The following is a 72089-nucleotide window of genomic DNA, read 5'->3' on the forward strand; positions in this document are numbered from 1 at the left end:
ACTAATCAAAGCTGTGCTGTGGCAAACAGCACAGCCACAGTAAGCCCAATCAAAGCCGTGTAGCTGGCTCTCTTCCATAAGGCTACGGAACGCTGATGACAACTCTTACCCTAGCATCTGCCATCGCATCCATCACAAGTTGACTTCCTTCACACTCACTCTCGACATCTCTCTCTCTCTTATAGACACCTGAGCACAGACTCCACTATGAGCTCTCACTCAACAGTATGAACGTCATGTTACTAGGAGTTGACAGGAATAGTTACATTTTCTGGTTACGGCACCAAACAAGTCTGGCAAAGAAGATCATTAAGCAAAATTATAGTTACGTGTTACGTCTTCATGCAAAATGTTCTATAATTATCATTTTCATGGAAGGTCCTTGATTTGTGGGGAGATTGTCTCCCTCTTACAGATTACAGAGGATAAAGGGACCAAAGAGAGAAAATGCTTTAGACACTGTCACTGATATCATATCCTCTTAATTAGCTGTTGTTGAAGAAATAGACTATAATTGTCTGCATGGCAGCAAATAAAAACGTCTGGTGTAAAACAAGCACAGAAACACAACGCGAGAGTGACCTCTAGTATTGTCCTTTAAAGCCTTTGCTCTCTTTGGTGCTTTTGTGAGGGGAAATCAGTGAGAGCAGTGGGAGTGTGATGATGAGAGCTGAGGAGGTTAGAAAGGCCTACGTCTAAGCGGTGGACACAGAGATTCCCGCTGCCCGCTCTCCTCCTCTTCTCTTTTCCGTCTCTACGTCGCCTCTCTCCTCCTCTAATCCCCGGCCGCTGAAGACCTCCAGACGCCCTCCTCTCATAATGACACGGCTATCAAACCCAATTGCTGTGGCTCAGACCCAAGGCAGTGCATTAAACCCCTTAGTGTCTGATTGCTTCTCCAGAGTCAAGTGGTTGTGTCCTCCCTGTCATTCCCCTGACCACCGTCACCGCCATCGCTGTCCCGGCTGCTTGGAGCTTCTGAGAAGAGAGCCCTCACACAGGTCTGATTAACCCACTCACCCCATTCACACTGACCTCATACATGCAATGAGGCAAGGGCCTTCACAGAAAGATGCAGGAGGGCTGTTTCCATGACAGGCTGCCAAGATTGTTTAGTTTTTGTTTTTTTTTTTAAAGCAAAATGAATTAAAGATGAGACTTTTTGTGATCTTCAACAATGTCAGAATGACCTGCAGGATGAAAAAACTCCCTCCTTATTGATTTTGTATAAACTCTCCAATGACGTTTTTAATGAACCATTTTGATGGTTGCTCTAATTAGGTTTTCCAGATTTCATTGTGAATTTCAAGAGACTACATACTAATATGATTACTGCCAATAATAAATTATCAAACTATTATGTTTGACCACTGAAAAAACATGAAATTACATAACTTAAAACAACAAACAACTTGTTATTATGCTCTACAATTAGCATATGTATAAGGTAGAAACAATAGAAATAATGATATGAGTATTAAAATAAATAGAAAAATATACTGTATTTTAAAACGATATGTTTTTAATGTTACGCATAATTGATTGCTCAGTGTTCGACCTACGCTGGCTGTCACCAAACATTGCTGTAGGGATGTTCCTACAGTGCAAATTGCAAAGTACCGTCCATGTTGCCTGCACACCCATGGTTGCACTGAAGGGAAAAATAATGGGAATGAAAGAGCAAATATCTGTAAGTATTTGTTTGTCACTGTGTGTGTGTGTGTTCCCATATGGATGTGTGTACATGTGCATGAGCAGTGTATGTGTGCGTGTCCCTGTGCCGGTGTGCAAGATGGAGTGCAGTGTCGGAGTTTGGGCAGAAGGTGAATAACTACAGTGCTTACAGTGTAATCATGGTTCCTGTCAGCCCTGCTGCAGGAGAGGAGGGGGTGCCCAGCAGACTGAGCTCCTTGGTGATGAAGTACAGGCACGAGGAGCGCTCTACACCTGGATATTTATTAACACAGGCCTGACAGTAATGAGGCCTGAACAGGTGGGCTGGGACACACATATCAGAGTGAGGAGCATCCGCCAGGAGGCAGTGGGGGAGATGGTGAAGACAAGTGGGAGAAGTTCACCCTGCAGGAACGCAGCTCTACAGAGAGCTCAGGCTGCACACCCACTCGTACCTACATACACATCTAACTAGAAACAACAACAAAAAACACCAACTAAATGTTTATTTCTCCTATGCTGCTCATTAAATGTATATGTCTCAGTTGGATTTAATAAATCACCCAAACATTAATTCAATGGACTGGCCATTACATAGAGATGTATTAAGTGGCTTTTTTGTGGCACTTTGTTTTGTTACCAAACATGCAAATAATTTCAAAACAACCTTGCGAATGAAATATGTGAACAGTAAGAAGTATAATTTGCTAGCAAACAGCTCCTGTTATGAAACAGTTTCTGAATATCTGGAGCAGTTTTAGCCTTTACTTTGAAGGAAAACAACACTGTTCCATTTTTTTATTTGGAAGAAACAGCGTAACTCCCTGTAAAATGCAACCTAGGGTCTTTTTGTCAATGTACTTAAGTCTAACATTTGTTTAAAAGCATAATTAGGACGGATGCGCCACTTTTAAGATTTACCATATTCTCGTTTTCGGGAGAGCTGGGGGCACTACTATGACAGCATCAAAATAACTATTTTTAAAACAAAAAGAAGGCTCGACACAACATGAAACTTTGCTTGAAGTATCACAAGGTGCTCTGCACATGAACTCAAGCATTGAGAACTTTGTTTGTGTACATAGAGTTTACTAAAAGAAAGGTTTTAACAACTCACTGTGTTGGTTTTTCTGGTCGTCGTCCATCTAGCAAGTCAAAAATAGTTGAGGGATGAGAGTAAAGATGGAAAGCTCCTAAAGCTTAGTTCCATATTAATTCATGGATAATTTGTTAGTGAAAAACAACATTGACCTTGTAGTAAAAAGGAGTCTCATATAAAAATGACATTTCGTCCTATGGAGTCCGTTCATTCCCTTCCGGAGATTGACTCTTTTTGACTGGCAAATATGGCTGTGAGCGGAAACAACAGCTAAAATGAGTCGTTCTTTTTAGTAAACTCTGCGTACACAAACAATTTGATCAATTCCCCTAGCTCTCTCATTCAAAAGGCCATTTGACCAAAAAACGATACGGTAAACATTAAAAGTGCCGCTTCCGTCCTAATTATGCTTTAAAAAAAAGTTTGACTCGGGTACATTCACAAAAAGACCCAAGGCTGCATTTTGGCAACAGTTACGCTTTAAGGACATACTATCACTTTGTAAGTCAGGTGAACACACGGTTAACATAGTAGCAGACAAAGCGATGGAGAAACATTCAAATCAGTGTAAGCACTGAATTCTCCCTGAAGTACACTAATCCAGAATTACATCAAGACAAAGCTACAGATGTGTCTGTCAGTCCATGCAGTGTGGACTCCGGGAAAAACAGCAAAGCTGCTTAAAATGGGAAGACTGGACAAATCACCAATAGCGGACATTTTCCAGACCTCATTAGGTTTAACTCATGGTGAGGTTAAGGGTAAGGCAGTAGGGTGAGCAGCATACAGGCTGGGGAAGTAGTGATTACAACTGGGTGATCTGGTTGTTTGTGTCTGCATTTGACTTGTGCTGCCTTTCTGTACTCCCAGTGTCTTATTAAGACTCTGAGTGAAGCTAATCAGTGCTGTCATCTGACGCTGAACAGATGCACCGAACAAAGGAGAGGAGGAGACCATTGCAGGCCCAAGGTGCATCTGCGGGGGAGGAGAGAGAGCTGTGCTGCCAGAGCTGATGCTAGCTGATGGCACTCCCTGTCAAGTACCCCTCTCAGAGACTAATGGGTGGAGAAAAGGTAGAGGGTGACTACGTCCAACATTTCATGTCAAATCCACCTTAATAATTCGTCATTGCCAGCTGTGACTGACACAAACTATAGGTGAGATGGCTTCTCGTGCTCACCCAAAATGGCACATTGGGAAATTCACTTAACTAACGTAGAGCCCGGATCCTGGACTGGTGTGTGAATATAGAGGGAAACTTGTGCTTTACAGAGGGGACATGATTTTGAAAATGATTAGGGTAAAAGGGATGGATGAAGGTGCCACGTGAACACTCCCCATATTCTCCGTTGGTATGTCTTTCTTTCACTATCAATTCTATCTCTTTCTTCCTTTCTTTCTGCTCTGGTGTCTCTCTCTCCAACAGTCTCACTCTTTGTGCAAACCATGCACAGAGAATTAGGAACTCAACCAGGACTGCAGACAGACTTTAAAACCGGAGCGGTGACTATTTGATCATCTCGCCAGCCTTACTGCTGATTCTGCTGGGAGCTTGCACTCATTTCCTATGCAGACACTCCTAACAGATGACCTTGGCCTTATCAGGACACTTCTAGATCTAGACATAATATTACCATTAAATATATAGTTGTTGGAAAGAGACAAATATCATTGTTCATCTGTCATTGTGTTCAAATTTAGCCTCCATAAACCCTGGTATCAGTAATGAGACTGCCATCTAAACAGCTACAATAATAGTTTTAGATAAATCTAATTTCAAAATGTGTGATACAGTAGCTTTTGGTTAATCTACAAAGATGTGTATCTACCACGATGGACTATACAGTAAGCTTGTTCTGGAAGTGCATATTCTGAAAGAAAGTCCACTACAAGTGTAATTGGAAAGGCATGCACTTTACATGGATTAAATGAACACTACACATGTCCTGCTTTACACATCAGTAAGGGCTTTCTCTTGTGCAACCGGTTCCATTTTTAGCCATCTAGTCAAACCAGTCACATAAGCATACAATAGGGCTTTATTAGCCTTTCACCCACACAGCTGTTCAAGGAAGACAGATCTCCAATCTGGAGAGAACAAGCAGTTCCCTTTAAAGATCCTGTGTCTTGGGCTAATCTGGTAAACTCCCATAAATGCTCCTCAGCACCCCACAAGTAAGGAATTAGCCTCCCGAAACAGTGCAGAAAGGCCTTAAGCCTGTGATATACCTCTGAGATTAATTAGCTTCCAACTTTAGATATTATTATAGAATCTTAGGTTGCCACAGAAATTACCATGTCTTCAACTCCATTAGACAGTTTTGTGCCGCGGTCCAGGCAGAGAGACGAGGCGCCTAGCAAGGCTCTGTCTTCCATAATGCATGTTGGCCTCATCTGTACTCTGACAGCACTTAAGAATCCTACAGCCATTGACAAAAATCTCATCTATTTTTCAGTTTTGACTCTCAGTGTATGATGGAAGATCTTGTGCCATAGAATGTGTGTGTGTGTGTGTGTGTGTGTGTGTGGTGTGTGTGTGTGGTAGGTGTCTGCAAGTGTACACAAGTGTTTGTACTGCAGCAATTAGAAATAGGTTGTTGGACAACAGTCCTGGGTTTACTCACAAATTATCTCAACTCACTGTAAGCTGCTCCATGTGTGAGTCACAGTTTTAATGAGTTCTTTTCATGCAGTCCTTCGCAGCCTCGCTCGCCGGCGCTGCAGATTCACTATTTTGCTCCAACAAATCTGTATATATGTGGGATAAAGCCTCCAATTCAAGGAAGAGGAGGGGTACATATGAGAAAGGAACTACACCTTTAAGAGGAAGAAAACAGACAATCTCGAGCCAGTAAGAAATTTGTATCAAATTGTTTTGTGGAAATGACCTGGAGTGGGCAGCTCAGACCTCCATCTCGGCCCGTGTCAGAAAGCTTAGATTCTGAGTCTCTCAATCATCCCCTGTGCTCTCTCTGAAATGAATTTTATTTGATGTGGTTTAAAAATATATTATAAAAGCCACAACAGCACTATATCACCATCCAGACAACATGCAGGATATACTGTATTGAATGAATGTGAACTAAATGATCAACTCATTCTGAAAGCAGTTGTGCCAGTAAGCACTTTGTCAACATGTTTTGTTGTTGCATCACATAAAAGCTGGATGTTAGATTTGAATTTGTTGCATGCCAACTTCTATTAAACATTGTTTGACAGCAATGCTCAGCATGATAAATTTCACTCTTACAAAGAGGCGGGGCTAGATAATCCATTAATGTAGCATTAGACCAAACTTTTAAGCTCCCTCAGACAGGCCATCACCAGTATTTGGCAACATCTGAGGTGGGCGGCTTCTTATTGCACATTAAGTGCTTTTAGACACAAGAGCAGAGCATGTGGTGAGTGATGCATTAGGAGACAGGCTGTCGAAGATATGTGCTCTCTCATGGATACCACTTGTATTGATTTCTATAGCCTTTTAATTTAAGGCACCTTCACTTAAGGCTGAGACAAATGTGAGAAAAGGCTGGCTGCATATTCAGCTGTTAATGCTACAATCATGTTCAATTAAAAATGCATGAGGCCACAGATTTAAAGATAGGTCCTTTGAATCGGCTTGTGTTTGCTCGTCATTAAATAATTAGGATTGGTATAAAAAAACTAAAACGCAGCACAGTGTTAAAATGCTTCTAATGGACAGCAAGCACCTTAAATTAAACAGAAAACACGAATGAGACAGAGTGGGGACAATAAATCCCTCAAAGGCTTCAACTGACAGAGCAAGTTAATGCAGCTCATTGCTGAGCGTATGACCTTGCTAACAGCCTTGAAAAGCACAGGTGACCACTCTGCTGCTTAATAACTTTTCCCTGGCTGCATGTGCTAAGTGAAAATGCAGTTTTCAGCCATGGAAATGTTAGGCTGCAGGTTGACAGCATGCAGGGAGAAAAGAGGGAGGAGTGCGAGTCAACTGTCTATTTAGCAGGCCGAGGGCACGCAATGTCAAGCTCATTAACCTCAGCAAGAGAAATGTTACAATTATACAGAAGATATGCACGCCACTGGGTCACATCCTGAAGTGCTGCTTCTTGTAAAACCTGAACTCTTACCATCTGACACAGCAGCATCGGCATTTCATATTTTAAAAGGCCTTTTTTCTGGTGGTGGGATGGTTTTGGTGAGCAGAACGGGTGATTGTGTATGATACTGTAAGTAGATTTAAATATTCAAAGGCAGGGGTGGCTCAGACAGGAGTGATATGACGGAGTATACATCATTATGCTGCTACCAGGGCCTCTCAGCATATCTTAATTTATAATGCTTCTCATACAGTTGTCTACAATCCTGACCCGTTCAAATAAAGCCTTTCTCCCAGACAGGCACAATCAGAGTGATGAGTAAACACATACACTATGTCTATCTTGCCTATTAATCTGGGCACCCAGCTGTGATGAGGGCTTTGCTGCCCTATCTTCCACAGTCCACACACTAGCCCGTTGGTATTGCTGCTCATGTTTGGATTTCATCGACAGCTTGGGATCGTTTCACAGCAACACAGATGAGAACACACTGGTGAATGGATTGTGGTTCTTTATGTGAATATTTTATTACTGCACTTTGGCTTTAGGCTTTTGCTTCTGTTAGATCTGGAATGTGAGCAACTGAACTTTTAGTTCAACAAACTATTTTATTCCATGCATGGTGATGGGGAGATGAGCTATGATGCATAGAGGCAGCTTAACTCTATGTTACTGGTGACACAGAGCCGCTCCAATTGAAACAGGATAAATCACAAAACCGTGTCCGTTAAAATTCCTAGTCGAACTGGAATTTAAACTAATTTTTGCTGAGGAGTCAGTATACGTATTCTTGGTGTTTGTAGTCATTTTGTAAAAATTGTCATTACAAAAAAGAAAAAATGTGATTTGATTGATATGAAGTAGATTGTTGGTTCTTATTGACGCAATATCTGTTCTTGGGGCACTTAAACCGTTTGAATGATATTACAAACTATTTTAATTTTAGCATACTTTTACTTTAATTCCCACACATGCTGTTAACCAGCTTCTCAGCCAACATTGGTGGCGGTTGCTTAATTGGTCATTTGCAGGTATGCATTCAGGTACTTCATGGACCATTATTCCAATGTACTGTAATTTCATCCCTTCAGCCAGGCCAAACCTTTTCAGAGGGGGTCACTTAACAATGGCCAAAATGTAGCCTTGGTATCCATAGAACCATGCTCAGGAAAAGCCTTTAATGTGCATCTTTGCAAAACCAACTTCAAAATCTGATGTGAAAGATTTATGTATTCAATAGTATAGATATGGTGGTATGTTATGGATATTCCAGTGTTTAGTAGTGTGAACCTTAGGTCTACATGCTTAAGAATTCATGCTTCCAATATAATCTGACTCGGATTATTAAGAGATCAAGTATAAAAAACAGAGCCTGTGAACAGACATAAGGTCTGTAACTCCTCAGGTGAATGTTCCATTACATTTCATCTGCGGTGGTATTAAGGTGTGGGGCAACACTGGCCATGCGAGTGGGTGGCTGGTTGAAGCATGCAATTCATTGTCAAATACTTTTTTACCAGTTTAGGATGAAAAATGTCTGATGTGTGGAAAATAAGAGGAAATAAACCTACTTACTGGCATTTACAACGTGACGTCACTAGCATATTTAAAACACACAATATTAAATGCTACAGAGTCTTACAAATGGCATTTCTCTTTCAATCGTGACCACTCTGTTATATTGAAATCCATCATGTCCTTTGAGATGGCTCAATTCATAGAAAACACAGGTGTATAAATATAATATAACAGAAATCCTATTACTCTTTTGAATCTGAGTATGAAATTCATAAACTGCGAATGAGGACGTCCCTGGAACGTGTGACTCTCCTATTAATGAAGGCCTCTGATTAGCATTTGTTAAAACTCAGTGAAGTTCTTACATGCTAAAGGTCAGACGGCTGTTCTGACATGGGGAGATGAAAACGTCCTACTTTTGGGGGGAATGTCATGATTTGAATTAAGATTGTCAGATTGGCTGTAAGCTCCTATCACAGTACAAGCGTCTTGTATGACCTTTTCAAGGAATTGTCATTTTCCGCCCCTGTGATGCCACCATGGCTCAGCGGGGGAGAGACCCCTCTTCTCTCACCATGTAATTTGTCCTGGGTGTTGCCATTCACACTGTACTACTCCCAGCCACTCGCCCTAATGCCTATGTATCTACAGACCAGCAGTCTGCGACTACAGAATAACGAGAATGTAGCCGCTCAGGTTCTACTTAATGCTCTGTGTACAGCAGGTAAGGCCTCTGCTGTGTGCTGCTGTTGGTCTGGGCATCACACACTCACAGCGCTGGAGCAATCACTGATCTAAAGCAAATATGATCGCAGTTAACGATATTAACTATACTCGCTACAACAACCCCACTCATGAGCGATCAAGCGCTGGAGCCAGCTGTTGAAAGTTGTTGTGTACTTTCCAGCAAACTATTTTTTACTCACAATGAGTTTATAACAGGCAACATAACATCAAACAAGTGGTAGTAAGTAATGTGCTTAGCACCTTTCATTAAATGTAAACTTAAAGTGCTGTACATTAAAATAAAAAATATAAGACTAAACAGGAGAAGAGAGGATAAGCATAACTCTTAAGGCTCGATTATACTCCAGCACAGACGCATACATGGACAGCTGAAGCCCCCGCAGGCCAACACATTCCTCCATCTCGTAAAATACGGCGCTTGGTCAGGTTTCTTTGTTGTTGTTATTGATGATAGGTCTGTTTATCCGCTTGGAGGACGCGTTGCACATATGTGCCGTAGATCACTAAGCTACCACTTGTTGGAGTGTGAATTGTTGAAAAAAATTGGCGGTGCGTGTACTTTCACACAAAACCTACCCTCTGATGTTCTGATGATCTGAACATTTACGTCACACGGAGCCTTGAGCACTTGCGTACACACTTCATTTGGGCTTTACTAAAAATTGTATAAAGGAATTATTTTTAACATGTTGCCTCAATATTATATTATAATACTATATTATAAAATACCTATGAACACAGTACCATTATGATAAAAAAAGAAGTGTTGGGGACTATTGGCTAAACTTTATTATCTGACTCAAAAATAATCGCTGATTTAACAGCATTACATTGACAATATTTTCATGCTAAAAAGGTCCTAACTACACAAAGTCATAGAAATTGTGTTGGAATAGCAGTATCTTTAACTCAGACATCTACAAACATTCACTTTTTAAACTAGGTCAGTTTTAACCTAGATACCTGGATTTCTTTGATGAGAAAACTGCTCCATTGCCAGTTGATCTTGTGCTGGTGAATATTCTTTTAAACCATTGTGTTAATTGAAATTATCATACCATACCAACTTGAACACAAACTGAGTATTGTCCTTTCATATAAGTAGTGGTTGCACTGGACTAACTTGGAGGCGACAGGGTACATTGTACAGAGGGTGGTAGGTCCCCAAGGGGAACCCCTACCTGGTCATTCCAGACGGGTAAAATCATGCTACATAAAAAAATACTATACTATTATGTATGATAATACAATAGTATTACATAAAATAGATTTAGTGTCTTTTTTCTAACTATTACCTGCAACAAAGCAAGACACATCTTGATGCAGGATCATAAACAAGGAGAAAATACAACACAGCTGCAAAACAGTTTCAGACCTGTTACATTGGCCTTAAAGATGTTTAGGCCTGTTTACAGATCACACATTTAGCCACTGTGCCATGACATCTGAAGTCTGTCTTCTGGGATTTGCACCTACAATGAAGATCATACTGCATAGCAGCACTGTAGCTGATGTGGCACTGCTGCCCTTTCACAGTTAATTGGTCGCTCTGTGCTCATCATCTGGTTATCAGCGGTGATTGGCTGATGGTAAGCTGCGACTGGTCATTCGAGTGTCACTAGCCTCTGTTCCTGTAATTAAAATCTGTCATCCAGAACCACATCCCTCGTCGCCACTAAACCCTTTCGTCAGATGGCAGAGCCCAGATAAACTGCCCTGCAGTCATTTTTCTGATGAGAGAATAGTGGTGTAAAGTTTAGGAAACAGAGAGAAATGCTTAAGCCATTCCCTCAGAATCTCCTAAAGCTGATCCTATTGTGCCAAGTAAATAAACATATTGCATATTAAATGTAACATTAATAAGCAGATAAGATAGATACTATTAAGTGAAAAAAAACTTACCTGTTGTGAGAAATAAAGAGTTACAGAGAGTAGAGCCAATACAAAGTTTGCTGTCTTTATATTGTAACTGCAACAATGAAGTGTTTTATCCTTGATAGAAAGAGTAGAACTACTGTAGATAAAGTAGTGTGAGAAAGGAGGAAGCTAAAGACACTTGATATTTTTAATGGTGTTGAACATTTGTTCAGGGCTTAAACTACTGGAGGGCACTCCACTGTTGAGTTTCCACCAGACTGGCCTTCAGAAACATGGATGACAGAAATCTTTGGAAATTAATTACAGACAAATCCCTTCTCGCTGCTGAAGTGTGGCATTTAAAGCATTGTCCTTGGTGCTCGTAGAACACCACCTTTCAGTGTCGACCCCTCTCCTTCCACCGGCTGGATAATGCAGCCTAATCCACATTAGCAATCACTCCAGTCCCTGTTGTGTAGTGGCAGTCCTTCCTAATTGCTTGGTATTATTAGGTACTTTACTTGTAAATTTGAAGAGGAGGAACATTATTCTACTGCATCCAAGCAGCAAATGATCCAATTTGCTTAATTTCCAAGAAACACCACCAGTCTGTTTTTCCTCAATGCTCCCCCTATTGTTTGTGGAGGTGAATGGTAGAGGAGCACATAAATAGTCAGAGGTTGGTGTTGAGATGTTGTTTTACTCAATTATAATATAAAAAATAATCTCAGAAATAAAAGGAATCATGTATATATCCCTATATAAATAAAATACAACTGTGTCCACAGACAGAGAGCAAGGAACAGTAATAATTTCATCAGATTTGTCTGACTGTTTCAGGCCTCCATCAAATGCAGAAGTCTAACTGAAATCAGCTTGTATTCAAATTAGCCATTGTGAAGCATTTCTAAAGATGGAAGAGAAGAGTACCTTTGATCTAATGTGACGTCAATCCCCCAGCGCTGTAGAGTTGTTTAGTAAATTACAAAATTACAGTTAGGCTCATGTGAAAGCTAGAGCATCTCAAGGCACAAATGAGCCCCTCAGCCTCACACTCGGCTGATTTGCTACTGGTGAAGAGTATCAGCTTTAAATCCCTAAAATGTAAATATCTGAGTGACCTAATCTGAAACTCAGACACTGGCCTGAGGGGCAGGAGAAGAGAAAATAGTCTGATAATTTGTAACCCACTTTTTCTTGTCTTCTTCAAACAATCCGACACAGCTTTCTCTTCCTCTCTTCCACCGTGGCTCTCTTGTTAAAGTTTTATAGTCACTGTCTTGGCGTCTTTTTCACTTTCACTTTTAAAGAGATTTGCTTATGAGTTGTTGACTGCTGGTCTCTTTATTTCTCCTTCTGCATTAAGGGGCACACAAAGCCCAATCCAGTTCATCTCTGCCTCTGCCTGTCAGTCAGCCAGACGACCGGCGTCCCCGGACTGCGAGGGGATAAAGGGAGAGAGGGAGGAAAATCGACGTGGCCCAAGGCGTGCCACTACACACCAAGGGGGAACATGGCAGACATGACAGCCTGATGACACTTGCTTTTGTGTATCATATCATTTTACCAATCATCTGCATTTCATTTATGTGAGACTGTACTCCAACGCAAAGTGTCAAGCCTGTTGGCCTAGTTAGGTTGAGAGTGAAGTTGGCTGAGTAAAAAGCGAGCTGATGAAACCCTCCTGTCCATGGCCTGCTGACAAGCCTGGCACTCCAAATGAAAGTAGAAAGGCAGCCTTATTACAGTACGTTTCATACAGCAAATGGGGAAACAAATGTGACTTGATATCCCAGGATGCCCTTTGTTGTTGTTATTACTGCTGTTGTTATTTTCAATAATGGTGATGATAATGCCTGGTGTTTGTTTCAGTGCTCTCCTTTGTTGTTCTACCCAAACAGGCTTTGTTGGCAGAAGAGCTGCTGCAGAAGGAAAAGAGATACATCTCTCACATTGAGGGGTTGGACTGTTATTGTGATCCTCTCGTTTTGAATATCGTTTTGTCTTCAACAATGCAATACACAAGTGAGAGCTGTTAATCCTGGAACCTCATCACAGAAACTTCCTAAATCTGAAATCCTATTTTAACTTAGTTTAGGATAACGTTTAGGATTTATAATATTGCAGAAACATGCTTCCTAACTGCTGTTAGGGGAAAATCCTCTTTTATCTTTAGATAGGAATTTTGCTATTACAGGACCATCCTAACTTAGAGAGTATTAGGATGACATAGATCCTGTCCTAAATTCAAAATAATTTAGGTTATTTTATTTAGGTGAAGCACAACTACTTGGTTATAATTAAAAAACAGACAACGAGACGTAGTTCCATTTGTTACATAAAGTGAAAAAACCCTTGCGCTTACTTTTATGTTTACTGGACTCAAATCCCGGTTTCCTAGATACAAGTTTTTAAAGTTAAAAAAAAAGAAATGACATCTACTTTTATTTTCAAACAGTACTTGAACACTGCGTCTGTTTGACTCATTCAACACCCCAACCTTATGTGGAAATTGGAGTTCTTATACTTTGTCATCATACTTCCGGCTTTGCTCCCGTCATAATTACTATGGCCACTAGAGGGCACCGCTGCAATAAATGTAAACATGAGTTGTAATTGCTGCTTGAACAAATGACTTATGTAAGCGTTTTTCAGGGGACGACTGTCTCCAGTGACAATGAAGATGGGGAACAGCATGAACACCCATAAGGCTACTCATCATGATGCTTTAAATTTACTTTAAATTTCCCGGACCATTTATCAATGAGAGTGTGTTGACAGCTAAGGCGATTCATTTTGAATTGGCTGATAACTGAGAAATAAAAGTACCAAAAAAGGTGGGGTTTCCTCTCCTCCGCGGTTAGTGCCTCATAACTTCGGCTGTCTTTTTTGTCCATGATAGCAAGCTAGCTAGCCAGTGAAAAGTGAGAGCAGTTGATATTATGGCTTGCTTACCGAAGATTCCGCTCGATGTCCCTCATTTTCAGCCGGATGTCCCTCACCTTCAGCTTTCTTTGTGTTGGCATTCTAATCTCCGGTAGTTTCGGGAAACATTCTCTGAGCTACAACCAACAATCAAATTATATTATCTTTTTTTTTTGTGTAAAATTCACATCACACACACTCGACAGCCGTTTTTATTTCCAGAGCTCGCCTCCCTAAGAACAGATATTACACCAAAACAAGTTCCTTCCCAGAGGCACCATACCTGTGTCTGGCCATGCCTTTGGCTAATAGCACTGCCCAAGACGATTATGATTGGTTTAAATAAATGCCAATAAACCAGAGCATTTTTCTCCTACATCCCGGAATGTTATGTGGACTAGCCAGACTTTCCTGAGCAGTACTGTGGAGGAAGGTCTGGCAATGCGAGACTATGGCTTGTCCATCTAGAGTAGCCTACAAGTATATTCTAAACATAGAGAATCAAATTTACAGTTATAGTTAAGATTTCTTAAGTTACCATAAGATGGGAGGTATGATATAGGATAGGACACAGCCATGAGTTTAGGAATTGCTTCTGTAATATAAGATGTGATTTTTTCCTAACTTAGAATCTTAAGTAAGTTAAGATAGGACAAGCAGTGTGGATATTTTTCTGTAATGAGGACCCTGAAGAAGAAAGTTGTCATTAGATTTGACTCTTATAATTTGTTATCTTTGCAGCACAATACACCATATTCAGTCCGGGCATCTTGTGTATACACAGTGTATCTGGTTCTAGACATTGAATATGAGGTATCCCTTGACTTTATAATTTTCTACATTGGAAACATCTTTCATGAGGTTTTGTGGAATACTTACTATCAGCCCACCTGTATTGATTGCATCAATAAATAAAAGTCATTCTTTAGCCAAACTTGATTAAACTTAGTCTCTAGATGTGTCCTTCAGATAAGAACAAAGGCAGCTTGGACCCTTTGGATTTAAAATCATTTCTGGGCTAGCTTTTGTGCTCACCTATTTTCCACAAAACTGATTTAAGTGGCTTGAACATTGTATTATCTCTATATAAATGTTTAAGTGTTGACAAAAATACCCAATATACTGTTGTGTCCCTGGATTTAAGAAGAGCACAGATTAGCCATTGGCACTCATTGCCATTGCCATTGTTGGCATTACTGTCAGTTTTCCACAGAGGCAGGAACACTTTGAGACAAACATTTAAAAGCTCTTCATGTAAAAACAGTAGAATGATTCTGTCTTAAAAGGTCTACATACAGGAATGAAAAATAAATACAATAAAATGTAGGCACTGTTCTCATTTTGCAGCTTGGATGCAGCCTTGTCAAACGGCACTTAAAAGCGAGGGAGCTGGTCTTGGGGGAGGTTGAGATGTTTATTCTAATGGATGCCATAATGAATGCTTACAGAGTCAGGCCTTGGCTTCGATAGGGGGCTCTGTGCCAGCATGGTTTTAAAGTAGAGCAGTCACTGCAGCAGCCGTGGGCGCTTGGCACGCCGAGCTCTCCACAATCTCTCGGCACACACAGAAATGACAGCAAGGACCTGGAGATAACCACCCGTGAAATCTCTCATCACATGCCTTGATTACATGTCCACTATTTACTGTTTTTAAACCCTAAACTTCAAACACAGCAAATAAAACACAATTCCTGTGACATCTTCTTTCTCACAGGGACATTTTTATTGAAGATGTAGGTATACAGATTGACATCAAGTATATAAATCTTTCACTGTTTCATGGAATCATTCAAAAACATTTAATCATGAATTGAAAACAGTAGCAGCTATATGTAGATTTCATAAATGTGTGTCTATTTTTCCAGATTAAAAGGCCTATGGTGTGCACAATTTGTATGTGTTTCTGTGTTTCTCTGTGTGTGTGTGTGTGTGTGTGTGCGTGTGCATGTGTGTGTGTGTGTGTGTGTGTGTGCGTGCATGCGTGCGTGCATGTGTGTGTGCCTGCTGGGGGTGAAGACTGAAGCGGTTTATTAAAATGATGAGAGCAAGTTCAATTTGAATCATGCAGTGCCTGTCAGTAGATTCTCGAATTGCAGGGCTGATGAAATTGCTCTTGCGGTTATTTAAAAGCAGTTGTAATCAATCTGAAAATGCTGTGATATAATCCATTTAATTTCTCATTCCTTGCAGCAATAACATTGAGTAACAAAAATCTATCAAAGCAATGTAGCCTGGTGATTCAGTAATTATCTTTATTTTACATTACTGCAATTCAGCCCGGATTAATTGGAGTCTTATCTGAACAGAGCGGCAGGTCACTTACCTCAATACACCACAATGTGTTTTTATCTTAATCATCAACCTTCACAAACTCCATTGTGACCCGCTGTGCCAAGAAATGATTATTCTGTGATGCATAAAATCAGTAAAATACAGACAAGTGCACCGAAAACAACGGTTATACATCTTATAACTGGCTCCTTCAAAATAAAACTTGTTGTGGTCAAATAAAAACAAAAGGCACACAGCTGACTGCTGCAGTAGTGCGATAACCTCATCGGAAGAGGTGACTGGAGAAAAAACAATGTCTGTGGGTGGAGCAGCTGGATGTATTGCATGGTGTCATGGAGTGATTCCTATTTGGGAGAACTCACAAAATATCCAGTATTGATCAGCTGTTTAAGTTGAGTTAATGTATGAGCGATGCTCAATGTATTCCCTAATGGGTAAGCTGCCTGTAGGCAGTGCACTGGTAATAAGACCTCAGACAGCCACATAACTCAGCCTGTCTCTAAGACCACTCTCTTTTTCCTCCACCTGTGCTATCTGACATCTGATATTAGTGAAATCGTGGACCTCTGGTAAGAGGAAGTAGAGGAATGGAGGAGAGGAGATGGAGCCATGCAAAGCCCGTTAAAGCAATGGTGGGTGAGGGAGATGTAATTAGAGCTTTATTCAACATGAAGGCCCCAAACTGGTAGTACAGGAGTACAGATTAATAAGTTATGATTATGATTAAGTGGTTTTTGTTTTAGTGTTTTTCATGTTGTAGCTCATTTCTATATATTATAAATTGTATTACTATCCAGGCAGTCCTTAGTTTCTTTTAGCTGGAGGAAAATTAACTTGTAGTGACTTAAACCTTGTTTGAGACTGACCTATTCACAGTTAAGTCAAGTTTGAGCAACATTCAAGAGGAGCCAATAAAACCCTATTTTACCAAATACCCTATTTTTAACTTTACTTGTTTATTTAATGCAAACACTGCATACAGTTTTCCCTTTTTAACATTTCTACTTTTTTATTGTACTATTGAAATATTGGATATTATCACATGTAGAGAACAAATCATAAAACAGCATTGTAAGCTGTATTTTTTAGAAGATAACCGTATTTTTTATACGAAGACCAGCCAGAAGCAAACAGGATGGCGTGAGAATGATAATGTATCACAAAGGTTCAGTACCTAGCTAACTCTCAACAGGAAGCTCTGACGTCCATGATGTGTCTCCCACCAGCACTCGACTACATCAACCTAAAGGAGCTTGCCTACAACTACATAGCCACACAATAATGACAGTGAATTTCTAAAATGATTGTCTCTAAGGTAAAATAATCACAATTTGTAAAACATAAAAAACAATGGTATGGTCTTTTAATGTGTGTGTATGTCTGCTCTAGTGGTGTTGACAACATCAGCAGTAGTCCTTTTGTCTGCCTGCCTGCTGGTGGATAAAACACATAAAGGACTGTCCTCACTAAGATTAATTGATTCCTTTTACATTTGGATTCAGTTCAGAGAACCAGAGAAATTGGTTGTTTTGACAGTGGTGAGGCTCTCACTCACTCACTCACTCATGGGCAAAAACATACACAATACATGTAGGGTATGTCCATGGAAAGTTCACACCAGTTCAAAAACTCTCTGCTTTCTCCTTCAGTCGTTTTGGTGCATTAGCATTAGCATTAGCATTAGCGGAGTTAATTACCATGAACATCATGATTATGAGCAATCACTGGGGCCCTCTAAAACCACATCTTTTCAGGACCTTATTTAACAACTTTTAAAACATCACTTATGCCCTTTAAATGACTTAGACCATGCTGACAACAGCGCTGTCTCCTTGGAAAACATTTTTCCTATCACAAAAAATAAATACATCACTGTTGGCAGGTAGCAAAATCATTATTTGTGATTTGAATTTTCCCCGCGCCGTAGGTATGAGTTTATTGATGCCGTAGCAGAACAGGCACAACAGGCCAAAATAGAAACATGTAAACCCTTGGCTGTGGTGGGACTTCATGATGGTATTTTCATGTATTTTGATCATACCCTCTGCACTCCCGAAAAGCCTCTCACATGTTCCGTGGCATAAGTGCTCATGTCTAATAGCCTCAGAGGACGTTTTGGTCTGTCTATGAGTCTAATTTACGGATATCTGCATGAATTGGGAGAGCCTGGGGCCAACCATCTCATGTCTTTTTGAGGGAGGGTGTGGGCTGTTGCGTTAGTAGGCCCTTTCGGGATAGAAGCAGCGTTTCAGATAAGATCGGCGGTGGGAAGTGGTGAGCCAGGCCGTTTGTTCTCGTTGGCCATCTCTCATGTTGCTCCACTGATTGGGAGGAAAGCTAAAATTGCTTTCACCGGGGCTCACTCCAGCAGTAGGCAATGATAACTAACAATGCCCCCGGGACCTAGTTAAAGCTGCATCACACGCACTGGAAAACCACTTTAATGTGGCAGCATTAGGAAGCTGTGAGTTGGGTTGGTGGGGAAAACAGATTCCAACTCATCGTGGATTTTGAAAACATTTGTTATCCTCACTTCAAAAATGCATATAATCAAGCAGGCATTTTTAATTTCATTTTACACAGCTTACCATGAAGAAAAAGTAAAGTTTGAAGATTATAACAATGAGGATACAGAACAGAAAATGACCATGCTTCGTGCTTCTACTGTTCTTCCAAACCCCTCGCTCAGTTATGGGGATCGTGGCGCTCTTGTCATACAGAAACACAGAAGGTTTCCCTTGTTTTACTTGGGTTATGATTCAGAAACCGTGGATATATAAGTCCTTACATTATTGACCCATCTTTGCAATCCCACTAAGTGCTGCTTAAATTAGTGCTATTTATAGCTGCTGCTAATTACAGAACAGCTTTCCTTGTCAACTGTAAAGTAGAAAAACAATATAATTTCTCTCTTTTTTTTAAGCCTGATATGATGGAGCTGTTCCTCAAACAACACTTTGATTAATGGCACCCTGTTTTTTTTCTGATTCACTTAAGAAAATATATTGTTTTACTTTGGAAATTTTACATGAACGTGTCTGAAAACATTTCTATTTATGCTGTTTTTGAAAAAATGTCCCAGAACACAACTAATCCTGTTCTGAACTGTGACCGTGCTAATACTGAGGCTCTGGACCAGGGAACCACAACAACTTATTTACAACTGATTAACATCTCCATCCGTTTATACGGTGGAGGAGCCGTGAGAAAAACACTGAGAAAATGCAAGAGCACTTTCAGACAGTAAATCAACATGTTTGAGCCTTGTTTTTACCAGATGTCCCACTAAAAATAAACAGCATACCAGTCTGTCACCTTTGGAGAATGTGTTCCTCAGCAGCTTGGCAGTCGATGTCGAAAGTGGCAACACCTGGGTCCTAGTGGTATTGTAACCCACAATTCAAATGATTCAAGTTAAGTTGTGATGTTTAGCTTCTCCCATCTCACAAGGTTATTTATTAATTGAAAAATCTTATGATACCCTAATTCTCTATTTTTGCAAAAATAATAGCTATCTCTGAGACCTACTTCTGTAAACCACTTACAAAGAAAAATGCTGGTTGTAAATTATGTAGAATCATTTTAAATCTCGTCACTCTCTTTAATAATGAGTGTAATTAAAATAAAAAATGCATTCTGAATCCTTTTGAAACATGCTGCTGGTAAGTAAGTGGGAGAGGAAAATTATAATGGTTGTTAAATGTGTGTACTTGTTTTTTCTTGTTTTTCTTCTCGAAAAACTCGGCACTGCCATAACTCTGATCAGTCAACAGAAAACACCCTATCTTTGCTTAATGTCTTCTCTTCCATTTGGCAAAGCTCTCTGAGTGTCCAAGAGGTGTTCTTATCCATTTAATATATGCTCACAGTGTATCCTGTCAAATATAGATTTGAATCAATAGCACTCTGGAGTGGCTCGTTAAACTTAAATCAGCTTGGAAGTGGTGCATGCCTGCCTCACAGCTGCTGTCATTAACCACCGGCTTGCAGATTATTGGAGAAACGTCCTTGTGTGAGCAGATTCACCGGTTAACCTGAGAACTGTCGGTTAGAACTAGTACTAGATGTACAAACAGCTCATATCCACAAGCCTTTTAGTCTTAAAGCAACACTCAACCCAAAGTCTTCTCAGTGCTCCTATGTATGCTTAGGAAGTTTGCAGTTTTGACCTTGACAGAGCATGGCGCTTGCAGTCTTCTTGAATTCAAATCAGTTACCATGAATTCCCACCGTGACAAAATTTCATGTGGACAAACTTCTCAAACCTCTTCTGCAGCATAATCTACTTCTATACACCCGTGCGCTCAGTATTTTCCAAACTGTTATTGTTCACCAGGTTGTGCATACTCCCTACATCTCATTCTTCACAGGTGCACATTGTTTTGTGCGCTTTTTTAGGTCAGAACCATTCTATTTTATCTCTCCCATCATGTTGTACTTTTCTTAATAGCTTTCAGTATGATATTGGCCATTACATTTACAAACTGCCCCACAAGAGAGATGCTGCTCTTCAGAATACATGTTTCCATCGCAAAACCAATTACAACAACAACTCAAACGGACTACAAACCAGGAAACTGATTTACTTGTGTTTCCTGTCCAGCACTGCCCACATTTAGCACAAATATTGCCTTGGCAGGCAGTGGTCACTTGCCTGCATTTACACATGTGTGAGAGTGCCCTAATAACAGAACTGGGGCCGTGTGGCGATACATTACACAAACAAATTACACGTAACGTGACTTTTTGCAGAAGTGAATCTGTGTTGTACTGTTGTTTGAGCATCGTTAAAATTACTTTTGAGTATCAGAGTATCTTCATGACAAGTTATGAAACTCCTAAAAAACAGTGGACCTTAAGTTTTTTTTTTTAAACAGTTTTGGCAAAATACACAGACAAATATCTGCATATTATTCTTTTTTGTAAACTGATAGACCACATGGCTCCAGAAAGATTTCTGCAGATATGCTGCCTTGAATGGCACATCCAAACTACTGCCTTTGACTTCTTCTTTTGTTTGGTGATAATAGGGTCAGGTTTGTTTAGAACTTAAATGTTTCAAACTTAAATTATTAGCAGTAATGCAACCATTACACAATTTGTAGTTAATAAGCGACATACAAAACCAACAGTATGGTCATTTAAAACCTTTCCTCTCATGGTTCTCCTGACTGACCTTGGCTTCAATCCTCCTAAAATGTCTCCATTGTTTGTACGTCTCTGTTTTCCAACTGCATGAATAAATACAAATACTTAAAAGTAAGTGCTTCATCCGCTCTCCTGTAAAAGGGAGAGCTCATTGCACAGCCACGCCTTGTTGGAAAGGGTTAACTGCGACACAGCAACAATAATGAGAGCGCAGTGAGACGTGTGAAGTAATTAGTCAGTCTGCTCTCCTATATTTACCCAGTTAATTATTTGTGAGTATTACTCTTGTCTTCCCTTCAGATGGCTGCCTGTGTTGTTTTTTTCCACACCATTTGTCACTGTCCACCTCTTGTGGGTTCTCATCCCTTCTTCCTGTCATTTTTCTTTTTTGTCCTTTTTTTCTCTCTCTTTCTTCTGTAATGGCAGGAGAGTGGCATTTCGGTGAACCCTTGCCAGTGGAGGTGTTAGACCGCTGTCCCTGCTTGTGCAAGGTCAACTATGATTGTCTTACGTTAGTAGAAAGATGTGATAATGGTTGTTAACTTTCCAGAGTGGTGCACATCACAGAAAGGTCTCTCCAAGTTCAGAAGGTGGCACTCGGCCTGAGTATAAAACATTACCTCCATGCTTCTTGGTAATTATAGAAACAGTGAAATTAGCTATTATTTCATAAAATGTCGGACTACTTCCTTAACTTCAAAGAAGTATAAATGTCCACCAGCCACTATTTACCGCCTGGATGGATGCAGAACAGGGCTGAAATAAATCCATTAGCACTGTTATTGTTTAATTAACATTAAACGTGAGGAGGAAATACGTCTCTGACAGATATGCGTGGGGGAGGGGTCAGCGCATAGGCGATGGGGTGGGATTGGTTGGTTGAAAGGAAGACAAAACAGTAATTATTTCATTATGGTATGACAGCAATAATATTACAGTAGTGCAGTGTGCAGTGTGCTTATCTGTGGAACAAATGAGCTCTCCCCCAGGAGAGCAGACTACAACACTGAGCCTAAGGTAGGGTATGCATCGCTGTCTTTTTTTCTAGCTCACACACTTTCTTTCCCCTTTTCAGCTACCTTTTTAATATTCTCATTCATAGCACATGCAATTATTTTTAAAATATATTTAGCGCTGATAAAAAAAATGGGGCCCTTTGGGTGACACAAATGACGTCCTTGTTTTTATTAGAAGACAAGGTGTTTATTAGGGGCCTTGTTGGCTTATTGCAGGAGGTTTCTGAATTTGAGTAATTGTCCAATTAGGTGTAATTCCAGGATTGGTGCTAACCCAGGCGATTGTGCTGTAAGAGGAAGACTACCACCGGGACACACATTAATGAATCCCACTGAGACCTGTCTACCTTTAAGAAAGAGAGACTGTGTCTGCTTCTGTTTCGCCTTTCCAAATCTTTTTAACGAGGCATTATAACTGGAATTTACAATTGAGACAACGTGCTTCTTCTCCCTCCCCCACTTCATTGTTCCTTATTCTTCACCGTCTGTGCACAGGGTTACAAAAATAATTTATCATTCATGTTATTTCAGTTCTCTGAGCAATTGCCTCTTATTCAAACAGAAAGGTTACCTTAATTGTTATGTAGCTCAGCTATTTATGCCCTGGCATAAAAATGCATGTTTGCTGCTTCATGGAAAGGTCACTCATTACAACCCAAATAAGTTTTTTTCTGCCGGTGTGGGCTCCTCAAAGTGTGTGTGCTGACTACTTCACACTTAGAGATGGAACAAGGTTTTTTAAAGAGAGCTCCAGAGGACAACAGTTGTTGCTCCCTATCTGAGGACTGTCTTTCCCTCTCTTGGTCTCTCTTTTGTTGCTTATCATGCTCTTTTTCTTGGTTAAGGGAATAGTTCAAGTATGCCTATTCACTTTCTTGCCAAGAATTAGATGAGAAGATTGATGGTTCTCTCATGTTTGTCTGTTCAATATGGAGCAACAGTCAGGAGATCAACTCAGCATAAAGTCTGGAAACAAGAGAAAAAAGCTAACCTGGCTCTGTACAAAAGCCATAAACGAAGCAGCCTACCACAGCACCTGTAAAGCTCACTAATTAACAAATTATATTTTGTTTGTTTTATCCTAAGAAAAACCTCTTATATTTTTAGAAGTAATATGCTGTAACTATTCATTTTCTGTTCTGAAAACTGAACTGAATGAAGTGATTCGAATCAGCAAAATGATTTGCGATTTCCACTTATACCTGCTCCCGGCCTTTATGCTAAGCTAAGCTAACTGGCTGCTGTCTCTAGGTCCTTATTAAGCGCACAAGCACAACTTGTTATATCAATCTTCTCAACCTGCAACATTAAAGCGAATAATTGTAATTCCCAAAATCAGGATCTTTCCCTAATGTTAGTGCCTTGAGTGGTCAAAATAATCATAAAAACATTAAAGTTCTAGTGTGTAACTTCAGGTTTATATGATATTAATGGACGTCCGTTACATTGAAGCCATTGACAAATGAGTTGCTACAAAGCTAATTAAGACTAACAGCTCCACAAGATTCTCTCTATATTTCTCAGTATGGCTATGTTTAGAAGATATAAGAAACAGTGTTTCAAAATTACAAAAGTAACACAATTACAACGCAATTTTGCTGTAACCCAGAAATGTAACGCATTACTAATTAAATAACTCGTTACAATCTCAGTAAAGTGAGTTACAACACCTTTACGCAACACCGTGAAACATTTCTTCACAGGAAAAAAAAAGCTGTGAGTATTTTTAACTGTTGCTGTATTCAATGGTTGAGATGACTGCAGAGACAGATACATTTGCGAGATGGATATTTTTTTCAAGAGTTATTACGCCTCGTGGAAGCGAGCTGTTCCGTCTCTGTTCCCGTGGTCAGAGCCAGAACCAGACAGGTACGGACAACAGGTGATGGTACGTCACCGCGGACAGCAGTGTGTCCTTAAAGGGCCCATGGCATGAAAATGTCACTTTATGATCTTTTTAACATTAAAAGGCATTCCCCCAGCCTGCTTATTGTCCCCCAGTGGCTAGGAATGGTAATAGGTGTAAACCAAGCCCTGGGTATCTTGCCCTGCCTTTAAGAAATGCTCAGATGGGCCGAGCTTGATATTGTCCCTTATGATTTCATAAGGGGAAAGGTTACCTCCCATCTCTCTGTTTTGCCCACCAGGAGAATTTGGTCCACCCATGAGAGAGAGACATCATGGCTTTCAAATGAGCAAAGTGGCAGATGGTCAAGGCTATACCCCCAGCCTCCACCTTTCCCCCCCTGCCTCCACCTCAACAGCTACACACTCAGAAATGGCACATTCTAAGAGAAGCTCATTGTGGGACTGGCTCTAGTGGCTGTAATTCTGCAACAAGGCTGAATTTTGGGAAAGGGACTTCAGATATGGTATTAGGGGACTACTAAGGTCTAAATAAAAGTATCTGAAGAGTGCCATGTCATGGGACCTTTAAGCTTGAAAAACATGTTTTGCATCTAACAGCTCACGTTCATCTCAGATAGCTAGCAAGAGTACACAACAGACAACTTCCATGCAGGCTACTTCAAAATAAAAGCACTTCCTGTGATGGTTAGCAGTAAAACTAAATTACTGTTAAACAAATAAGGTTGTGTACCTTTTCTCAGTTTTAAACTAAACAACATACAGTTCTTATTCGAGTGCTTTTAACAAACATTTTACAACAATGCCATACTTCCACACAACCATAAGGTACTTTTACTTGAGTATTTTCATTTTCTCCTACTTGTCTATTGTACGTTTTACTTATCTATTTTTATAGCTTTACTTTGCATATTCAAATAAATTTTACAAAATACTATGAATAATCTATGATGTACTAAAGTGGATAAAGTGTTATTTTGGTGAAAGTAATTCAAAAGTAATGCAAAAGTAGTGTAACACATTACAATTCAGAGACAGTAATACTGTAATTGTCAATTGTAATTTAACTTATTACTCTCAAATGACAGTAACTAGTAATCTATAATGTATTGATTTTGGAAGTAACTTGCCCAACACTGATAAGGAAAACAAATATAATACATTGACGATTTCCGTATAAAGATTTTGTGTTGGCAGGGAAGGTTGATAACGTGGTAACATGATAAAGAATAAAATTCAGGGGGCTTTACGTTCCCTGTAAAATGTACTTCTTAATGCCAAGTTATGAAAAAATAAAATGGTATATAATAGTATACAAATGCAAGTTGACAGTGTTGTCAGTGAGATGGACAAATGCACAGACTCAGAATGAGACAGAGAAGGAAAGAAAGAAGTAAAGCAGGACAGCATTAGGTTGAGAACTGGACGGATGTGTAAAACTGAAAAATTAATAAGGGTGAGGGCTGTGATGTTTAAACTCTCGGACAACGTCCTCCTGCATTTGTTTACAAGCCTGCTCTTTGTGGAAAAATAATAGGTGTTGGGCCGGTCTAAAAAATTTAACACACTGCATTATGTACAAAGGTCAGGCACGGAAGCATATGGAATATGAAGGTGACTCCATCAAAATGGGCCTGGCGTTCACAAACATGTCCACACTTGCTCCCTGCAACACTCTGTTGTTACTTCTGTATGGGTTTAATTGTCCAGCAGGACACAGAGGGTAGAGATGAAGGGAGAACTACACACTGCGAGTCATCAGCTCAGAGCTCAGTGCAACAGACAAGGCCTCACACCAAGTGAACCCCAGGCTTATAGTGCACAAGATCCCAAAGTGGACATCATGCAGGCCCACTTGTCTTTAGCCAGTGGAAAGATAAAGCACTAAGCTGCTCATATGAATGCCAACAGCATCAGGAGAAATGTGTCTGAAGCTCACATCTAGTTTGGGTTCATGTCAAGGTTGCATTACACACACCCACCACCAACACCAACACCACCCTCTGTTTCTTTCTGCCTCCGCTTCATCCCTTCTCACATTAGAGCCTCTCACAGTCTCACCACAACCACTGACACCACCACGAGCACATCACATCCTCGCAGCAGCTACCCACCACTCATCTTCACACTAAACCTTGTCCTTCTTTCAGGCTTACGTCTCAACATTCCCTCAGAAATAAGCCATTTCAAAAAGATTCATGAGCAGCTGGAGCCGCCATGCTGTATAACTGCAGCCATCACAAGCTTCTTCGCTGATACGGCCTGACATCTCAAAAGGCTCTGGGATTCAAAACAAAATCAGGTTTCCTGATCCAGCGACAAACTGAGCTATTGGGAAGGCGCTTTTGCTAAGACTCTTTGTGACATTATGATTGGGAGACAGGCTCAAATTCTCCATGAATATGGATGCCTCTAGGAGAAAAAGAAATCAAGCATATACTTGACTGGTAACTATTTGTAAAAAAAAAAATATTGGAATGCTTTTGGCAAGGTAGTATATTTATCTGTTTTGTTGGAGAAAGATTATTTCTTTCCAGTGTGTGGGCTTGGACTGTCAGTTCATACTATCTTAAAAAGGATTATCTGATGCACCTAGGTCTGATTTCAATTTGAATAGGTGTGAATTTATTTTGCAGTGCTCAATATCACATACAAATAAGTCCCTTATAATCCAATTCCACCCCCACCAGAAAAAAAAGGATGAAATAAGAATCTCATTATCCTGTCCTGCTTTATGTTGGCTTGTTCCCTCACAAACAATCTTCTGAATTCAATATCACAGTGTTTACTCACAGCCCATGAATGAACAGAAATCTAAGTGAACGACAGGTGATCTTATTCTAATTTCATAAAATTTCAGCTACAGAAATTCATACCCAAGCTTTAATTCATTTTGAAATACCTGCAACCCATGTCTTATTTACTGCCCTTGCAACACTGAATTCATAGTGATTGAATGTGGTGGTATGAAATTAGATTGCATTGTGTGTCTCTGGCTAATAATTCCAGACGGAATAGCTACTCACTCTGCTTGACATGATGCACCCAGAGAGAAATATGGAGGCAGAGAGGGAAAGTTAAGGTTGCTTAGGTTCATTCGGGGGCCTTAGAAGCACAATGAATCAAGCTTTACTAAACCTTGGGAGTGGTGAGAACCTGTGCAATTTGCTCTGAGAAGTGTTCTCTAAGGAGGTGTGTGGTTCTTCTGGCCCCAGGAAAAGGCCTGCCCTCTGAATGAGTATGGTGTGATTTGATGATAAGATGAGGTGTCCTGTTTAAGAGCTTGATTAATGGCGAAGGAAGAGATGGCCTCTCAGCACAGATACAGTTTGGCTTTACTGAAGCACACTTCTGTTCAGGCAGAGGAGCACTCCTGGGGTGCTCCACTTCATCCTTGCCCATACCCCAAATTACCAACACCACTGTCACCACAGCTCATCTTTACTTAAGGCGTAATGGCAAAGATCACGATCAATTTTCACAAGTCCATTGGAGCAGACTCCTTCATTATGTTAAAAACCATTCACACTGATTGATCCACGATGAGTGCATGGTATTGATAAATAATTAAAAAGCTCTCAGTTTAATTTGGGGGTAAGTAGAGGATGGAGAGTGCGGGGGTCGGGATTGGGGTTGTGTCAGGCCAGTGGGCTCTTAGTTGGTGTAATGAAGCCTGGCCTCCTGCTGTGGCACACCCGGCCTCAGCTCCCTGTCTGCCTCCCCACTTTGTCCCAATGGACGCACAACCAGCTGGATTCGTCTGCCATATTTGCAGCAATCAATGCAATCCGGCTTGAAAGAAAATCAATAAGATGTGTGTCCACTTATGCCTCAGAGTGGTGCAAAGCTGCAAAACCAAGACTAAAGATTTCATAAAATACTCTGTGAGGTGTCCTTGTGGTTGGAGGGTGCTCTGTATTTTTCAGTTTTTTTTTTAAATTCAAGGTATACACAGAACAACTCACATTGAAACACAATGATTTAATAATACAGTCCACTATATATCTATAGATGTAAAGATAGAAAGGACTGCTTGAATGTAGCAACTGAGATTTCCAAGGTGTCAGTAACATGTTATCAGATGCTGTGAAACCTGTCAGACATCATTTAGAACAATTACATCTTTGAAGATGATGGTGTTTTAATATGTAAATTATATTTATACATGATTGAGTGCTAAAAACTATATATTCCCAAGACAGCGAGAGAACCATTGTAAATGACTGCAAATCATTGCAATATGTATTTTAGTTTATAATCAACTAAGATTGGAATATACTTACAGCATTGGATTATAGTTTAAAAAGACATTAAGGACTAAAATAACAAAGATCATATTTTATAAACTGATCATAAGTTTTGAATGTAAATTCTTAATCTGCACAATTACTAGTAACTGTATTTGTATTGTAGCAATACTTCTCGTGGAGTAGAAGTATAGAGTAGCAGAAAAAGTGCTTGATTAAATGTACTTTGAAACCATTGACCACTGATGATCATATAAAAAGAATTCCTGCTGTTAGGACAGGAAAGAAGATCTAAATTAACACTTAATTAAGACAGTTTAAAGGCCCTTTGAAATGTCCAGAAAATTGTCATTTCCATTGGGGAGAGGAGCTCTACTGGGCTGTTTTGGGGGCTGGGGATTGTGTTGACACAAATAGTTGAGTAAAACACCTGAGAAACATGTGCACACAGTGTTTTGTTATAAAGGATAAGAATGTTTTAGGGTTTTTTGGAGAAGTGTTTGCGAAAGCCTGGTGAAGAGAAGGTATCGTCCTATACTCTGGGCTTCATCAGCTCACGGGTTTAGTTGATGCTCAACCTACCAAATCCTCCACCCCCTGCTATTGCCACCTGGCTAAACCAGTTAACACTGCAGGCTTGAGGTCACGGCTTGGCGACCCTGATGCAGACAGCTCCTAGAGGTGCGATATGAGACTCTGGTGGTGTCTGTCCCACAGCTGAATATCACTACATGCCAGTCATGAACTCACCCCTTGACTGAAGAGCATGATGACTGTAAATCCGAAACAAAGCAAGGTCAACTCTGACACAGACAGATGGACACTCATATGCACAAACACAAAAGGACAAGCACACAAAGCTAAACTGGGTTTCCAAACACACTCTGTATCAGAGGTTGTGAGTGTGTGTGTGTGAGGTCCTGAAGTTGTTATTTACTGCCTCTCTGTAACCAAAAAAACAGCAGAAAAAAATGAATATTATGCTGTGTCACACTTTTTAGTGCTGATATCCGTCTAATTGATGACTTTGTGCCACATCAATCCATTATGCATAATTTAACATGGATCAAGTCCCACATTAACATAATCACCCATTGGATATTCTGCAGTTTGTGACACGCTAGTGAGGAGAAGAACCCCAGCCTGAGAAAAAGTGACAGGGGAGATGCACCCCGCATGAGTTGGCAAACACACACCCACACTTTCCTTCAAACACACACACACACACACACACACACACACACACACAAACATGCATGCACGCACGAAAGCACGCACACACGCATGCACGCACGCATGCATACACACACACTCACTTACTCACTCACTCACTCACTCACTCATTCACTCACTCACTTACACATGCACGCACGCACGCACTGAGCAGCTTGGAGAGTGAAGGGTGTAGAGCCGCCTGCTTAGACGCTGCCGTTTGCAATCACTAAGCAGCTTTAGTGTCTCCTACCACAGTCCTGATTTAAAATTCATAAATGCTAATCCTTCATAATTTACAGTTTAAAAAGCAGCCCTGCTCACAGGCCCTGTGGCCACAGCTCTGTCAGAGTAATTATACCAAGGAGCTGGGAATGAACTACTAGCAGAGACTTTCAACAGTCAAGGAAATCCCCCTCACTGGCACCAGACCCAATTACTCCAAATACCTAAACAGATTAGGAAGTCATTTTCCAGTTCAATCTGGACATAGGTGCCAAATCGCTACAAATTGTTATACTTTAGTCAGGTGGGTAAATAGCATTAAAGTTGGGACATGCCTGTTTCTTATTAAGTGGACAGTATGCCCAGTAATTTTATTAGCCATTTCATTTAATTTGTGGCCCCAGAGATTGTCTTTTACAAGGTTACTAGGCTCTCTCTATTCCTCTGGTGTCAGAGGGTGATTTGCTGCCCTCTCACTGTTCACTGACATTGCAGTGTGTATGTGGATATACTGAATATGTGTGTGTGATAAACGGATGCCTCTATTTGGGGAGGTGCCAGTTTCTAAACCAAATTATTTGTCCTAGCGAGGACAAAATACATTAGTTTAGATGTAGATTGTCTGTGATTCTTTCATCCAAGGTCACTAATAGAAAGCCATTAATGGTCTTTTTACTGTAATGGTCCACAATGACACCACAAAACCATTGAAGGTCCTGTGAAAGGACCCTGCTTTACATGTAGAAGCCCTCAATGCAAAATGGCATCATCCTTTTAAATATAAAATTAAGTAGCTATCTCAAACACTGATTAATCTCTCTTCCTACCGTAAAATAGTGAAAGCAGTAAAGATATATGTAACAAAAAAATGGAACACAGGTTTGTTTAGTCATGTGTGATTACAACGCTAAACAACTCAGCAGATTACTTTGTTTTTACATCAGTGCATGGTGATACACAATCCAGCATTCAAAACAGACAACACAACTATTTGGGTTGATGCTAAGATATCAAAGAGTAATAGCTGTGTTAAGCATGAATGCCAAATGGGATTGGAAATTTAGAAATTCAGACTTGTTAAACGTTTGCATTTTGTTTTCAAACTTCTGTCAAATAAATCTAAAAAGAAAAGAAAAAATCTTATGGGTCAACTATGTAAATGCATATTAGGGCTGCAACTAATAATTATTTTCCTTGTTTTTCACCCCATAAAGTGTAAAAAAAAAGTCACAGATGCCCATCAAATTTCCCAGAGCCCAAAGTACTATATTCAAATTGTTTTGTAATTTCCAAAACAACAGGACAAAATTCAAAGATGTATTGTTTAATATTGTATATGACCGAAAGAAAATGCAATCCTCACATTCGAGAACCTGGAACAAGCAAATATTTGACATGTTTTGCTAAAAAAAAAAGAGCTTCTCAGATTAATTCATTAATTAAATGACTAATTGCTTATCTGTGCATACAAAACTATAATATACACTAGTACCATAGTCATAGAAATTATTACCTGTTTATAATAGGTTTTATGTTATTCAAATCACTGTAATGTTTAATACAAAGTCTGCTTACATCAGGCTTCCTAAGTCTCAACTTTTAAATAATTTGTTAAAATGTCATAAAAATTAAAGTTGTCAAGTATATATGAAATAAAATCAGATTCATATCATTAAAATGTACAATGCAGAGAGTTCAGAAAGCACCCAGTAACTATTTTTGTTATAGACCGGTCTGATATTTCTCTGTCCTATCAGAGATGGCTACAACCCCAGAAGATGCCTGAGCACTAAATCACAGTGACTCTCATTTCTAAGTGAAAGAAATCAGGATTCTATTAGAGCAGATTAGGAAGACTGCACTGGACATCATGTCACAAATCCCAAGCTTTAAAGTGTTTCTCTGTAACCATCAGCCACGAGGAATGACTCGCCCAACACTCAGCTTTCGCCTTCCTTTCTTTTTCTGAGAATATCTGCAGAAGCCTATTGCTGCTGTATACCAATGCCTGCATGTGTGACTAATACGACTCCATTGAGCTTTGTTTTAGATGTGGACACACACCAGTTACCAGCAATCCTCCCCACCACGTTTGCAATAGTTTACAGACAACCTTCTAAAACAATATCTGCTGCAGAAAGCAACTCAATTAATTCCACACATTGTCATGAGTATACATTCTGTTTGGAAGTGAGACAAATCATACAGAGACCCAGAATACTGCTGGTCTGATATTAAAAGAAACTCCTCTAACAACTCAACTGGCAACCTTATTTTGTTTTATAGCAAAGTGCATATTATTACAGTTATTACAATTAGCTATTTGTTTTTGAGTAGAGGCCTGTCTTAAAGAATGGGATTACTGTATTAATTATCTCACTTTAGGTATTTAGATCTTGCTCATACCCAGGGTGGATCACCATGATAACTGCACAGCTTACCCACTTTTAAGAAGGTTCATTTTAGGACAGTGGATTGAACTTTAAGGCCCACTATAGTTAATTTTAACAAGTTAAAACTGCTATAATCAATATGTTTATATTAACAATGGATGAAATTACAATTTATAATGATTAGGTGTCTCTGGTAGTGATGAACCCACATATATTATAACCTGACTTTAGCTCCCCTCAACTCTACAGAACTTTTTTTAATCATCTTTCAGGTTCACTCTCAGCATTCTCATGATCATCCCTTCCTGTTTTAGCAGGCAGCTGTTTTATTAGGGCCCGAGCACTGAAGTGCAAGGAACCTATTGTTTTTGTAAGGATTATTATTATTCCGCACCGTCTATCTCATTTTTGAGGGTCTTAACATGCTGGAAAACTCAAAAACTTGCAAAACATGTCAGACCTATGAAAAATCCCTGACGTGCCCCCTGACGTGCACCCTGACGTGCACCCTGAATAAAAGTAATGAGTTAATATACTAACATTTGAAGGAACATGCGTATCATATGGAACTCTAGAGGAAGTTGCGTATCTGGCCAACATTTATTCCGATTGGCACCAAACAAGACGCAGTTGGTCCGCATAGGGGCTTGAGCTTCCATGCCAAATATTGAGTGAATCGGCTATTTAGTAACTTTATTTTGTTTTTTTTATTGCTATATGGGAAATTTTGTCTAACTCCTCCTGGGCCGTGAGTCCAATCTGCACGAACACTTGGATAAAGACTTGGTGGACGCTGACAAAAAGTTATCAAAAGAGTTTTGATAGCTTACACAATGTGCAAGTTATAGAGGACTAACTTCCCGTAGGTTGCTGTTGAAACAGGAACGGCTGTATCTAGGCAATGGCTGTTGCTATGGACACAAAACTTAACACAGTTGTTTCTTGTGGGCCAATGAGGCTGTGTTCCACATTTGCTGTTAATCAGCCTTCGAAAGGCATTGTTTTGGTTCCCTAAATTTCAAACTTCCTTTTTTTTAACTTCTCCCAAAGTGTGACTGCCATTTACACACAACTTTGCTTTTAGACTCGGTGGACCGTCATTACAAAAGTTATCAAAAGAATTTTGATGGTGCAAAAAATGTGCAAGTCTACTTCCTGTCGCCGGCTGTTGAAAGAGGAAGTTGCGTATCTGGTCCAGATTTATTCCGATCACGTTGAAACATGACACAGTTGTTCCAAATATGGGCTTGATCATAAATTTCAACTTTTGAGTGAATCAGCCATTACATGGCACTGTTAGAAGTTTTTTATTAATTAGCCACATTGCAATATATGGCAAATCTACTTTTTCTAACTTTTCCTAGAGCATTAATCCCATCTGCAAAGATGAAAGAGAAAGTGGCTGTAACTACAGTGTACGTTGTCGCATCTGCTTGCAATTTCCCCCAATCACCAAGAGTCCAGGCCTGAGGACATATACAGGCCAATATGGACTTTTGGAGATAGCGTCACCAACTGGCAACAGGAAATCAGCCTTATATGACAAACATCATCTGATTTACATGAAACTTAGAATGTGTGGTCTACTTGTGATACTGAGCCTCTTCCTATACTTTAACCACGCCCACTCATTCAGGCCACGCCTCATCCGTAACTTTTGAGCCGTTTAAGGTACAGTCTTGTGTCACTGAACTCAGCAGAGTTCTTATTAATTTATGATGGTTTGACCCGCCCCCCTTGGGATTTTACCACGCCCCCTTCCACAGATAATGAACTGTATGACATAGAGTCATCTTCATTGGTGATGATTTGCAGTGTCTGAGTGACGCGCAACTGCACGGTCGCAAGGAGCGCCGTCTGCCAGTAACCCAGACGCGCACAGGTTAGCGAGGGCCCGTCCAACACTGTTGCAGTTTTAATTACATTTTTATTTTAAATGCCTACAGATGTATCACAACTTAATCTGAGCGGATGCACATTTAGCCACATCTGTCTCCACGCTGTGTTAAGCTGGGTGCAAAACCTTATACATATCTTATGTTTTACTTACAGGCTGTATTGAAATATAAACAGATCTAAATACACGTAATCCATGTTGTAGCCTGTTATTGAATTAATTTATGACAAGGTAGGTGGTTATATAGATGCCTGTTTTAAATACTGCCAACATCACTAAATCATTCAAATGTTTATGTTGTCATTCTTATTTCAGTCATACTCCTGTTTAATCTGTAATTAGGTTTATTTAAACCACCTGAAGTGTTTGTTGACTCTGCAGCTGGAACACAAATGAAGACCGCCGAAACAAGCAAAACAGAGCTCAGTGCAGCCAGATTAACTTCTGTCACAACTGGTACTGCCATCGGTCATTCGCTCATATCGTTTCATTTAGACCTACAAAGATCTAATGTTTAACATGAGCAACACAACAGGTTGTGTTGTAGAGAATACTGTTGAAAATGTTAGCAGTTGGCACTATGATCCCACAATTAGGAGTATTGATATATTTTTATTGATTTTATTGATTTTAATCATTTCAATTACTTCTTTATATATTATGGGGTGATAATAATCAGTTTATATGTCTTGTACCCTTAATATTATTTATACATCCTAAAAAAAAGATTACCAGTTTTACCCAATAAATATGCTGCGCTGTTGATGTTGGCTTTGATCATTTCAGTTACACCATTATGGCAGTTACCTTTTACTCTTGTAGTCAGACAATGATGAACTTTCTTCATGAAAACAGGTTTAATTCTTATCAATGTTCAAACAGAATTACAACACACTGAATATAGCCTCCAAAACACATAATGGCTTCTAATGTTTCAGGTTTGTGGTGCAGCAATTTCACAACCAAATAGCTCCCAGGAGTGATAAGAGTGTCATTATTGCATGAACAAGTCAAAGGCAACAAGCAGCATCATTCATAAAACACATTTCAATATTTCACCTGTTTTAATTTAGGTGTTCAACAAAGCAATGAAGAGATGGAATACAAAGCAAGAATTAATGGAGAAGGTGGGTATAAGTACACAAAGAAAGCAGCACTCCAAAGGATATTGCTTTTAGTTATTCTAGTTGTGTGCAAAAGTCTGCGCTGTGTTGTGCAATTTTGAAAAATAAAATCTAATCAAAACAACAATGCAAGAATAAAAGACCTGCCCTAAGGCTCTGTGTTACACTTCAGCTGAAAACAATATGCTATTTCAAAGTTATTTTAGCTTTGAAGACAACCACAATGGCCCAATCCAATGTTAACTTTTAGGGGTTTTCAAGACTAGAGAATAACTGTAAGAATAGAGGAGTCTTTTTCCTTATTATCATCTGGCTTTAAGAGATTTCTGTGTTTGCAAACCCACCAGTTGCTGTTAGATTATTTCTGGCCAATTTAACAGTCTGACCAACACTGTAACACAATTTCCTGTTAAATTACACTAAACTACTGGCAGCTACAATTGCCAGATTGAAACTGTTATTCTACAGTGTACCTACTATGATCTACAACAACAGTTTAGTTCTGTAAAAGTATTACAGTACTGTGCTGTGTGGAAAATAAACATTACAGTATTATACTGTTAGTTCTTTGGTTGCAATTATACTGTTATTTTACTGTTCATACAGTATTCCCCATTAACACAACTGTAGAATGTGATCTTCACAGTGATATAAACTAATGATTTAAAAGTTTTACATTTATTTACATGAATTTACATACAAATACCGTATCATATCGTTCCTTTAACTATGTAAATATTGTACATATCTACACACCTTGTATTTCTTTATATTTCTACTTGATATTTGTACAAATTGTGCAACTGCAACACAGAATTTCCCTTCGGGGATCAATAAAGTAATTCTGATTTTCTGATTTAAAAATGAAAAAACCTGAAATGATAATAATAACAAATGAAAATATTTCTGTCACAGAAATGGCTCAGACAAGAGATGGCCTTACAACATTAGGCATTTATTAAAGCTGAATATTTTCAGTATCTACAAAATCCATAAAAACACCATTACTACTTGGTTGTCAGAATTTATACTTGAACTATGACAAGTGATGGCTAATATTACATTCATTAAACTTTGTATTTTCCTCCCCAGGTCACAATAGGTCTGGTTTTGACTGTTTGCAAAGCATAGGTTGCAAATTACCAGCAAATTCTGCTTCATTTAACCGGACTGCTAGTTTTTTTCCTTCCTTCCACCCAAAGACAACCGTTGGCTTAAAGTCACTGCATCAAATGCACAGCAACTAAGAAAGCTAAGTAAAAGCTAACTAAATTAAACACATTCCATTAACAATAACAATTAAACATATCAAACTGGGCCTCAACAATGCTGGGTCCAAAAATGAACCTGGACATCTGAGACAGATGAAGTGAACTATAAAGCACCACTCAAAGTCCATCACATTTTTTAGTAGAGTGGCCACCTTCCCCTGGCTGGTCTTTCTTCCCCTCTCAGGATTAATTCCAATGAGGCAACTAAAATGTAATAATAGAGAAAGCATATAAGATGGTAAGTATGGTAAGTAAAGATCATTTGCATTTAATGTGGAATCCTATCACAGTAATTTAATAAAAAAGTAAGATGTCTTTTTATGATAATGACCCTTGTGTATCATAATTATGAGAAAATTATCTAATTTTTTTAAGCTATTTATGAGAAACAAAACATTCATGATTCAAGATAACAGATCAGCTGTGGCCATTATTACAGTATATATTAAAACTTTGACTTGAGGGTGGCATTAGGAAACTCTTTGGGAAACTTTATCTTTGGCAAAGTTCAACATATAGATCATTTTTAAAGACTGTATTTCAGGCTCCTCAACCATGGTGTCTACTGTCAAGTCAAGAAGAGCAGTTAGCAAAGGACACACACAACAGAGAGTGACATGGCCAGTCTAAACAGCCCCATTCCTTAATTAAGATGGGTGCCCAGAGGAAGCAGGCTATGCATATGCACAGCAAAATAATCTTTAAAAAACTCTCTCAAGAAAAGAAATCATTAAATCAACAACCAGTCAACTAACAATTAGCTACTGCATATTACATTAGTGCACATTTGAAGCTACTTTTTTAGCTTTTTGCATCAACCTGCATAACAAGCTTCTCCCTCTAAACTCCCGTAAACCGTTTTACTTGAAAAAATAAAACAACACATGGTAAAATAGAACCTGGTAGCCCACCTTAATTAGATCTGACAACAAATCTAATGCCCAAGCCAATTTATTGATAATTTAAGTGATGTGCTTCAACAGAAAGCTAAACTTTTGCCCACATAGTTGCTAAATGAGAGTAGAACGTATGCTAGCGTGCAGCACGTAGGCCTACTTTTGAGTAAATGTTTTTGGCAAAACAGTCAATAAAATGTTAATCCAACACTAAATCACATTAGCATCAAGCTGACTTTTATAAGATTATATTTACCTTCTTAAGAAAGCCACAGGGACAGGATGTAGGGTGTGCTGCGCAGTTGACGAGAGAACAGTGAGGAAAGCAGCAGGTGATGCCTCATGTGCTCCATGCAGTTTGGTGCGGTCAGTTTAAGAGTCCGGATGAAAAATAATTCTTCATCTTCTTGTTATTGTGTCCTCAATCTCAAATAAAAACACTGATGTGTAGGCCTATTAATAATTTCATTCAATTTTTGATTTTGCTCAGATGAACTATAAGACGGACCGAAGATAAAGTCTGATTTAAAGTTAACTGAAAAAGAAAAGAAAATACTACATTATACCATAAGATTATAGGTAGCTTGTTGTAAAAAAAATAATATTTATATATGTTAATATATATTAATAATAAATGTTAATATTTTGTTCATCAGAATTTACAGTATTAAACTACAGTATTCCACTGTATTAATGGAAAACGATACACTACAAAATATCCAGTATTTTTAAAGCAATCTGTTACAGTGAATCCAACATGGGACTACAGTAAATATTCGGGGTGGATACATTTGAAAGCAAATATATAAATATTGTGTGCAAGTATCCTTGCAATAACTGTTTTTAAGCTCATAACATTACATTTTTGTCAACTTTGTGTCCAAAAGAGGTGTTGATTAAGTTCAATTAAAATAATTTAATTACCAGTTTGTATGCTGCTGTTACCCTCTGTGCAGTACCACACAAATCGTACATTCTCTGGAGTATTAGCTGCTGTGTGTTTCCGTTACTTATAAGCCATGGCCTTAAACACACAGTACATAATCATCTGATGTAACAAGGTCAAACACCCAAATAATTTTATTTATTCTGTGCACCTGCTTTTTTGACAAAAACATTTTATTAGACCTATAGCTCTAATTGTAATAGTATTTAGTGATGCTCAGAAAAACACATTCACTGTAATGTCATGGGAAAATGCCTTTTTGGACTCTATGACATCAAGTGACTTGCAATTCCAACAGTGGCCACTACACCAAAATCCCCACAGTGCCCAGTGCTGTCCTTAAGAGTCTCGGTTGTAAACTTTTATTGTGGAGTTTGTATGTACTTCCTGTGTAGCGTGGGTTTCCTCTAGGTTTTCCACTGTCCAAACACATGCAGGTTTGTTGGGTGCATTGCAAACTCTATACTGAGGTTGTCTGTCTACCATATGTGTGTTCAGTGCATGTCACTCTACTGTTAAACCTGTGAACAAGATAGATGGTTTACAAAATGGATGATTAGTTCAGGTTCAGGTTATGCAATCTGTCACAGAAACATGATGTACATAAGTTCTGAGCACCTTAAATAATGCAATGTTTCACAGAGATTCTGAACCCAAGAATCAAAATTAAAACAAGTGACATGTTTTCCAACTAAATTGTTCACTGTTTAATTTCTGACTTAATCATTCATAGACTGTTCATCAATAGTATTGCTTTTCATCTCATAATTTTTTGCTAATTTTCCAATCTTACTCAAATAAATTCATGAGTATACTGATATATTCCTATATACTGATATTCCTATGAGAATGTATAATCGCAGATGCTTTCTTATTAAATATTTTCATTTAGGAATGATGACACCATCAAGAAAAGCACTGTATCGTACGTCTACTTCTAATGCTCAAGACAATTCTTTCCTTTGATCTAGTTAGTCTCCTAGGCATTGGTAATAGATCCATCGCTATTGGGGGAAAAAAGGAAATTGCAACATATTTCAAAAAAAGTAATTGGTCTTTATGCAGACAAAACCGCCACACATTTGCTATCACTATGTATACAAATGTGAATGTAATTACCTTGCCTGTGAAGCCCCTCTCCCTCCCTCCCCACTCTTGTATGATTATGTTTTTCTGCCTGTGTTATCTGTGAGAAAAGTGTGCAACTGTGCTGATTAACAAATAACTCTGCTATGAGCTCCCCAAATGTCCAGTTAGGTGCAAACTAGATATGCCATATTTGGACAGAGATCTGAGGCCTTCTAGAAAAACTGCTAATGGAGTCATTATTACAGATAGAGGGTCTGCTTTTGCCATTAGTATATTAATATACATTGAATGCCATGTTTCCTTTGCAATCTAGTTTGTTACTGAACATCCACTTTCCTATCATTTCAACATTAGGATCAACCACCACTGGTGGATGTGAAGCAGGCACAGATCTGCACAGTATGACTCTTGTAATGTAATTAGTCCATCTCTTTAGGAGGGCTTTGCTAGCTTTACCTATATGCCAAAGTAAGTGCAGTCACTTTGATGATAAAAGGGATAAAAAGGCAGCGATAAGATGGAATGTTGAGCAGAGCGAGGCTGGTGTGAGCCAGCAGAGGTCTAATTGGATGAAGGAACCCTGTTGCATGAGGCGTTCTTCCTTGAGAGTGCAAAGACATTATGAAAACCTCCCACGCTGCTTTTAGTTGATTCAATTAATTTATTTTTCTGTTGAACTGATGGAAATATTGCCTCTTTTCCAATAAAAGCCTGACAGCTTTACTGCTGCGACATGGCTTGAAGTCCTCAGCTCTAAGGAATTAATTGTGAATGCATTTTGCTTCCGTCACCAGCCCTGCCCTCAACCCAATTCCAAAAGGATGACCAGAAATCACCCTGTCTCCATGGCGGCCCAGCCCAGGCTCAGCCTGTGGTCGAGTGATCTCATTCAGCGTTATAATTCCCCTCTTCCATGTTTGGTGCTGTGGCTTTTGTCATGACCGAGCTGAGAGTGAGCCTTAACTGATCACCATGCCTCAAAGCAGCTGAGGAAAAACATTGGTACAAACAATAGGCAGAGGATCAGAGAGGGTGGAGAGTGAATAATGTGTCAGGTGCTCCGAATGAATTAAAGTGCAGAGCAGGGCTGTGGAGGCCCTAATCAGTTGCAAACAAGGGAGGGAGAGAGGGAGGAAAAAAAGCTTTCATTCCTGTAACTAATCATTTGCGGTTTCCCAATGCAGTCAGCCAACGCCAAAGGCAGAGACTAATAAACTGGGAGGCTGTGTAGATTTATAAATGATTAATTAAGAGGCCTCCCACGGGAACTACAGCAGCTATAAGCAAAAATATTAATTAGTTGAGATGAGACTTAAACTAACAGGAAAACATTCCAGCCATGTTGGAAAGCACACGGTGGGGGCAGCTTGTTTGACTCTGGGCTGACAAAGAGGGCCCTCACCGCTGCATCACTGTAGAGCGAGGGAGGGGGCTGTGTTGAATTTGGCTGGAGGATAATGAAGAGTTACATAGAGTGTCAGACAGAGAGACACACAGGTCCTTAGTATTGAGTAGTAAGGAGAGATGACTGAGTGACATAGAGGGTTAGGATTGGGTCTGAAATGAGTTCTCAACTGCCTCAAGTACCTCTGCACACCCCCTTTCACAGCTACATTACCATCTCTGGTTGCCTCTCTTCATGCTTGCCCTTCAGGGAGGTCTCTAAAGCCTCTCTCCTCCGCTTCTTTTCATGAATGTCAAGATGCTGAGTTTAAAGTCCTGCAGATTAAATGGGAAGTGTTGAGTTTATTCTGTGTCTAATGAAAGAACTGGGTAATTTCATGCAGAGGATCTCTGTCAGAATACTTTTCAGCTTCCAGAGGTAGAATCTTCTTATTTCCTGCTATCCACGGGGAAGGTGGCCAATCATTTCCCACTTTTTGATTGCTGCAGTGCAGCATCATCCAGGATGATGCTACCTGGGCAACAGGGCTCCTCCAAAACAGTGACCAATCCAAAAGAGTCTATGTAGGTGTGATGATAGTCTTGCTTTGCCAGACCTTCCTTCACAATGCTGCGGACCTGAGGAGAGGGTCTGGCGAGTCCACGCAGAATTGTGGGATGGAAGAAAAACATTTTCTGGTTTATTGGAATTTCTTAAAACCAGTCACACTTGTCATGGGCGGCACTAAGCTCCACACAGAGCCCTTATAAAAACGCGAGACAAAACTCAGATTGAACAGATAGTCTAGCTAGCTGTCTAGTCTATATCAAGAATGTAGACTAGTGTGATACAGTATAGTGAAGTGAGCACCAAGGGTTCATGGTGCTAAAACTAACATGGCCAATGTAAAATCTGATGGCTAATCTAGTCAACAACTGCTGAAGAGCTGCAAAGTAAAATGAGAATCCGTCTCCTGTGTTGGCTATTCTATGGACTATCTGTGCTGATAAAGGATTTTAGAAAAATGCCCACATCTAAACAAGGGGCCAAGAGGTTTCTTGAATAAGACGTAACTGACAAATTAGCAGGAGAAAAACAAATGCACATATTTGTTTCAGAGATTCCACAAAACCAACATCAACTTGTGTCAGAAATGCAATATCTTACTATTTGAAATCCCAGCAAGTCTCTGACATGCTGTATGTCCCCTCCAGTCTGCCCTCTAAATAATACTGTGGCTTGCCTCTGCATACTTACACATACTGTATATCACAAGACAAACCAATGAAAAATTGCTTGAGATGGTAATCACACTTCCACTCTATTTTCCACTGTCAAAAATTGCAAAGTAAAAACAAGACAATAAAAAGGAAGCCAACACTGCACTGGGCAGCCAGCATTAACTACAATTACAGGAATATTAATTAACTTGTAAATGCTGTGCTTCCTTTTTGAAAGTCTTTGTGATGAGAGCAAAACCCACTGGAAGCCCAAAGCGCCTGTGCCACTCAAATATTATCACAGTTAGAATAAATTGGATAAGACCTGTGGGAAAAATAATACAAGCATTAATTTGAGACCTAAAATAATCAGAACCTTAAAAAGAGTCCAATGCATCTGGATGAGATCACAATCACCTAACTATACTTTGAATGACTCAAATGTGATCCAACCACAGAAAAGCCATGGAGGAATCAGCCCTGAAGTGACTACATCAAAAATCCTTATATGTCAATCTTGACTTCAGTTTCTCATGCAGGTTAAAAAGAACTGGCCTTGACTATTTTCATTTTTTCAGCACAGAATCAGATGAAAAGAGTCTGGAATGAAAAATTAGGACCAGTAGACACTTGAAGAGAGAGGCAGACATTCCTTTAAGCCATCATAATTGACTCACTGGAGGGCCAGGCTCTGCTGGTGGAGAGGTGCTTTAGAAGTCAATGTTCCCAGAATCTAGTGTCAAGGGTGAATACATGTTTTTAGATTTCATAAATAAATATTTCATTCAACTGTCAATGCCATGTATGTGTTAGAAGAGCGCCCTTTAATGTCACTTTGGTTTTTAGATGGGTCGGTGGTATGTGTGAAAAATTGAGGCTACTAAAGGCTACCAGCAGGAGTAAGACTCCCATTTGAATGATGGGCAAAGAGTTGTTTTTCTCTCTCTCCCGATATGATTGCTGAGGGTGTCCAGCGAAATTTGAGTGACGTTTGACAACAATTAGTGGTGCTGCTTTGAGCTGTGATAGGCAGGCCTATATACAACACAAAGAAAACTCCAACCAACAACTTCACAGTGGATCAGACCACCACACTTTTTAGCCCCATCACATATTCAGACAAGACTGATACTGCACGGCAATATCTATTGTAAGAGTCAAGAAAACACATACACAAACATGCCTATCTAGCTGAAACATCATACTGTTGTAAACAAGTCTTCTAAACTAAATGACAAAATACAGCAGGAAAACATTGTTACAAATCACTGTTACAAAAATGATTCATTTAACCATTTTCTGATCTGACCCCACTATTTGTTACAGTAAGCTCTAGAGTGGACCCCAAAAGCAGATTCAGAACACAGACTCGATGTTTAAGTTAAAGATCGTTTATTGACTCTTGGTGGAATTAAGTCCGAGAGTGAGTGTGGAGTGTGGAGACAATCCTGATGGAGGCGGAGGTTTACAGGTGGTGAGGGAGCGTGGCAGGCAATGGCAGTGGATGAGATTAGATAGGTGCCGCAGATGAGAGAGACATAGTTACTTCCAGCGGAACGACAAATTCCAAAACTAAGATTTCTCACTAGAGACTGAAACACTGAAAATGAAGGCCTGAGGAGTTTACCACATGATGAGCGGAAAAAAAAAATCTGGCGAAGAGTGACTGGAGAGCTGGGTTTCTTGGACTGTTGTTGATTGTGATAGTAGTCAGGTGTGATTAATAAAGCCAGCTGCACCACGCCCCTGCAGATGAAGTCACACATACCACACACACACCACACACAGGAGAGGAGACACAGGGAAAGACTGACAGGGAAAAAAAAACAGAAAACGCAGGGAATCTGGAGGTCACAGACCTGGGGCCTATTGCACAAAAGTAAAATAAAGATATCCAGGATAAGCAAAAAAAGTGCAGCTTGACTTAGTGTGATCCGCTCATTGCGGCTTAATCGGTTGCACGTTTGGCAAGCCAGGATGAACAGGTGAAGCTATGTCAAGCTAGGTGTAGATAGCTGGGATAAGTGCACGTTCACGACTTTCCTAAATAGACCACGGTATCAATCACAGATTTACTGATGCAAAAATGGAGAAGACGCATGCGCCACATGTTTCATAATTCACATGGACGCTAGAGGTCTTTGACAGTTATATGCAAACATGTTGTATGTTGTAGTTTTAAGCCATTTTCACAAACTCCCCCCAAGAGAAACCACAGCACCCAAATACACTCGAGGAGCACCTTCCGCGACAGACTTAGACACCCATGATGCACCACAGAGCGCCACATGAGGTCGTTCCTGCCTGTGGCCATCAAACTATATAACTCCTCCCTCTGAGTGTTACACGCTTGGCGTCAAACTGGTATCACAGCAAGGATCTCCACATCACATCTCAATATTCTTGGACAATTATGTACAATAATAACTTGGTGCAATTATTTATCAGCTACATGTACAAAGGTGTTATTTATTCATCCACTGCTGCTACTTATACTCACACTGTACTTATTCATGTCTGTACTGTATTTATGTTGACACTAGACTACAACAGAATATGTACAATCCATTTGAAACAAACTTTTTTTAACCCAATCTTACTTGTGACTTAATCTAACTTACTTAATGTTTTTATTCATTTATTATTGTTGCTATGTTACTTTATTTACTTTATATACTTGCTCTTTTTTTACTGTGCTTTTGTTCCTTGAATGTGCTGTGAGCAACTACAGCTAAAAAACTTCCCCAAGGGCATCAAGAAAGTATTCTGATTTGGATTCTGATTCTGCACGGTCCCTTCAGAGATCAGCTCCCCAAAACCACATACCGGTATGTTTACATTTAAGTGAAAAGCCCTCTAGCAGCTGTAGCAGTGATTGTGAAGGGGCAAAGAAAGAAGTAAAGTGACATTGACAATGGGGTCAATGGATGGGTCAGCCAAACGTCACACTTAAACACGGGAGACTGCTGTTTGTTTCCTGATAATGTAATGTTTCCATGTTTCCCTAAACCTAACCCAACCCTAACCTTACCATTATATTATAACAGATTTTTTTTAAACAGTGATTTGAAACAGCACAAACAAAAGACGTTGTTCTGTCGATGGGGTGTCAGATCAGGAAACGCTTCTTCTGTACAGTATGTGTCCTCCTTGAACGCCTGGACAAATGTATTTTGTCATTTAATTTGGAGGATTTGTTGCAATTTTGGGGGGAAACAGTCTTGATGTAGCAGTATTGCAGATGTAATTGTGTCCTTTTGTTGTAGACAATTGGGTGTCTTGGTTGTTCATACTGCTAATATGGGTCTTGGTTTCTGATGTTTAAATAAAACACAGTTAATAAAGAACTACTCTACTGGACAGAACAATATTGAAATCTAAGAATTACTGTTACATCTAATACATATGTTCTTGTTCACTGAGAGCTTTTGCCATAAGAGTATGCTGAATAACACCTTAGAAGGCAAAATGTATGTGGACAGCTGGAAATATTTTCAGAAAAATTAATCAACAACAAATTAAACCAATTCCCAAAGTGTATAAAAGCAAGCATCTCACAATAACAGCATACTGTCATACAAATTTAAACAGACTACATATAGTTCCCTAGGAGATATCAAACAATGGGAATTAGATAAATATATGCACATAGCCTCCCGTAAACAAACCTCATATACAAACATAAACAAACAAACGAAAATCTGTATTTATGTACTAAGTCATGTTGCAAAGATTCTCTGTACTAGATATAGTGCATTTAAAGCAGCGCCAATGGTATGAAACAGTACACACTGACTGTCTCCTAAAGGGGCGTGGCCTCATATGAATGTGTAGTGAACGTCGTGTGGATGGATGAAAAGTTATATTTAAATAATTCATTAATGTGATCTTTTACTAAAGTTAGATATTTACATAGTTAAAAGACATATTTAGCATCACAGAGATTAGTTTTGTTAGGGCGTTCATGAACGTGTTGCCAAAGACAGAAAAGAGGTCTTAAACAAAATACATTTTCTCCTGATGTGTCCTTCTGAAAAAAGTCATTTTAATGTCGTAAAGTTCTGTAGATACAGTCCCTGACAAAAGTCTTGTCGCTTGTGTACAAATTGACCTGAAGTGCCGCTGAAATATATTTCTAATCAAGATTTATTTACAAGAAATGGCTCATTTTAATCCCAACAGCTTTTGTAATAATGTTTCAGTGCAAAACGAAACTGTCAAAAAGTATTCTAATATTCACAGCTTGGTAAAGCCCATTGAGTCAATTTTTGCAAAGACATAAATGTTGTTGCCTTGTCTTATGAGCTTCACCTGTGACTAATAATGGATCAATTAGGTCTCAGGTGTGTATAAAAACAACCCCAGTACACTAGACCTTCACATCAACTGCAACTAGACATCTGCAAACAGGCCTAAGATTCACCCTGAGACTAAAGTTTTGATTATCAAGAGGCTGAAGACCAGATCCACTGCTGATGTGGCAGACGCCTTCAATGTGTCTCAGCGTCAAGTACAGAGGATTAAGAAAACATTTGAAGACACTGGAGATGTTTTTGACAAGCCCAGGTCAAGCAGACCCCGCAAGACAACTGCTCGAGAGGACCGTTTGTTGGCTTGAAAATCCAAGGCCAGCCCATTTTCTACTGCAGCAAAGCTCCACGAGACCTGGTCACCTGAAGTCCCTGTGTCAACCAGAACGGTTTGTCGGATTCTGTCTCGAAATGGCCTCCATGGTCGAATCAGTGCCCAGAAGCCAGCACTAAACAAAAGACAATTGAAAAACCGTTTGGCATTTGCCAAGGCCCACAGCGTGCTAAAAGGATGGACGCTGGAGAAGTGGAAGAAAGTGGATTTTTCAGATGAATCTTCTGTTGAATTACACCACAGTTGCCGCAAATATTGCAGGAGACCTACTGGAGCCCGCATGGATCCAAGATTCACCCAGAAAACAGTGAAGTTTGGTGGCGGAAAAATCATGGTCTGGGGTAACATCCAGTATGGGGGTGTGCGAGAGATCTGCAGGGTGGAAGGCAACATCAATAGTCTCAAATACCAAGAAATCTTAGCTACCTCTTATATTCCCAACCATAAAAGAGGCCAAATTCTGCAGCAGGATGGTGCTCCATTGCATACTTCCATCTCCACTTCAAAGTTCCTCAAGGCGAAGAAGATCAAGATGCTCCAGGATTGGCCGGCCCAGTCACCAGACATGAACATTGTGCATATGTGGGGTAGGATGAAAGAGGAAGCATGGAAGACCAAACCAAAGAATATTGATGAACTCTGAGAGGCATGCAAGACTGCTTTCCTAGCTATTCCTGATGACTTCATCAATACATTATATGAATCTATGCCAAACCCCATGGATGCAGTCCTTCAAGCTAATGGAAGTCATACGATATTAAATTTGAATCTCACAGCACCACTATTTAATTTGCTGACATATTTTAGCATTTGTAGTAAATTTGTTCAATTTATGTATAGGCGACAAAACTTTTGTCTTGCCAAAATTTGACCTTTCTGTCTTGTTTAAATAACAAATCTTTTTTGAGTGAAACTAATTTATTTCAGTGCATTGAACATCATTTGGGAGGGTTTTAGCTTTTCATATGAGCTATTTCTTACACCAATTGATTAATTAAAAGTCAGGTTAATAGCAGGTGTTTCTACAAAATAGATAAGCGACAAGATTTTTGTCAGGGACTGTATATGGCTTGTGAAAAATGGGTCCAATATTTACTTTGGTGACTGTTTTAATTAGTAGATGATAATGTTGTACAGTATCAGGAGGTACTTCAATTATTTGTACAAGTTCAAAGGGTTGCTGCAACCCTACTGTGTTTAAAAAAACATAAAAGCATGCTGATTTTTTGTGTGTAATGTCAATGTTTGTGTCTTGAGTAAACTGCAGGTGAAAGCAATGACTTCAGGAGCTAAAAACAAATTTAGGCAATGATTGAATTGTAGCATAAAATTGCACCCGCAAATAACCATGAGCCATTACATGAACACACTCCCCTTTCACTATAAAAACAAACCACACACACGCACACACACACACACACACACAAATACAGTGTGCATGCATGCACATACGCAAGGTGGGAGAGACCTTTGAAGGTTTCACAATAGCACATTTATCTGCAAAATTAAAAATGGTGATTGATCCGTGGAATATTAACGGTCAACAATGTTTTTCATTAAGTTGTGAAGGGGAGCGAGGGGAGGCCTCCTGGAAGAAGAAAGAGAGCAGGAAGGAAAGGGAGCGAAAGCTTTATTCAATGCTGATCCGGTACTGTAAAAAGGCCCGAAGAGAAATGTAAATACTAGACTCCAATAACACGACAGCCCACTAATCATATTTACAAACTTTATTAAATCTGCCCATTGTGTTTGCCTTGCTGAGGATTGGCTACCATGTAATTGTCATTGTAACCACTGTTGGCTTATGGGAAAATTTAACTGCAGTGATATAAGGTGACTGGTAGGATTATTATTACTTTATTATGACCCAGTATATGTTTATTAAAACAATTTGTCATGCAGAACAGGAGTGGAGAATGGAAACATTAAATCCTGCTCCACTCTGGCCACAGAAATGAGTTACAATAAAATTAATGGTGGGGAGGCCTGGGCTGACACCAGAGTGGTACGTAATAACCTGCTGCTTCGTTTCATTTGCCGATCATTTCCTGTTGGGCCCTCACCATTAAGCATACATGCTGGGGATTATTGAAATAGCCCTGCAACAGCCATTGTAGTGCCAAATGTGTGTGCGTGTGTGTGTGTGTGTGTGTGTGTTTGTGTGTGTGTGTTTTGGCTGGAAATGCTGCTTTTATGTGGCGGGCATTTGATCTTAAAAACACCAGCGTCATGGCAATATGCCACAGTGTGTTTGTGTTTCTGGTTGTGCTGTTATGAGAGGAGAGATATTAGAACAGAGAGGCAGTCAGGCTGGGATCTGAAGTCTTAGGAGGAGGCGTCATTTCACTGAGTGCCTGAGAGGGGCAAGATTAGTCTGTCAGTCCTGTCTAAAATGACTTTGAGGCTATAGCTAGGGATGCAGCAGAAGTTTAGCCGAGGAGTTAAGTGCATTTACACTGAACAATGTCCTTCATTCCCCTTGTAGTTTAGGTTTTGTAAGGACAGCCATGGTAAGGTGTGGACTGATTATATGACTTGGAGCGCATTTTGTCTCCTGTATCTGGTATCCAGCAGCCGCAACAAACTTAAAGCAGAGTTTAATATGCTGGCTTGGCAAACCCACCTTAAGTATGTTGATTTCTAGTATACTAACTGAAAAAACAGTATAGTATGGCGATTACAAATCACACATTGTGTACAGGCTGAATGTAGTAAGGAATTGGGACACAGCATAAGATTTGATAGCATAGCATCTACCGTAGAAAGGTAACTCCAGTATACAGACGGTTGGGCGTCACTGACCTTTAAGGACACTTAGAGCCTCCTTATAAATGTTCTTTTCTTTGTAAGCCCTTCAGATTGTTTAGTAGTCTTGCATTGCCAGACCTTCCTCTACAGCGCTGCGGAGGATGATCTGGGTAATCAACACAGCATCTCCAGAATGGGAGAAAAACATGCTTTGGTTTATTGGAATTTCTTTAGACTAGTGCTGTCAAACAACTGAAATATTTAATCGCAATTAATCGCATTAATGTCATAGTTAACTCGAAAATCATCTCAATTAATCACACATTTTTGTGCTATGTTTTTTTATTTTATAATATACATTATATATATATATATATATATATATATAATATTATTTAATTCTTTTATTTTATCAACAGATACTCTAGCTAGCTGCAGAGGTCTAAGGAGCAGTCTTCGAGCAGTCCTCGACTATAAATTGACTAGAGTTTAAAATGCCAACACAAAGAAATTAGAAGGTAACAGACATCTGGCTGAAATGAGGGACATCTAACGGAATTCTGGCAGCACCTGAACAATGCCGGAAATGAAACATTGTTGATATTGACTAATTGTTCATTAAAATTTCACCCATTGTATGATTCAGTACAATTTAAAGCCAAAGGATGCAGATGAAATCTCAACACTTGTTTCTGGTTAACATTAACTCTTAATCCCAGTGACTGGAGAGGCTGTTGCACCTGTCCTGAAATCAGGCAGCATTTGTTTTGCTCTCTTTGACATGAGGGATGATGCTGTGTTTTCTTGTGCTAGTTAACCATTTTACGCTAATAGGAAACAATACAATACACGCATCCTGTGGGTGTCATTAAAATTGTTACACTTAGGATAAACAAATCTTTTTTACGTGTGTATAATAACTTAATGGGGATTTTTTTGTATTCTAGATGTCACTGGAACTGTACCCCACCATCCACAAACAGCTTTAAGTTTTTTGCAGTGGCGAACAACTCCTCCATTTCCTTGTGTTTTCCATAGTGGGAGAGTAATGTCCATCAACAGCACATTTAATAATTAAAGACATTTTAGTAAGCACACTGACTGCTTTGAATACTGCTAATTGCATCTAGATAAACAGCTGATGGCGCTAATACTCAGGTTTCATTAAACCATTGCAGTAGAGGACAGCACAACAAGATTATGTAATTAAAATATGGCACGTTTGTTTCATGTATTCATTTGAAAAAAGTCTCCTTGTTGCTCCACCCAGATCTAAGGTTTTTCCCTGCTGCAATTTTTTGTCAATTCAGTGAATGTTAAGTTACATCTGTTACATCTGTTTCTTTTACACTTTGTCACATTTTACTTTTAACCATGGACCATTTTTTTCCCCTCAGCTAAGCATACATTTTTTTTGCGAAATCAGAATTTACATTTTTTCAACTCATTAATTTGTCTGTGCAATTTGAAAATTCCCACAATCAAAACTGGCAATGATTACTGTATAAGCGAACCTGTCTTGAGTTCCTGCATAAGAAACTGAACTCTATCTGCATATTGACGATAAATGGTAAATGTAAGTGTAAGTAAGCCTGTATGAGTATGGATTCTGCACTGTATGGCAGACATCCATGTTTGACCAAACGGTTGACTAAAACCAGGCCTGAAGATTATTTTCAGTTTTATTTTGTGTGGCCAATAAGCACATAATGTGTCTATTATTTGAAGTGAGTGTAGCTCTGTGTATGTTAAGCATTCTGTTATGTCTTTCAGTGATGTTGTCATTGCAATGCAGTTTATTGTTACAGAAGCAGGGTCCTTTATATGCTGCCTCTCTCTCTGTCTCTTGCGCAGGAATGTCAGTTATATGGCGAAAATAATTGGTTACAGTAATAATATAGGTTCCATCCGACACCATTCAAAATAGCTTGATGAAACTGTAGTCTGCAAATCTCAGTGTATTGTGTTGTGTTTTTAAATTTACTGAACACCAGTTATGCCAACAAAGCTTCAGTTTTCATAGAAATGTTTCCTCATTACACAGGATACACAAATAAACCATTGCTACCCCCTAATTCCTCAGTTATTAAAAAATAAGCCTGTGCTCCCCATCATGGCTTTGTGATGGCCTCCAAGACCTCCAACAACTCACACAGAGGAAGAAAATGAAACCTTTTGAGTTTGGAGTGTAAATATATTCATCATAAAGTGTTGAGAGAAAAATGAAGGTTAGAGGACACACTTTTTATGAACATTTCTTTGGTTCGTTAAGATGTCAAACTAAAACAGTGAGCTGCAAATGGCTGAAATGTGGACAGAGCTGCAGAATAGGAGGGGATTCCCAGTGAAATTGACAGTAGCAAGTCTTTTGATTCACTGCTAATATTATACATTTTGCTACATCCATTTTTAAGCTGCTGTATAAAATGTTCCCAAAAGGAATGATGTAAAAACTTGCAAAAATGAGATCCAGGTTGTAAAAAAAGAGGAAGGTACATTTGTCAGGACAAACTAACAACTCTGCATCATTTGGAGAGAACAAAGGGCTTCATTCCAGCAAAAATGAAAAACTAATTAGAACACTAATTCTCTTTAATCCCCTCAGTAAACTTGAATTATTTTTAGATTTTAGATTGCCTCTGGATAATAACAATATGTATTTTCTCTAGTGCAAGCTTTGTTATTATAAGGAGTCATCATATTATGGAATTGTAAGGGATTTTTGCCTCACACAACCAAAGTCTGACTTTTACATGTACCTAATTTCCCTTCCCCCAAAATGCTCTTGCGTGCACATAGTACATATGCACAACACAATGTGCATTAGCAATGTTATAATGATGGCATTCTTAAAACACATCACAAAAGCTCTATACTTATATACACTGCGTTGAGCAGAAATGATTCACGTGATTAAGTAGTACATAATCTTAAAGCCGTGCCATTTTTGACAAAATTACTGTCAAAAAAGTGGTGGTAATCAAATGGACAATTAGTTTTTAAGTGAGGTCGCAAAGCTCATTTTTAGTTTCCTAACATCTACTGCCCACCCCTCATCAGTTCACTCCAGCCCCCCCTCATACAAAGCCTCTTATGACCACATTAATGCACCTAATTACCATGTCAATCTCAAGTAATGCTTATTAATTGCCCATCAGAAAGAGGCTATTTCAAACAGTGAGTAGTGCCTTTAAAAGCCCACTGAAAGGCTGACTGTAGGGTAGGTTATGAGAGAGAGTGCCGTGTTTCAGCCCAACTGCTGGCATTAGTCAATCTGCTGTCCAGATGTCTTCCACAGGTGACAGCTGCAATAGCCTAACAAGCAAATTAATCACGGAGCTTTTGTGGCGCTTCATTTTAGGGAAACTCATTTCGTTTCATAAAAGGCTTCATCTCGTGTGAAAAATGACAAATTGTAGCCATGGAGTGATGTGGAGGACTAAGCAGCCGGCTCTCATTTCTGTACGATGCCTGCAAGGTACTGAAGAAAAGAGAGGCAGAGAGATCGAGCACGGGGAGAAGTGGGCCAGAACCAGCAATGCAGTAATGAAGCCCAGCTCTGCCCCTGTGGGCTCAAGTTCTGACGGGCCTCACAGGTGGCTCGGTCAGAATAAAACCCAGCGTGGTTATAAAGACTACGCTTTGAATGAGGGGATACACTCGGTGGACTGTCAGACATTGTCCCCAAATTGCAACATAGAGGACATTTTAAAAAGCTGTCCCAACAAAGGTTTGGTGGCAGGGAGCTTTCTTTGATTTAAACCCAGATGGCTTGTTGTACTTAAGTGCTTTCTTTGGTTTATATGTGATGTTTTATTTTAGAGCAGGCCGCCCAGCCTACATGCTTGGGATAGAGTTGCTAACAAATGTATAGAGCAGGGCAATTACAAAAAATGTATTTTGGAGAACTTGTTGAGAGTGAGTGGATTTTGAATTGACCCAATCAAATTGCACAAAGCAATTGACCGCAGGACAAACCTAAAGTGTACTCCATGTGCTTGATTAATAAAAGAACATTGTGTGTTTTATTCTATATTTAGAGAAGCATCGGACCTGTGGAAATATTGTATCAATTTAACGTGTTGATAATATACAGTATATATATATTTACTAAAGGTATTTGTCAGAACTTCAAGAAGAATTTCACATCACAACTTAAAGGTATTTCAAACAAAAGTATGGAAAATTAAAAACTTACAGTGGCCACACAGAACCAACAAATTAAACTTTTGGGGTTTAAAAGCTTCACAAAGCCATTATTACAAAAAGGAGATAAATCCTTGAAAGCCGTCCAACAAAAACTGTAATTATCGTCAGTAGAAAAGAAAGGAGCGCAGAGAGGCACGAGGATTACACTGCTTCACATTACTAGTGAGGAATTCTTCTGTGCTTTGATATTCATGCTTCTATTGTGGTTGTACCCTTTCACAATCTCTCCTCTGTATGCTTAGAAACAAACTCATAGTAGCCATCTTAATTGTTTGACCAAGGCACATGCTGTAGAGTGTGTTTTTTACTTAATAGATTAACAAAAGCAGATTCCTTCACTGCACAAAGAGCTATTTACAGTAAATGTAAATGTAAATGTAAATGTGCTGTATTTATATAGCGCTTTTCCAGTCTTAACAACTGCTCAAAGCGCTTTTACATCTACAGGAAACATTCACCATTCACACACATTCATACACTGTGGCCGGGGCTGCCGTACAAGGTGCCACCTGCTCATCAGATAAACATTCACACACATTCACACTCCGATGCGCAGCACCGGGGGCAACTTGGGGTTCAGTGTCTTGCCCAAGGACACTTCGACAATGACTGCAGGGGTGGGGTATAGTAGTAGTATACTATATAGTATAGTAGTATACTATAGTAGTATAACTGAAAAGTTTGTATGGCCTTCATCTTTGTCTTCAACAAAGTTTCTCAGTCGCCATATACCTTTTCGGAAACCTTTGACAACAATTTATAAAGGATGATTTAGTGTAGCTGGTTATGTCTGTGGAACATCGACCCTTAATCAAACGAGTGTGCCCATCACTGTCATTGACAATTGGGACATTTTGCAATTTACTCCCATTAGGAGTTATTGTATCACTGTTCAAATATTTATTCTTTAAAGGTTGCAATTAGGCTAAGACATAGGAATCCCCAAAAGTTAACACATTTAGTAAAGATGCTTGAACAGTGCAACAGGGAAGAGTATTTTGGAATTGAGCATTTGGTAAGCAGTAAGAGAAATTTCCTAAAAGATAGAGCTTGTATTTTTTTAAATGTATTCATTAATTACACTCATGAGAAGTTGTTTTTATTCATTTTCAATGTGACTATTGTATGGTATATTTTATATGCAATTAAACCTACTCAACTATCACTAATACCTTAATAATCGGAAAATGTAAAGTACCAGGACACATGTCAAACATAATGGTGCTGTTTAATTATTGCCACTAAAGGAGTTCAAGGAGGCAACAGTCAATCAGTAAATGATGGCTTGATCTTGTGCGTCGCCATGGGGACCCCAGACCTTGACGCCCAGATGGAACGTCTTCCCAGAGACTGAGATACGACCAACCTCTGACTCTTCAATGTGGTCCCACTAGCAGATATGCACTTATCAGAACAGGCTGCAGCATACATCTTCCAACAGCCAAACACTGATTTAGAAAAGGGGCCCTAAATAGTGTGATAGGTGAAATTCATGTGACATGTGATTGCTGCACATAAGCCACTGAAGTGTAGTCAAGATTAGACTAGACAAGATTATTTGGTAGATTTATCACTTCAGATCAACCAGTCAGATGAAATGATTAATGTGTTGCGTGATTCGATTCTCTGATTTATAATTCTTGTTAATTTAGGATTTGCAAAAGTAGCATTAAAGGAATAGTTTGACAATTTGGCTGAGTTAGGCTACTTTCACACTTCAAGTCTTAATGCTTCATTTGGATTATTTTGTTTGGCTGTTCACATTACCTTTTAAAATGTGGCCTATATCAAATTCCAGTGTAAACCGGTTTTGAACTGACCCGCATGCGCAAAAGAAAGATAACAATCAGACGTAGCACGCTGTTGCACTAAAGTTAGGGAGGTTATGGAGAAATTAAGCATTTTCACTTTTATTTCAACATGTTTGTGTAATGGCAGCCGTGACATTAATGAGCAGGTGCTGAGGAGGAGAAGAATAAAGAGAAAGAGAGCCAAATTGGCTATTTTGGCCTTTTGCTGGGTTATGTCTGTAAATTCACTACAGAGGTCTGTGTGGATGCAGAGACGAAACCAGGAGTAGTGTGAATAGCGTCACAGAGACGCATGTTTATTCAAACCTTTTAGATGTCGAGGGCAACTTTTGGTTATCTCTGTCAGCGCCTCTCCTAAAGACTCCTACGGCAGGACACTCAATTTAGGCAACCCATCTCTGTGCGGAAACGTGTCAAAGTTGGGCTGTATTGGCAGGCAATGGGGGCAGGTTACCGCACGCTGGCTAACCCATACACTAATTAGGTCAAACACCACACTCTCCCTCCATTGACTTGCTCCATCACTTTTCACCATTTTGTCGGCCTTGTCAAGTTTTTAATTTTACTGTCTCTGTCTAGGGCTAACTACCGCCGGTGCATAATTGTGACAAATGTTGATTTTCTGTATTTGTTGTTCACACTGCGGCCGCATAAAAAAAAATCAGACCTGTGATTTGAAAAAATCAGATCTGGGCAAGATTTGAGTGTTCACACTACTTCTGAAGAAGTCTGACCTGGTCACTTGACCCAAAAAAATCTGATTTGGGCCACTTTTGCCTGAGTCTGAACGTAGCCTTAGATGGGAAGACCCTCAAATATGCCTGTTCAATATGAGGCTGTAGCCAGAAGCTGCTTAGCTTATTTTAGCACAAAGACTGAAAACTAGAGAAAACAGCATGATCTATCCAAAGGTAACACAATCTAGTCTGTTATAACAGTCATCATGGAGAGAGAAGGATAACCATGCATAATCTTACAACATGATCTTCACTTAAAGAAGAAATCAATTATCATTTCCGTGCATTTAGTCAGTTTATTTGTAGTTTGTTTAGTAGCTCCATGGATGTTGCTTTTGTATATGTGTGAGTGAGGGGGTGGAGTGAGAAAGAACAGGAAGTGGACTAGTGTTGACTTGAAGATATGGCAATATACAGACACACACACATACACACGCACACACTCGGACACTCAACACCCCCCTCCCCTGAGGGCCTAAAAGCTAATTAGTTCCTAAAGCATTTATTTATCACAGATAAACTGTCCAGCAATCTCACTGGCACATCCCCAATGGAAATAAGAACTACTCATTACTTTGTTCAATTAAGCTTTCTTTTCCCACTTCAGCCTGCCCTCCCCACAATACCTACCCACCGCGACAAGAATGCACTTTTGGTACTGCTAAAGTTGCTCCGCAGAAGCAGACCATGTATAAACTGCAGTAAAGGCAAACACCTTCAACATCTCTATCAATATGTATGTGACCCAAATTAGATTTAGAGGCTACACTTGATCAATCTTAATGTGGAAAGTCCTTGAAAGGAGAACTATGAGTGGTAATCTTAAAACAAGACAACAAGGATGGTGGGGAGGTGGGGGGGGATTAATTCTCATTTTACATTTTACTGTAAGACACACCAAAAAGTAGCCTCACTCCACATTGCAATCTTTCCACGCGAAGGCCTATTTGGGATTATTTTGAGTTGAATGAACTGAATTTATATTGTCAACTCTGCTGAATTTCATTTATACAGCATGACAACAAGCTGGGACCAAGTGGATCTAACTTGGTGTTGTGACAGCTTGGCGTCATTTGCCAATTATTTAGTGTGCAGAAATAATACTTTTGATCTTCCATTTGTACGGTATTTGCAAAAAAAACATGTTATTATTTCAGGATGGATTGATGGATTGTGTTTAATCTGCAGGCTGAGATATGTAATTTATACTTTCTGATGCGATATAATATTTAAATACAACTGAGGAAGATGCCAGGCAGCTTGTTGTATTTCATGTTTAGTATAATTAATGTTCTGTCAGTAGTTTTTAAATAAAATGTCAGTTTTGTTTTTATTCCTTTGTTGCCAAGCATTGACATATGTCAAGTAGAAGGGTTTTTTATTAATCTATATGAACTTAAGTTTTGTCCTCCATCATTAAGGGGTTTTCCTACACTATTCTATAATTATTATGTGTGACACAAATACATTTTATGAAGTACTATACCTTTAATTGTTCTGCCTCATTTCATTAAACCATTAAAAGCAAATTGCATTTTAAGCACCGCTGATATTTGAATGTCAGATACAAGATTTGTTGAAGTAACACTGAAGCTGCTAGAATCCTGTTATTAAGGTCAAACAATCATCACAGATAAAGGTCACGGATATTCCCACTGATTCTAGTTTTTCGTCATGCGCCAAAATACTCAGTAGCACAACAGTCATCAAAATTGCATGGAGGCAAACTTCTGTGGCCTGCTGATGAATGTGCTGAACTTGGAGAGGGTTTTTAACTTTCCTCAGGCCTGAGTATCTATCCCCTCAAGACAGTATTGCCGAGACACCACGAAGGCAATATTTGGCCCATTCCATCACTCTAATTCACTCCCTGCACATCCATATTTCATTCGGCCTCGTCTTTAATGAAAGTCATGGCAACTTCACCACCACTGGAGTCTCTAAGCGCACACATTGAACAGAAAAAAAATCATAAATAAGGACATTGGCCTTCATACAAAACAAAATGAGAGGGAATAAGGCGCCAAAGTTGGGTGAAGAAAGGAGGGGTGGCGCGAGGGATTCAGCTGCATTGTAGCTGGGGAGGCCATCTGCCTGGAAGAGCCAGGCTATCTCCAATCCCAAGTCCCCATTTTTCCTCCACCCGACCCCCACCCTCCCTTCACAGCTGAGACAAGTGCCTATTTATCCCAATGCCCTTCAGAAGACATTAACACAGGTCTCATGTGCAATCCTGTTATCTTCCACTGGCCTGAATATGCTCAGATTGTAAGTAGGGTTTGCTGTGTTGATCCCAAGGAAGCAAACATGACATCCCCACTAAAAGGCTGCGGGGACAGTGGGCTGGGTGGTGCGGATGTTACCTGCATAGGCGTTAAATTTATACAGCCCCCCTTCTGCTGGATACAACACTGCATAAGCAAGAAGAGTCCGGCGTAATTTCAAAGCTCTTTTGGATGTTGCTCATGCGATAGAAAAACCTAAGTAACTTTATTTTGCCATTTGTTTGAGCCCTTTAATTTTATCTTGCAACAAAAAATGGAAAAAAGAAAATGTGCCCTTTAACAAAGGATAAACTTCTGTTGACAATAAACGTGAAGACAGAAATATTAATTTAGATACTTTTTTTGCATCAATCAGAATTGCTAGAAAGTCTACTAAAGCATCTGTCATGTTTTGTAAAGGTAATTATGTTTGACAGTCCAAGTGATGATATTTCTTAGTGTATCTAAGAACAATATAATGACGTGCCACTTTAAAGGAATAGTTTGACATTTTGGGTAAACTGTCTTTTTTGACGGAGTTAGATGCATACATTTGATAGGCTGCCACTCTCATACCAGACACCATCTCAATAACTCCATTAAATATGAAGCCAGGAGACAGTTAGCCTAGGCTAGCATAAAGACTGGAAACAGGGGCTCTCTCCAAAGATAACAAAATCTGCACGTAAAAAAAAAGGTTTACAGGGGGGTCATTTCCCAGACTAATTTGTGTCTGGGAGCAGGTAAGGCAACCAATTAAGACTCCAGGAAGTCACTGTTACTGGCCAAGAAATAGTCCATCGTTTTTTTTTTCTCAGATTAAACAAATGAGAAATAATGTGTGAATAAGTGAGCTGTAGGTAGGCAGTGCTGGTAGCCACCTTTGTTAGCTTCCGCGAGCCAGGCTAGTTATTTCCCTGTTTCCAGTGTTTATGCTAAGCTAGGCTAACTGTCTACTGGATGTAGATTCATATTAAACATATAAGAGCGGTGTTGACCTTCTCGTCCAACTCTTAATATAAGAGTATTTACCAAAATGTCGAACCCTGCAAGATAGGGTGAGCACTGTACTATGTCTTGGGAGGCATTACATATCTAGTTACAGTCACCAGATTTATGACATTTGTTAATTATGGCATCATTACTAAATTAATTATTTCTATATAATTGCAACAAATGCACAGGAGGAAATGAATGCAGCTGCTGTACTTTAGTGTTTGTCTCCTTGTTTATAGATAGATACATATAGATTTTAGAGAGTTGTTAATGATATTTAGCCTAACCTTATTTATCAATTATATAAATGGGGTGGACAAAATAATAGAAACACTGAAGATTAGGACATTCACGAAGATACGTTTCATTGACTGTTAAATAAACTGCATTATAGGTCTACCTAATAAACTGGCACAATACACATACTTCTACAGTATTTAATGAAATGTATTATTTTCATGTTTCTCTAGTTTTGCTTCTTTTTGAATGAAAGTTTCCGTCCATCCATCCATCTTCATCTGCTTATCCGGTATTGGGTCGCGGAGGCAGCAGCTCCAGCAGGGGACCCCAAACTTCCCTTTACCAAGCTATATCCACCAGCTCCGATTGGTGGATCCCGAGGCGTTCCCAGGCCAGGTTGGAGATACAATCCCTCCAACTAGTCCTGGGTCTTCCCCGAGGCCTCCTTCCAGCTGGACGTGCTTGGAACACCTCCCTAGGAAGGCGCCCAGGAGGTATCCTTACCAGATTCCCAAACCACCTCAACTGGCTCCTTTTGACGTGAAGGAGCAGCGGCTCTACTCCCAGCTCCTCACTTATCTCTATGGGAGATGCCAACCACCTTCCTGAGGAAACCCATTTTGGCTGCTTGTACCCTGGATCTCGTTCTTTCAGTCATGACCCAGCCTTCATGACCATAGATGAGGGTAGGAACGGAAACTAACCGGTAGATTGAGAGCTTTGCCTTCTGGCTCAGTTCTCTTTTCGTCACCAAGGTGCGATAAATTGCATGTAATACTGCACCCGCTTCTCCAATTCTCTGACCAATCTCCTGCTCCATTGTCCCCTCACTCATGAACAAGACCCCAAGGTATTTAAAGTCCTTCACTTGGGGTAAGGACTCATTCCCTACCTGAAGAAGGCACACCATCGGTTTCCTGCTGAGAACCATGGCTTCAGATTTTGAGGTGCTGATCCTTATCCCAGCTGCTTTGGCTGCAAACCAATCCAGTGAGTAATGAAGGTCACAGGCCAATGGTGCCATCAGGACCATATTATGTGCATAAAGCAGCGATGAGATGCCCAGCCCAACAAACTGCAACCTCTCCCCACCCGGACTACGCCTCAATATCCTGTCCATAAATACTACAGGATTGGTGACAAAGCGCAGCCATGGCGGAGGTCAACCCTCAACGAATCCGACTTACTGCAGAGAACCCGGACGCAGCTCTTGCTTTGGTCATACAGAGATTGGATGCCCATGAGAAGGGATCCCTTCACCCAACACTCCCGCAGCACCTCCCACAGTATCTCCCGGAGGACCCGGTCATATGCCTTCTCCAGTTCAACAAAACATAGACCGGTTGGGTATACTCCCAAGCTTCCACCAGGATCCTCGCAAGAGTGAAAATCTGATCCATTGTTCCACGACGAGGACAGAATCTGCTTTGTTCCTCTTCAATCCGAGGTTTGACTATCGGCCAAGCCCTCCTTTTCAGCACCTTGGAGTAGACTTTACCAGGGAGGCTGAGAAGTGTGATACTCCTGTAATTGGCACACACCCTCTAGTCCCCCTTTTTGAAGAGGGGAACCACCACCCGGTCTGCCACTCCCTAGGCACTGTCCCAGACCTCCACACAATGTTGAAGAGGCGTGTCAACCAAGACAGCCCCTCTAAACCCAGAGGTTTCAGCATTTCTGGACGGATCTCATCAATCCATGGGGCTTTGCCACTGTGGAGTTGTTTAACTACCTCAGCTTCCACCAGGGAAATTGACGACTGACAATCCCCCATCATCCTCCAGCTCTGCCTCAACCATAGAGGGCATTTTAGCTGGATTTAAGAGTTACTCAAAGTGCTCCTTCCACCGCCCTATTACCTCCTCAGTTGAGGACAACTGCGTCCCATCCTTACACAGCTTGGATGGTTCCTTGCTTTCCCCTCCTGAGGTGGCGAACGGTTTTCCAGAAGCACCTTGGTGCCAACCAAAAGTCCTTCTCCATGTCTTCTCCGAACTTCTCCCTCTTTCATGGCAGAGGCTGCGGACCTTCGGGCTCTTCGGTACCTTGCTACTGCCACCAGGGAGCTTGTGGGTTACCGCCCCTTGAGGCACCTAAGACCCTAAGACCACCACAGCTTCAGCAATGGAAACTTTGAACACTGTCCCTTCCGGTTCAATGGAGGGTGAGTTGAACGTCTGTCGGAAAGGGGCCTCCTCCAAACGTTCCCAATTTACCCGCACTACCCGTTTGGGCTTACCAGGTCTATCCAGAGTCTTCCCCCACCCCCAAACCCAACTCACCACCAGATGGTGATCAGTTGACAGCTCTGCCCTTCTCTTCACCCGAGTGTCCAAAACATACGGCTTCAGATCAGAAGAAATTATTATGAAATCAATCATTGACCTCGGGGGCTCTAGTACCTTGTACACTTATGAGCATCCCTATGCCTGAAAATGATGTTTGTGATAGACAATCCAGGACTACCACAGAAGTCCAACAACAGACAAGCACTCTGGTTTAGATCAGGGAGGCTGTTTCTCCCAATCACGCCTTCCTCGCTTTCTCTTAGGGTATTTTGAGCCATTCTTGGTCTGGCCCCTCACCTGGGATCACTTTGCCAAGGGAGACCCTACCAGAAGCACAAAGCTCCAGACAACACAGCCCTCAGATTCATAGAGACACACAAACCTCTCCACCACGATAAGGTGATGGTTCCCGGAGAGGAGAATGAAATGTTTCTTTTAAAAAAATGTGGTGGGAATACATGCAGCAGAAAACATCGTTTACCTGCATTTGCTGAAATAAATGTATCAACAAGGTTTCAAGTCAATGGTCTAAAAACAAATACAGAGTCTATTATCCTATTACAGCCACTCAGAACGGTATAATGCAGAGAGAGATAAAGAACAGACGGAGCCCATCAGAGGACATTAAATGGGGCCAGCTCTCACTCTCTCAGCTTTCACAGGGAACCAGCAGAGCAGAGGAGGCTTGAGTACAGCAGGCCGGGATCACACAAGGCCTACCGAATTACTCAAATAAATTGCTACCAAACTCATATGCTACTGTGTACATAACATGCGGTGTCAAAAATCAAACATAAACAGAGTCTGAGCGAGGATAAATGTATTTCTGGAAATCTAAACAAAAACAATAGACACAAACTTTCAATTACATTTTTATGCATCTAAATTGTTTTCTTCATTTACATCCATGGGCTATCAGCAAAACGTTTTTTTAAATTAAGAACATCATCACAATTTAAAGTGGAATTTGTGCCATGTGTATGAAGCAATGTACTGTAAAATTACCGTAAAAATACATCATATGTTGTTAAGTATTCACCATGTTTGACTATGTCATCAAACAGAAGTGAAGGGTGCTGTTTCCTGCAGGTGAAGACTAACATGTAATGACAAACTGATTTGAATAGTGGATGTAAAAGAGGATAGTTGCATGTGAAAATGAGGAGGGACAAAAAGCACATTGCACATATCCCCTGAAGCTTTCTCTCTAAAGATGCAGGCTCAGCATAAGGTATTCACTTTGCAGATAAAGGCGTTCTTTCCACTCATAATCAACATATACAGTAATGCATCATTTTCTACCAGATAGCAAGTGAAGAATTAGCTCAAATTATTTTAAGTTTTAGTTAATTACTTTTGGAGCCTACAGCTGTTCACTGCAGCAGTTCGTGCCTCAAAACTGCTGGAAAGTTTACAGTCACGGCGTCACATTTCCCGACTTATAATTTGAGCACTTATCACCCAACTCTAAAGCAGTGCTTTATGAAGCATCCCGGTCTTTATCTGTATGTACACCTCCAATGTGATCACATGGCTAAATGATATTTCTGCTAACACTCATCCCTTAAATTAAAAAAAGCAGTGGGCGTGCATTTCTGTGGGCTTAATCTTACACTCTTGATCTCAATGGGGCATTTATGGAGGGTTTTATAACTCTAATTATCTTAGTCCATTACAGTATATCAACTTTTAGTGGTCCATTGTATTCCCAATATGCATCAACTGGACAGATGCCGCCGTGGCATAGAATATTTATCTCAAATAAGAAGGCATAGAGGCTATACTTTAGTTGGATGCAGTGCTGTTTGTCTACATTATCATGACAATAGTACATATATTGTTGCTCTGGAGCAAATTTTTTTTTTTTACTATGCCACTAATACTATTAGTATGGTAAAACCCAAAATATAAACACATAGGGTTTGATCAAAATATAAGGTTACAAGGCTTCAGTATACTGTGTTTGGGTAACACTTAATTTACACCCCTCTCCATTAAACAGTCATAACCAGATAATGACTGGTAGATAACATGGTGTAACAAAGTTGTAATCATATATAGTGATTTGTATTCATCAGTTTTGAAAACATTTACTGTTTTAAACCTGCCTGTGATTAAATTGCATTAGTACAGCTATAATATAGGTTGGTATCAAACACTCATCAGCCTTTATGCTCCAGTATTAACAGTTTCTCCATTTGAAGAGCTGTGATTGTTTTCAAATACATTATTAATTACTAAAAAATGTCCATCTGGGGCACCTGGATAGCTCAGTTGATAGAGCAGGCACCCATAATAAGAAGTTTACTGCTCGACACAGCGGGCCCGAGTTTTACTCCAGCCTGCGGCTCTTTGCTGCATGTGATGCCCCCCTCTCTCTCCCTTTTCATGTCTTCTGCTGTCCTATCAAAATAAAGGCTTAAAATACCCAAAAAATAATCTTTTTTTTTTTTAACGTCCTGTGTTATAAATAATTTATCAAGTGTCAATATACTGATTATAAATCTGCAATAGGGTGGGTTGAAATAAAGTGTTACACTGTATATTTAAGGTGTATATTATACAACTGAAATATTGTTAATGTTCTGCAGCAAGTTACCGTTTAGCATCCCCTGAAACGTGGCCCCCACACCACAGCAGCCGTAGCTCAGCCCCTGACAAAACTGTTAATGTTCTGCAAAGAATGTGCAAATTGCAGAAACAAGACCAAGTGTGGGCAGAAAACACTTCTGGTACTTAGAACCAGTGATGGAACAAATTTGGTCAAATTGGTAAAGTGCCCAAAGGGAGGAGGGAGATGTTCCACGGAAAACCAATTCCAAGCTTGGGTGAGCTCAGGATTGTTTGGAAACTCTCCAATCTGGCGGCCTGCATTGAATTGCATGTCAGGCAGAGACTGTTAAATAAGATTAGAATAAGGACCAAGAGAGCAGCACAGGTACCTCACAGGATGGCTGTGTAATGTTGAACCACAGTTACTCTTTAACAGCCATACATCAGCTTGGGCAGTGTTGGAAAAATGTTACATGAGATGCCATGTAAACTCACTGGACAGTTGCAGGAAACATTAGAGTTTTCTAGTGCATTGTGAGCTCTGTTTGGAACAAGTCCTGTTTCCTGCTTTGATTTATTCCTTGTAGCACCAATTAGGCTTGGCCCACTCCTGGAGGAGTTGAAAAGCTGACGATGGATATGTCATGGGATGGTATGATCAAAGCAGAGAGCTAAAGAGCTACACAGAGAGAAAGAAATCTCATTCAGTTTCATATTTATTAGGCGTTCAAGAGACTTGTATTACAGCTTGTAAACGCAGCCACGTCCAAAAAAATGCTGCTTAAATCATGAAAAAAGCAAAATGAATATGAATGAAACGAACAGAGACATTTACATCTTTTGATGAGCACTCCAGTGAGTTAATGTGTGAGAGAGATCTTGAAGCCTCGAAACACTGACTGATCTCTGGCTTCCTTCCTTTGGTTCAGTTCATCAAGGGCAGTGAATCATTTTGTGAGAAACATTTAAAAGGGGTTACAGTTACTGTTAGTTGCTATGTTTTACACTAAATGACTCTGGACAAAGTAATCATTGGCATAATGGCAGAGTGGGGAGGATTTATCTATTCACAGCCTGTGATCCTGAGTGACTGAAATGCAATGAATTGATCCTGTAGGATGAAATAGCAGACATTTATTGTGATATTTTAACACCAATTCAAGAACTGAAATGCATGAAACAACTGGCAGACAAGTATGCTAATCAAAAACCTACTTAACACTAAAAAGCATATCTTGGGTCACCCTGTCTAATTCATTAATTTAATTCAATTAAGCACTCAACTCACTGGTATTGCTAAAACATTTTTTTAACAATGTTCTGATGTCAAAAAATTGTAAAAAGCATTGTTCATACATGTTCCAAAAAGTTGACAAGCAATGTGAATTTAATATTTGTCTTATTTGGAAATGTATAAGTGCCCGGTTGCTAATGACCCAACGTGTCATGTGGGCCTATCGGAGCAAACCCGCTGCATTCTGAAATCCATTGTTTTACAAAAGCTTGAGTGCTGTAGTGTATACTTGGCTAGAAGCAATGGTTGACTTTGGGTAATTTAATACTCTTGGACTAATTTCCAATTAGTACTGACTGACAGAGTGCGTTTGCATGTTGCAAATGCAAGGCGCACCACACTGCCTTTTTTGCCGACACCTCGATCAGACAGATTTGTTATTCTTGCTAAGAGTTAAATCATGTCGGGTGTGTTACCGCTCTGAGTTGGCGTTTTTTCAACTTGAAGATTGAACATTGAAAACTACAAAAAGCCACCTCAGGCTGCTAAAATGTGCTCTGTCTGATTGCTGCCTAAGGCTGCGGAGTTGCATCTGGACATTTTCTCTATAATAATGGTGGGAAAAAATACACCAACTACATGCCAGTTTAAACCTGTATTAACTGATTATTTGTCCCCATAGGGGCAGTGGAAACATTCATTTGGAGTTGTGTTTCTGGTCTCCTGGTGAGTGTAAGACACAATTTTTACTCTTCTTTTAACTTAGTCTTCCCCAACTCCTGAGAGAAACATTAGGCCCTTTAGCTGCTAAATGCTCCGCTATGTTTACCAGCTAGGGGTGTTACAATTCTCCAAATCCACAATTTTACTTGACTTATATTCATCACACTCGTAATTTCAAGGTCATGATTCTATTAAAACTGTTAACAAGTGTTAAGATAACTTAATTGTATTTATTTAGAAGCTGGCTGGCTAGCTAACTGTAGCTTGCTGACTCAACCAAGCTTCCATGCTTCACTAAATGAGCCAGACAGAGTTGGCCCTCATCTGGCAAAAGAATCCCTGCTTTCCCCCAGTCTATTATCAGAGCTCCACAGCTTAAGTCCACAGGTACAAATAGTTTTTTGAAATTTTTCAAATTAATCGCAAGAAGTGTTCCAAAAGTAGAGGCGCACAGCCACTTTGTGATGCGAGAGAGCACATATTTGAAGTTGCAGTGACAGATTCCAGATGTTGTTAATCACTGAGTTGTGGTTGTGTAGAAAATGGACCAGAGTAAAAAAATATTAATATGAGTAAATGTTGCATTACGAGTTTGCAGCTGTCTTTGTGTTTATGTAAATATCAATCTACACATTTGTAAATATTTTTTCTGTGACTTCACATTCAGAACATGGGTGTGTGAACATTTTCTACGAGTGCAAATTTCAACTTACATTAGATACAGATTTTTTTTACAAGCTCTCATGGTTTCTTTTCTTTCCTCGACTTCAAACTGAGATCACGTGTGTGAATATTTTATTTATAAGAGCAAATTTTAACGTACAAGTGCAGATTTTTCATCCTGTAAGTTCTAACATTATATTCTAAAACTGCTCACATCAAGTCTACAAGCTCTCACATTTGCATTATTGTTACCTTAATAAGTGGTCACAGAATAAGGATTTCCTACACATTTGAACAGTAAAACGTCTAAGCTTACCTTACTGTTCTATCAGCAATGTGTGTAACTGGAATACGTGTTCAAAGAAGAAATATAATTTTGGTTCATGTGAAGTAAGTTCATTGTTAAATACAAGGATGTGGAATTAAAAGGCCACCTTCCTTTCTTTCATCCTCAACTTAGTGCTGTTTGACTGAGACAGATGGGGAAGGTAAATCAAGGCAGCTGAGTGGAGAGCATTGCTGACAGCACATTAAAGCCTCTCTCAATGAACTGTCACAAGTGCACAGGGAAAGTAAAGTTTGATCATACGTGGCTGCTGTCCTGTCAGACATCCTTAAAAGCAAATGGGGCCTAAGTGCTGCGGAGCTCTGAATGAGCCTGAGATGACAGTTGTAGTTGGTGCAAAGAGAGGACATCGGCACTCCATCCTCCATCCTGCAAAAGGACAATGAGGTGAGGAGGACTCTGGCAGCATTTCTCGCCCTGCAACCTCACCCTCGCAGTAAAAGCATCTGACAAAGTGTCAGTCTTCCAATTCATCATTTGCATCATTAAGAGTTGGGGATCAAACTTTTATGCTGCTTGTGCAAAAAGGTTATGATCTGTGCAAAACTCACATTTTCTTACCAAAATGAGCAGCTTTATTAAAACCCTATTATCATTATTGGGAATTGGTAATGCAAACATTTAATGTTACCTGCTTTTAGAGAAACTGACTTTTTTAAATATTGGGTGAAAAAGACTATTCCTAATCAGAGTGGGGCCTGCCAAAGCAAGCAAACATATAGAAAGCCCTACCATATTTTTTACATTTAAGCATTTTCCCCCTTATTTAGATAGCTGACAACAAACAGTAGATAAGAAACATTAGAAAAAGAGTGATGACATGCTATAAAGGTACTGCACAACTATAGTAGCTATGATATAGTATGACAGTAAAATGACTAACCAAGTTGTGCAGGTGTAATTATTCTACTCCAACAAATGACCTTACACCTCTCCTCCAATCTATTATTTTGCTTTTATTTGTTAGTATGACATTACTAACATTATTATGTCAGGTATAAGTAATGAGCATAATCCCCATGTTTTATTGTAACAGAAAAAGATTCTGATCATTTGTTGTAATTACCATCTTTCCAAGGCTCCCCAGCTGTCTAAAAAGAGAATTCCTCTATAAAAAAAGCATCCCAATGTTGTCCTCTGGCCTTAATTAGGAGCAGTGGCTGCTCTGGGCTTTTTAAAGCTCATTAAAACATTGTATTGATATTGAACTTTACAAATAAACATGACATAAAAGGACATAGAGTAATATACTATGTAATGATATTTAGTATGATAAAAAAAATGTTACATGTACAGTAAATCTTAATTGACTTATATTGTAAGGCATTGGATTAAAATCTAGAATCCTAGGTGCCCGGATTGCTCAACTGGTTGAGCGGACGCCCATATATGGAGGTTTACTTCTCGACACAGCAGGCAAGGGTTTGACTCCAACCTGCAGCCCTTCGCTGCGTGTCATTCCCCCTCTCTTTCCCCTTTCATGTATTCTGCTGTCCTATCAAAATAAAGGCTGAAAATGTCCCAAATATAATCTTTTTAAAAAAAAATCTAGAATCCGGTTTTGTATGTATCAAACATGTAACCAATGACTGGTAAGAGTGACATTTACAAAGCAAAGAAAACAAGTGGGTAATTGCTTTCATCACTGTAATGAGTATGAGTAAAGTAATATGTAATTATTGACAGTCAACTCCTGAACACTACTATTTGCATAACTTCATCTTGATACAAATGGGCCAAAGGATTCTGACCCGATTTAAAATAACAACACTGTGAGATCCAGAGACTTGCCTCGCTTAAGTACATGTGGTCCTTTAAAGTAAATTGGATTTCTTTCCACCATTGCAAAGCCTAAGAGAGTGCCCCACTTTGTCTAAAACATGCTGTTCCACTTTGACTGGGCCTGAAAGAGTGGGACAACTTGAAAAGTACTTATTCATCACGTCAACAACTTAAACATCATATTGATGTTTAAGTGTAACAATTGGGTAACTATTTATTTTTTAAAGATTATTTTGGGCAGTTTAGGACTTTATTTGATAAAGTGTAGATACATTGCACATTAAGTTGATTAGATAACACTTGATTGCAGCTCTTGAAAAATGTTATCTGTAATAGCCAAGGCTTAATTTGTCTGATTGGAAAGCAGACCACCTTAAATTACAGAAAACACAATGGGAAAGTTTCTGTGGGAATAGTTAAAGAGGGCCTGCACTGATGTATCTTTAATGAATAACTCACAGGCCCTTGGACCAGCAGTGGATGTAGCCTTGTTTACCACAGCCAAAACCTGCACTCCAACACTGTATGCTACTTCAGTCTTCCATTAGGGTGTGTGTTGAGGCTTGTGCCCACTGTTTAGCCTGGCGCAGAGGTACTCCTAGCTGTAGGAGTTTGGTCTCCCACACATTCTAAAACCCACTTTTACTCGCTTCCCAGTGGGCCAGCATACCTTATCTCTGATGCAAAAGAGCACTTTCATAAGTGCCCTGCTGGAGAGGGAAAACACACAAACAAAGAAATATTCAGACATAGATTGAACTTTGTTGTTCTCAACCAATTTGTTTGGTAGGTGGTAGTGGGCAAATGGGCTGTTTTTTCAAATGGAATGTTTTACACACGTAAAAAATTTAAAAGGTGGGTGAGTAAGACATGTACATTGAATGTGGGATCATCATTATGCCATTAAAAATGTAAACATTTCTAAAGGCCTTTAGAGTTCCTGTGTGAACGCATTTCTTCTACGCTGATGCTTTCAGTGTTGACCATTTAACAATGTACTGTTCTCCTGGGATTTTATTTTCTTTAACAAAGAGGATAACCTAGTTCAAAAACATTGAACAAAGGACAATGGCAGAGCAGAAATGGCCCGTAAGTCTATCTCATTCTAGTTCAATGCTTTTAACGTCACTGTTCCTTAGACAGGCATCACCCTGCCTCTAAAAGTGGGTCTGAAACAGGAGAAACAGCCATTACGAGCAATTCAACTGCATGAAAGTAGTGTCTGACAGGTCCACTCTCAGTGACAGATGCCATTATAACCTGTAAAATGTGATACTGGCGCTTTAAGGTTATATCATTTTACCCTTCAACTCTGGCAGCCCATCTGCTCGATAATAAGGGCGCGCTCCTTTTAGGTCATATAGCCAATGTGTTCATAATCTGTTACCATACCAGTGTTTATTATTGTTTTAAGTTTCTTTTGATGTGAGATATTAAGAAGTATTTTAGGCTGTGAGTCTGTATGTTGTGTTTTTTCCATGTACAGTATAATGTTATTATCTTCTCACAACAAAGAAAACATTTATTTGTCCCTGCTTCTGAGAGCAGTTTCTAAAGCTTTGAATCAAAACTCCATTTCTTGAGCTCAAACTCCTCCAAACAAGAAGATATGAAAAAGAAATACTCAAATTTTCATCCTCACCACAGTTCAGATGACAATTATGACAGTCCAGGTTTAATCATAGAATCGGGTAGTTCATTTTCTCAATGTCAACATGAAACCTTGTCAAAAAGTGAATTCTGTCTTTCTCTCGGGAGATAAGCAGGCTCCAGTGCACTGGGCTCATTCACAGGAAAAAAACTTGCAGGTCACAAGGCAGCGACTTGCATGTTTTCTTATTTTTTTCACCCTCTTGCTCTATCCTCCCCCTCTCCTTTTTTCTGAAAACCACCCAAGAAGAGATTAATCATGAAGGGAAAACTCAACTTCACCCTCTAGCTGCAGGTCACAGTTCTTATTTCGTGTGGAATTGGCTTTCGGAAAGCAGAAGGCCTGCCCGGGGGGCAGGGACCTGATATGAGAGGAATTTGAGAATGAAGCAGAGGGGATTGATTAGCCCACTTCATATCCCACACTCCGTAAGCACAGTCCAGCTGCAATCTAACACACCGCTGAGCTGAATAGACAAGAGAAATTGGATTCCTTCCTAATATTTAACCTTCAAGTCAGCTCTAACAGCTGTTGATGGGTTGCTCTCCCAGGTAGTTACAAGAGGACTTTTTACATGTTACATGGAGAGGGAATAGCAAAGTGGGAATGTGATGACTTTTCTGTAGATTATTCAATTACAATGGTGCAAAGAGCAGCTAGGCTATTGAAGCACATCATCTGCATGCTCCTGCACAGAGGGATTTCATTTTACACCTCTACTTGTGTGAACAGGCTGTGTGAGTGTGTGTGGGCACACATATATAGCCCTCACATACAGTACATGTGCACAAACAAGCATGCACACATATAACCATATAAAGAGCAATTAATGCCACGGAAGTTGAGTGTGCAGCTAATGGATGGATTATATACAGCCCATAATGACTTACTTTGATGTTGGTTGTCAAAGTAGACCTATTTTAGACTCCGAGCAAAAGGCACTCAAAAACATCCTGTAATGCTTTTTTTAATCTCTTTTCATAGGCAGATGTTAGAACAAAGAGCAATGGCATCACTTCCTTACCCTAAGATCTCAAGAGTGACTACCATTTTCATTTCTGGTTTTCTTGGT

General features: G+C 39.6%; 1 long non-coding RNA gene across 2 annotated transcripts; it reads right to left on the bottom strand.

The window, feature by feature from the left end:
• Nucleotides 1–33115: 33115 nt before the first annotated feature.
• LOC116692715 (uncharacterized) lies at nucleotides 33116–56153 on the bottom strand. 2 transcript variants are annotated; one of them, XR_004332761.1, is made up of 4 exons: nucleotides 56010–56153; nucleotides 37422–37431; nucleotides 33271–33275; nucleotides 33116–33126 (listed from the first exon to the last, which is right to left on the bottom strand). It is a non-coding gene; the product is annotated as an uncharacterized LOC116692715 (long non-coding RNA). The 2 variants fall into 2 exon arrangements; XR_004332764.1 differs by lacking the exon at nucleotides 33271–33275.
• Between the last annotated feature and the right edge of the window lie 15936 nt (nucleotides 56154–72089).

This window comes from Etheostoma spectabile, chromosome 1, assembly GCF_008692095.1.
Source record: "Etheostoma spectabile isolate EspeVRDwgs_2016 chromosome 1, UIUC_Espe_1.0, whole genome shotgun sequence".
NCBI classification, from domain to species: domain Eukaryota; kingdom Metazoa; phylum Chordata; class Actinopteri; order Perciformes; family Percidae; genus Etheostoma; species Etheostoma spectabile.